Source organism: Ranitomeya variabilis, chromosome 3 (genome assembly GCF_051348905.1).
Source record: "Ranitomeya variabilis isolate aRanVar5 chromosome 3, aRanVar5.hap1, whole genome shotgun sequence".
Lineage (NCBI taxonomy): Eukaryota > Metazoa > Chordata > Amphibia > Anura > Dendrobatidae > Ranitomeya > Ranitomeya variabilis.
In genome coordinates, this window is record NC_135234.1 from 513,581,416 (window position 1) to 513,653,504 (window position 72,089).

The 72,089-nt window shown below is 43.9% G+C and overlaps 1 protein-coding gene across 1 annotated transcript; it reads right to left on the minus strand.

Annotated features, from left to right (window-relative positions):
* Positions 1 to 8,876: 8,876 nt before the first annotated feature.
* LOC143817726 (uncharacterized) lies at positions 8,877 to 56,520 on the minus strand. The gene is made up of 5 exons (XM_077299212.1): positions 56,435 to 56,520; positions 35,318 to 35,444; positions 9,975 to 10,110; positions 9,747 to 9,891; positions 8,877 to 9,660 (listed from the first exon to the last, which is right to left on the minus strand). Exons 1-5 carry the CDS (start codon positions 56,518 to 56,520, stop codon positions 8,877 to 8,879), a joined length of 1,278 nt encoding a protein of 425 aa, XP_077155327.1.
* Between the last annotated feature and the right edge of the window lie 15,569 nt (positions 56,521 to 72,089).

Below are 72,089 nucleotides of genomic sequence, written 5' to 3' on the forward strand. Positions count from 1 at the left end.
ATAAAATGTACTGAAATACTGTAAACACAATTCCAAGAGTGATGAAATGGTGAAAGAAAATTGAATTACGCCATTGATTTTTGAGTATTGTAAAATTGACCTGCCAATATGATTTACCAGGTCAGTATGATTATGGTGATACAAAACTTGTCTATTTTATTATTCTAAATTAAAAGTTTGTAAAAAATTACTTTTGGATTGTGTCATCATTAGTGTTGAGCATTCCGATACCGCAAGTATCGGGTATCGGCCGATATTTGCTGTATCGGAATTCCGATACCGAGATCCGATATTTTTGTGGTATCGGGTATCGGTATCGAAACAACATTAATGTGTAAAATAAAGAATTAAAATAAAAAATATTGCTATACTCACCTCTCCGACGCAGCCTGGACCTCACCGAGGGAACCGGCAGCGTTGTTTGCTTAAAATTCGCGGGTTTACTTCCTTACGTGAAGTCCCGGCTTGTGATTGGTCGCGTGCCGCCCATGTGGCCGCGACGCGACCAATCACAGCAAGCCGTGACGTAATTTCAGGTCCTTCAGGATTTTAAAATTACGTTCCGGCTTTGTGATTGGTCGCGTCGCGGTCACATGGGCGACGCGACCAATCACAAGCCGTGACGTCACAGGAGGCTGGACACGCGCGCATTTTAAAATGGGCGGCACGCGACCAATCACAAGCCGGGACTTCACGTAAGGAAGTAAACCCGCGAATTTTAAGCAAACACATGGGCGGCACGCGACCAATCACAAGCCGGGACTTCACGTAAGGAAGTAAACCCTCGAATTTTAAGCAAACAACGCTGCCGGTTCCCTCGGTGAGGTCCAGGCTGCGTCGGAGAGGTGAGTATAGCAATATTTTTTATTTTAATTCTTTCTTTTACACATTAATATGGATCCCAGGGCCTGAAGGAGAGTTTCCTCTCCTTCAGACCCTGGGAACCATCAGGGATACCGTCCGATACTTGAGTCCCATTGACTTGTATTGGTATCGGGTATCGGTATCGGATTGGATCCGATACTTTGCCGGTATCGGCCGATACTTTCCGATACCGATACTTTCAAGTATCGGACGGTATCGCTCAACACTAGTCATCATTTTGAATGACCTAAGTTTTATTTTTCCATGAAATGAGCTACAGTGGGGGAAATAAGTATTTGATCCCTTGCTGAATTTGTAAGTTTGCCCACTGACAAAGACATGAACAGTCTATAATTTTAAGGGTAGGTTAATTTTAACATTGAGAGATATAATATAAAAAATAAAATAAAAAAAATCACATAGTATAAATTATATATATTTATTTTCATTTTGCAGTGAGAAATAAGTATTTAATCCTTCTGGCAAATAAAACTTAATACTTGGTGGCAAAACCCTTGTTGGCAAGCACTGCAGTTTGACGTATTTTGTAGATGATGATGAGGTTTGTGCACATGTCAGGAGGAATTTTTGTCCACTCTTCTTTGCAGATCATCTCCAGATGATTAAGATTTTGAGGCTGACAGAAAAACGACTGGCACATCCAAACTAGTGTGAATAGGTGCATACCAGGAGCAGCTACCTCCATATATAATATACAAAAAAAGGTTGCACTCTATCGTGCCAAAACACGTCAAATATGAAATACATGAAATATGAATAGCAAAATGGCTTTTTGAACATTAGGAAAAATTTTTTGAGACGCTTAGCACAGAATTTGGCCAAATAGTGTGAGCCCACAGCCCACAGGGAGGTCAGGTACCCATCAGTTTAATGAGACCACCTTGATGATGGTTGATGGGCTCACACTATTTGGCCAAATTCTGTGCTAAGCATCTCAAAATTTTTTTCCTAATGTTCAAAAAGCCATTTTGCTATTCATATTTCATATATTTCATATTTGACATGTTTTGGCACGATAGAGTGCAACCTTTTTTTGTATATTATATATGGAGGTAGCTGCTCCTGGTATGCACCTATTCACACTAGTTTGGATGTGCCAGTCCTTTTTCTGTCATTTCTATGTTAGCTTACTGACTGAGCACTCCTCCCTTCACCATCTGGTTTTTAATTACATCTAATCACACTTGGTTCCGGCCAACCCATATGTAGGCTTTGCTGAGAGAGGTGTCCATATTCACCCAAGCATACAGACATTAGCCTTCGGTAAGTGTTCACATTTGGACAGGGAGGTCAGGTACCCATCAGTTTAATGAGACCACATTGACGATGGTTGATGGGCTCACACTATTTGGCCAAATTCTGTGCTAAGCGTCTCAAAAATTTTTTCCTAATGTTCAAAAAGCCATTTTACTATTCATATTTCATGTATTTCATATTTGATGTGTTTTGGCACGATAGAGTGCAATCTTTTTTTGTATAAGATTTTGAGGCTGTCGCTTGGCAACACGGAGCTTTAACTCTCTTCATGACTTTTCTATGGGATTAAGGTCTGGAGACTGGCTAGGCCACTCCATGACCTTAATATGCTTCTTTTTGAGCCACTCCTTTGTTGCCTTGGCTGTATGTTTTGGGTAATTGTGTTGCTGGATGACTCAGCCCCAACCCATTTTTAATGTCCTGGCGGAGGGAAGGAGGCTGTCACTCAGGATTTTACATTTATGGCTCCATCCATTCTCCCATTGATGTGGTGAAGTAGTCCTGTGTTCTTTGGGTCATAGGCATTTCTCTTCCTCCAAACACGGCTAGTTGAGTTAATACCAATACCTCAATTTTTGTCTCATCTTACCACAGAACCTTCTCCCAATCATTCACAGAATCATCCAGGTGTTCATATACAAACTTCAGACAGGCCTGCACATGTGCCTTCTTGAGCAGGGAGACCTTGAGGGCACTGCCTGATTTTAAACCTTTAAAGAGTAATGTGTTACCAATGGTTTTCTTGGTGACTGTGATCCCAGCTGCCTTGAGATCATTAACAAGTTCCCCTCACCCTGGGAATTCATTTGGAAGCATTTTGGAAGTACTGTGAAGCCTCTAATTGCCCTGTAAAGGTGTGTCTGACACTCAGAGATTTCCTTAGATGGTAATCAACCCAATCTATACTCATTAAAGAAAACACAGCCTCAGGGTATGTGCACACGTCAGGATTTTGTGCAGAATTTGTGCAGAATTTTCCTGAGATTTTCCTGAGGAAAATCTGGCACCACTCCCAGGAAATCCTTGTGCGTTTTTTGTGCGTTTTTTGTGCATTTTTTGTGCGTTTTTTGATGCGTTTTTTTGTGCGTTTTTTGTGCGTTTTTTAGAACACATAAAGTTGGTTTTAAAAAAAAAACCTCCCATGAGGTCATTTCCTGGTCCAACCCCTCTTCTCCATTTTGCTTCCTTGTTGGATTCAACATGCCGCACCATCGTCTTACTCCACAACAGAACCGGCTACTGTTGCATACGGCACTGCTTTTGCTGCACCACCACAGCGAGCAGGTAGGATAATGTCATTAGATGTGAACACTTTGCGTATTAGGCTGGTTTCACACTGTGTACAGCAGCCCGTTCAACACATACGTTTACGGGCTGCTGTAACGCAAGTGCTGACTTTGGCACATCGCTAGCGCCGATAGAGCATCTGCTAGCTCTATCAGCGCTAGCAGTGACAGACACGGCAACGCTGCAGTCCGAGTCTCGGGGTCCGACCGTCACTCAAATGACGGCACATGGCTTGCGATGCGTCCGACATAGGAGTCAATGACGGCGCTAGCAGACTACGTTTCATCGCGTTACGCAGCGGTGTAACGAAATCCGGCTAACGGACTGGGGGAACGCAATGTTAACCCAGCCTTAGGCTGCGGAGATGCCGAGTTTATGACGCTGCGGATTGGCAGCAGTTTTCCATGCGTTGTACAGTTCCATGTAATAATACATTCTATATTCTCCCATAGGAGCAATCTCGGAGAAGAAGGAATAGCAGACGTCAAAAAAGGATGTGGGTTCATCCCATTATTCAGGAACGGGAGGAAAAGGGACACTTCCATGTTCTTTACCGGGATTTAAGGAGGTAAGATATAGGGAGAAATGGTATATTGACAGCTGATTTTATTTCTTACTTTTTTTGCTATATACAACGTACTTTATGTTTAAAATGTGTGTTTAAAATTATTTGATTTTATTTAATCTTTTTTTTATTTTTATTTTCAGGTTTCCAGATAAATTTACTCAGTTTTGCCGGCTTTCCATTGAGGCATTTGATCGTCTTCTAATTCTTCTTGGTCCACACCTCAGTTATGAAGATACGGTCATGCGAAGAGCAATCTCTGCAGAGGAAAGGCTGCTCATCACCTTGCGGTAAGGCCTTGCTGCGAGTGCCCCCCTAAATGCTGACACAATGCTGCCAGTTTCCCTCTTAATGCTGCCGCAATAGTGCGAGTGCCCCCATAATGCTGCGAGTGCCCCCATTATGCTGCCACAATGCTGCCAGTTCCCCCATAGTGCAGCCGCAATGCTGCCAGTTCCCCCATAATGCTGCCGCAATGCTGCGAGTGCCCCCATTATGCTGCCACAATGCTGCCAGTTCCCCCATAGTGCAGCCACAATGCTGCCAGTTCCCCCATAGTGCAGCCGCAATGCTGCCAGTTCCCCCATAGTGCTGCCGCAATGCTGCGAGTGCCCCCATTATGCTGCCATAATGCTGCCAGTTCACCCATAATGCTGCCGTAATGCAGTGAGTGCCCCCATTATGCTGCCACAATGCTGCCAGTTCACCCATAATGCTGCCGTAATGCAGTGAGTGCCCCCATAATGCTGCCGCAATGCTGCCAGTTCCCCCATAGTGCTGCCGCAATGCTGCGAGTGCCCCCATTATGCTGCCATAATTCTGCCAGTTCACCCATAATGCTGCCGTAATGCAGTGAGTGCCCCCATTATGCTGCCACAATGCTGCCAGTTCACCCATAATGCTGCCATAATGCAGTGAGTGCCCCCATAATGCAGCCGCAATGCTGCCAGTTCCCCCATAGTGCTGCCGTAATGCAGTGAGTGCCCCCATAATGCTGCCGCAATGCTGCCAGTTCCCCCATAGTGCTGCCGCAATGCTGCGAGTGCCCCCATTATGCTGCCATAATGCTGCCAGTTCACCCATAATGCTGCCGTAATGCAGTGAGTGCCCCCATTATGCTGCCACAATGCTGCCAGTTCACCCATAATGCTGCCGTAATGCAGTGAGTGCCCCCATAATGCTGCCGCAATGCTGCCAGTTCCCCCATAGTGCTGCCGCAATGCTGCGAGTGCCCCCATTATGCTGCCATAATTCTGCCAGTTCACCCATAATGCTGCCGTAATGCAGTGAGTGCCCCCATTATGCTGCCACAATGCTGCCAGTTCACCCATAATGCTGCCATAATGCAGTGAGTGCCCCCATAATGCAGCCGCAATGCTGCCAGTTCCCCCATAGTGCTGCCGTAATGCAGTGAGTGCCCCCATAATGCTGCCGCAATGCTGCCAGTTCCCCCATAGTGCTGCCGCAATGCTGCGAGTGCCCCCATTATGCTGCCATAATGCTGCCAGTTCACCCATAATGCTGCCGTAATGCAGTGAGTGCCCCCATTATGCTGCCACAATGCTGCCAGTTCACCCATAATGCTGCCGTAATGCAGTGAGTGCCCCCATAATGCTGCCGCAATGCTGCCAGTTCCCCCATAGTGCTGCCGCAATGCTGCGAGTGCCCCCATTATGCTGCCATAATTCTGCCAGTTCACCCATAATGCTGCCGTAATGCAGTGAGTGCCCCCATTATGCTGCCACAATGCTGCCAGTTCACCCATAATGCTGCCGTAATGCAGTGAGTGCCCCCATAATGCAGCCGCAATGCTGCCAGTTCCCCCATAGTGCTGCCGTAATGCAGTGAGTGCCCCCATAATGCTGCCGCAATGCTGCCAGTTCCCCCATAGTGCAGCCGCAATGCTGCCAGTTCCCCCATAATGCTGCCGTAATGCAGTGAGTGCCCCCATTATGCTGCCACAATGCTGCCAGTTCACCCATAATGCTGCCGTAATGCAGTGAGTGCCCCCATTATGCTGCCACAATGCTGCCAGTTCCCCCATAGCGCAGCTGCAATGCTGCCAGTTCCCCCATAATGCTGCCGCAATGCTGCGAGTGCCCCCATTATGCTGCCACAATGCTGCCAGTTCCCCCATAGTGCAGCCACAATGCTGCCAGTTCCCCCATAGTGCAGCCGCAATGCTGCCAGTTCCCCCATAGTGCTGCCACAATGCTGCGAGTGCCCCCAATATGCTGCCATAATGCTGCCAGTTCACCCATAATGCTGCCGTAATGCAGTGAGTGCCCCCATAATGCTGCCGCAATGCTGCCAGTTCCCCCATAGTGCTGCCGCAATGCTGCGAGTGCCCCCATTATGCTGCCATAATTCTGCCAGTTCACCCATAATGCTGCCGTAATGCAGTGAGTGCCCCCATTATGCTGCCACAATGCTGCCAGTTCACCCATAATGCTGCCGTAATGCAGTGAGTGCCCCCATAATGCAGCCGCAATGCTGCCAGTTCCCCCATAGTGCTGCCGTAATGCAGTGAGTGCCCCCATAATGCTGCCGCAATGCTGCCAGTTCCCCCATAGTGCAGCCGCAATGCTGCCAGTTCCCCCATAATGCTGCCGTAATGCAGTGAGTGCCCCCATTATGCTGCCACAATGCTGCCAGTTCACCCATAATGCTGCCGTAATGCAGTGAGTGCCCCCATTATGCTGCCACAATGCTGCCAGTTCCCCCATAGTGCAGCCGCAATGCTGCCAGTTCCCCCATAATGCTGCCGCAATGCTGCGAGTGCCCCCATTATGCTGCCACAATGCTGCCAGTTCCCCCATAGTGCAGCCACAATGCTGCCAGTTCCCCCATAGTGCAGCCGCAATGCTGCCAGTTCCCCCATAGTGCTGCCACAATGCTGCGAGTGCCCCCATTATGCTGCCATATTGCTGCCAGTTCACCCATAATGCTGCCGTAATGCAGTGAGTGCCCCCATAATGCTGCCGCAATGCTGCCAGTTCCCCCATAGTGCTGCCGCAATGCTGCAAGTGCCCCCATTATGCTGCCATAATTCTGCCAGTTCACCCATAATGCTGCCGTAATGCAGTGAGTGCCCCCATAATGCTGCCGCAATGCTGCCAGTTCCCCCATAGTGCTGCCGCAATGCTGCGAGTGCCCCCATTATGCTGCCATAATGCTGCCAGTTCACCCATAATGCTGCCGTAATGCAGTGAGTGCCCCCATTATGCTGCCACAATGCTGCCAGTTCACCCATAATGCTGCCGTAATGCAGTGAGTGCCCCCATAATGCTGCCGCAATGCTGCCAGTTCACCCATAATGCTGCCGTAATGCTGCGAGTGCCCCCATTATTAGTTATTCTAAAGAATTTTTTTTTTCTCTCATCAGGTTTTTAGCTACAGGAGAGAGCTACACATCCCTGCACCTCCAATTTAGGCTAGGCAAATCCACCATCTCGCAAATTGTACGGTGCACATGTACCGTCATCTGGCAGACGTTGCAGCCCATCGTGATGCCTTGCCCAACCGAGGAGACTTGGCTGCAGGTTGCAGCTGGTTTTCAAACTGTGGCCAATTTCCCCAACTGCGTAGGTGCTGTTGATGGCAAACATGTAAGGGTTCAGCAGCCACCACGATCAGGATCAAGCTTCTTTAATTATAAGAAGTATTTTTCTGTGGTCCTGATGGCGGTGGCTGACGCACATTACAAGTTTGTTGCCATCGACGTCGGTGCTTATGGCAGTTCTGGGGACTCTCGGGTGCTGCAGTCATCACAGATTGGACTTCAAATTCTTCAAGATGGCGGCACGCTCCCAGCCCCAAGACCTTTGCCGGGTTCCACACATCCAGTGCCCTTTGTGATGGTATCGGATGAGGCATTTCCCTTAAAGCCCAACCTGCTGCGCCCATACCCACGAAGAGCACTGGATGATCGGCGTAGGATTTTCAATTACAGGCTGTGCCGTGCACGAAGATATGTGGAATGTACCTTCGGGATCATGTGTAGTCGGTGGAGGATCTTTCACACTGCCATCCAGCTAGATCCGGAGACCGTGGACACTGTGATAAAGGCATGCTGTGTGCTCCACAACTATGCTCGGGAATACAGCACAGAGGTAGTTGAGGAGCCACAGGTGTCAGAATTATTTGCAGTGAACAACTTTGGTCAAGGAAGGCAATGTAACTCGGGTGTGCGTGTGAGAGAAACCTTCGCAGACTACTTCATGAGTCCTGAAGGTGCCGTGCACTGGCAATACTCTTGTGCCGGTGTTGAGCAGCCTGAACTGCAGAGAAGATCGGATGCCTAAACCGAATCAAGGCCCAAGCCTGGACGTCAGCGATAACAGCAGAGAACATATGATGGCCAAACCCATACAAAAAAAGGAACCAGTGTGTATGGCAGAGATGATAACAACGGAGAAAATGCGAGGCCTAATCCCTATCTAGCGAAGACTATTTCCTAGCTACCAAGGACCCTTTTTAATCATCAATATGAAAGCAAATAATCGTTAATAAATAAAAAAAATATTATTTGAATAATTATCGTTTCCATGTTTGTTTTTTTTGTTAATGTTGCTTCATCAGATCACATTATCCGGTCTTCACATTTGGTAATCATTCCAACTCAGAGTAGTATAACAAAACTTTTTTTATTACATTAAAAAATAATTTTATTACATAACAGAAAATGTTGTGAACATTATCAAAGGAAGATACATTAGCTGAAGTAATATCCAAATATCAATAACAATAAATTTTTTACAATAAACTTAGATTTTTTTGGAAAAACCGTAAATAACTTATTCACATTTGGGCTAGAACTCTCATCACAGTAAAACATTGTCTACACTCCCATCTCTACTCAAAAAGGAGGAGACATCAAATCTCAAAAATTGTGATATTCCCGGTGGTATCCATAACCCGTAAATGAGTCATGTTGGGAGGAGAGACTGGAATTGGGTGTACTGGTACGATGGCCAGTTGCTGTAGGTCCATGTGTATGGCCATAACTGTAGGCCTCTACGTGGTCGGCCCTGTATGTAGCGGCCTGCCCATAACGCTGCGGTGCGGCTGCTGGTGGTGGTGGTGGAGGCACAATGGGGTTATTAAAAATATTAAAAATACCCATCATAATTTGTTGGGCTGGGGGTAGGGTGGATGTCCCATCAATTGCCGTTAACAGACAATTGGCTGCTGTCATGTACATTTGCTGCTTGTCCCGTGGCAGTGTTCTAAGGCGGTCTGCCAAAAGTGACCCAAATTTGTCTTGCTCATCCTGCTTTGCCGAATTGTCTAGCAGATTGAGCGTACGGCTTGTTAAGTTTTCTATTACTTGAGCTTGTTTAGACTTCTTTGGTGCCGCCCTTCTCAAAGCCACGGGACGGGCAGAAGCAGCCCCCATCCCCATGTGCCTCGACACACCACCACCAGAGTTGGCTGCAGCGTCCGAGGAAGTAGAAGCAGTGTTAGAGTCCAAAACTTCTCCCGCACGAGGTGCTATGTCACGTTCTCCAAAGGTATCGGTAACCTCTTGTGACCTTCCGGACAAAGACATGTCCCCCGGAGAAGCTTGGCTGCCCATCCTGCATTCTTCTACTTCCTCTCCAATATTGTCCTCTGTGGAGTCACCTAGGTCCGGAGGTGTTTGGGCACACACGTTGCTTTCAGTTCTGCAGACCAAAGAAAAAAAACAATGTTAAAAAAATAATATTTTAAATCATTATGTCAAGCTAAACAATTTTTATATATAAACTACCTCCTCAAACTCCGGCTTCCCAATATAAACTGCAGCTGGTCTGCATATGGCACCCGCTTCCTTGGCGGCGAGCTGCCACTCGGAGTCTTGAGGGACTTCATGAATCGATCTGTCACTGACCGCCACCTCTTCCTCACATCGCCCACTGAAATGAAAGAATTTAAATATAAAATATTACTAATCCCATTTCCTTACTTTTTCCAAAAAATTTAAGAAATCAATACTTACAAATTGTTGTTTGCCACTGTTTAGATAGATTTGGCCACTCAGGAAATAGAGTTGTTACAATCTTGGGCCAGGAATCACGCTTTGCCCCCTTGTAATTCTCATGTGACCGGTCCCAGACCTCCGGGTGTTTTTCAATCTGAAAAATAACAGATTACAAGGGAAAATTTGTATTAAAATTTACAGTGAAAGAACAGAAATATACGGTTATCTACAGTTGCACAAAGACCGTGTGCAAGAAAATACATGTAAGTGAAGGTTTCTTGGGTCGTTACGCACAAAATTTTTCTCCCTGCTACTACGTGGCTGGGCTATATACTACATGGCCTGTGCTATATACTACATGGGCTCTGCAATATAAGTGGCTGGGCAATATACTACATGGGATGTGCTATATACGTGACTGGGCAATATACTACGTGGCCTGTGCTATATACTACATGGGATGTGCTAAATAAGTGGCTGGGCAATATACTACATGGGATGTGCTATATACGTGGCTGGGCAATATACTACGTGGCCTGTGCTATATACTACATGGGATGTGCTAAATAAGTGGCTGGGCAATATACTACATGGGATGTGCTATATACGTGGCTGGGCAATATACTACGTGGCCTGTGCTATATACTACATGGGATGTGCTAAATAAGTGTCTGGGCAATACACTACATGGGATGTGCTATATACGTGGCTGGGCAATATACTACGTGGCCTGTGCTATATACTACATGGGATGTGCTAAATAAGTGGCTGGGCAATATACTACATGGGATGTGCTATATACGTGGCTGGGCAATATACTACATGGGCTGTGCTATATACGTGGCTGGGCAATATACTACATGGGCTGGGCAATAAACATGGGCTGTGCTATATACGTGGCTGGGCAATATACTACGTGGCCTGTGCTATATACTACATGGGATGTGCTAAATAAGTGGCTGGGCAATATACTACATGGGATGTGCTATATACGTGGCTGGGCAATATACTACATGGGCTGTGCTATATACGTGGCTGGGCAATATACTACATGGGCTGGGCAATAAACATGGGCTGTGCTATATACGTGGCTGGGCAATATACTACGTGGCCTGTGCTATATACTACATGGGATGTGCAAAATAAGTGGCTGTGCAATATACTACATGGGATGTGCTATATACGTGGCTGGGCAATATACTACATGGGCTGAGCTATATAAGTGGCAGGGATATATAGTACATGGGCAGTGCTATATACTATGTGGCCTGCGCGATATACTATGTGGGCTGGGCGACATACCACGTATATCGGGCCACCATCTAGTGTGTGTGTGTGTGTGCGTGTATATATATATATATATACAGTGCCTACAAGTAGTATTCAACCCCCTGCAGATTTAGCAGGTTTACACATTTGGAATTAACTTGGCATTGTGACATTTGGACTGTAGATCAGCCTGGAAGTGTGAAATGCACTGCAGCAAAAAAAAATGTTATTTCTTTTATTTTTTTTTTTAAATTGGGAAAAGTTTTTTCAGAGGGTCATTTATTATTCAACCCCTCAACCCACCAGAATTCTGTTTGGTTCCCCTAAAGTATTAAGAAGTAGTTCAGGCACAAAGAACAATGAGCTTCACATGTTTGGATTAATTATCTCTTTTTCCAGCCTTTTCTGACTATTTAAGACCCTCCACTAGGGTTGAGCGAAACGGGTCGATCATTTTCAAAAGTCGCCGACTTTTGGCTAAGTCGGCGTCTCATGAAACCCGATCCGACCCCTGTGCTTGTCGGCCATGCGGTACGCGACTTTCGCGCCAAAGTCGCGTTTCAATGATGCGAAAAGCGCCATTTCTCAGCCAATGAAGGTGAACGCAGAGTGTGGGCAGCGTGATGACATAGATCCTGGTCCCCACCATCTTAGAGAAGGGCATTGCAGTGATTGGCTTGCTGTCTGCGGCGTCACAGGGGCTATAAAGGGGCGTTCCCGCCGACCGCCATCTTACTGCTGCTGATCTGAGCTTAGGGAGAGGTTGCTGCCGCTTCGTCAGAAGCAGGGAGAGCGTTAGGCAGGGTCCACTAACCACCAAACCGCTTGTGCTGTAGCGATTTCCACTGTCCAACACCACCTTCGGTGTGCAGGGACTGTGGAAGCTATTTTTTTTTTTTTTCCTCAGCGCTGTAGCTCATTGGGCTGCCCTAGAAGTCTCCGTGATAGCTGTATTGCTGTGTGTACGCCACTGTGGAAACCAACTGCTTTTTTCAAAGCACATATCCTCTTGTTCCTTTCTGCACAGCTATCTTTTTTGTTTGTCCACACTTTTTATTTAATTTGTGCATCAGTCCACTCCTATTGCTGCCTGCCATACCTGGCTTAGATTACTGCAGGGAGATAGTAATTGTAGGACAGTCCCTGTTTTTTTTTTTTTTGTTTTTTTTTGTGGGAGATTAAGATTGGCATTTCTGCTACAGTGCCATCCCTGTGTGTGCCATCTCTCACTGAGTGGGCCATAGAAAGCCTATTTATTTTTTCCGTGATTTGTGTTCTAAATTCTACCTCAACACAAAAACACTACATCAATCAGTGGTAGAAAAATATTGGCCTCAGTCAGGGCTTGTGTGCCACTGCTGTGTGTGCTATCTCTCATTCAGTGGGCTATAGAAAGCCTATTTATTTATTTATTTTTTTTCTTATTATTTGGTTTCTAAAGTCTCCCTGAAAAAAAAATAAAAAATAAAAAAACAGTGGGAGAGTAATATTGCCCTTTCAGCTTGTGCGCCAGTCTTGACTCCTGGGTGTGCCACCTCTCTCTCTCTAATTGTGGGCCATAGAAAGCCTTTTTTTTTTTGTTTTTTTTTTAATATTATTTGTTTTCTAAAGTCTCCCTTAAAAAACAAAAAATACATAAAAAAACAGTGGGAGAGTAATATTGCCCTTTCAGCTTGTGTGCCAGTCTTGACTCCTGGGTGTGCCACCTCTCTCTCTAATTGTGGGCCATAGAAAGCCTTTTTTTTTTTTTTTTTAAATATTATTGGGTTTCTAAAGTCTCCCTTAAAAAACAAAAAATACATAAAAAAACAGTGGGAGAGTAATATTGCCCTTTCAGCTTGTGTGCCAGTCTTGACTCCTGGGTGTGCCACCTCTCTCTCTCATTCAGTGGGCCATAGAAAGCCTTTTTTTTTTTTTTTTTTTTAAATATTATTGGGTTTCTAAAGTCTCCCTTAAAAAACAAAAAATACATAAAAAAACAGTGGGAGAGTAATATTGCCCTTTCAGCTTGTGTGCCAGTCTTGACTCCTGGGTGTGCCACCTCTCTCTCTCATTCAGTGGGCCATAGAAAGGCTATTTATTTTTTTGGTTTTTTTAATATTATTTGGTTTCTAAAGTCTCCCTGAAAAAAAAAAAAACATAAAAAAACAGTGGGAGAGTAATATTGCCCTTTCAGCTTGTGTGCCAGTCTTGACTCCTGGGTGTGCCACCTCTCTCTCTCATTCAGTGGGCCATAGAAAGGCTATTTATTTTTTTGGTTTTTTTAATATTATTTGGTTTCTAAAGTCTCCCTGAAAATAAAAAAAAAAACTTAAAAAAACAGTGGGAGAGTAATATTGCCCTTTCAGCTTGTGCGCCAGTCTTGACTCCTGGGTGTGCCACCTCTCTCTCTCTAATTGTGGGCCATAGAAAGCCTTTTTTTTTTTGTTTTTTTTTAATATTATTTGTTTTCTAAAGTCTCCCTTAAAAAACAAAAAATACATAAAAAAACAGTGGGAGAGTAATATTGCCCTTTCAGCTTGTGTGCCAGTCTTGACTCCTGGGTGTGCCACCTCTCTCTCTAATTGTGGGCCATAGAAAGCCTTTTTTTTTTTTTTTTAAATATTATTGGGTTTCTAAAGTCTCCCTTAAAAAACAAAAAATACATAAAAAAACAGTGGGAGAGTAATATTGCCCTTTCAGCTTGTGTGCCAGTCTTGACTCCTGGGTGTGCCACCTCTCTCTCTCTAATTGTGGGCCATAGAAAGCCTTTTTTTTTTTTTTTTTTTTAATATTATTTGGTTTCTAAAGTCTCACTTAAAAAACAAAAAATACATAAAAAAACAGTGGGAGAGTAATATTGCCCTTTCAGCTTGTGTGCCAGTCTTGACTCCTGGGTGTGCCACCTCTCTCTCTCATTCAGTGGGCCATAGAAAGGCTATTTATTTTTTTGGTTTTTTTAATATTATTTGGTTTCTAAAGTCTCCCTGAAAATAAAAAAAAAAAACTTAAAAAAACAGTGGGAGAGTAATATTGCCCTTTCAGCTTGTGCGCCAGTCTTGACTCCTGGGTGTGCCACCTCTCTCTCTCTAATTGTGGGCCATAGAAAGCCTTTTTTTTGTTGTTTTTTTTTTTGTTTTTTTTTTAATATTATTTGGTTTCTAAAGTCTCCCTGAGAAAAAAATAAAAATAAATTAGGTGGGAGATTAATATTGACATTAGTGCTTGAGTGACAGTCCTGCGTGTGTGTCATCTCTGTGATTTTGTGCCACAGAAAACAGAGTGTGTAACATTGTGCCTGATTTTCCTTGTGGTCTCACCAACCTGTTAAGGGATATTGAAATCATACTGAAGTTATAGCTCACCGTGTAAGTTGTTTGACAGCAACAAATAAAGTTACTTTGGTTAAGATTTTAAAACAATGAGGAAGTCTGGTGCAAGAGGTCGTCGTGGGCGTTCATTGTCAGCTGGTAATGATGGTAGTGGTAGTGGAGCATCAGGTGGTCGTGGGGATAAAAATATTCCACCTAAGTCTGGAGCTGTGGAGCCAGTTTCGTCGTCAGGCTACACAAGGCCTCGAACGCTCTCTTTTCTGGGAGTAGGAAAACCGCTTTTAAAGGCGGAGCAGCAACAGCAAGTTTTGGCTTACATTGCAGACTCAGCCTCTAGCTCTTTTGCCTCCTCTTCCGAAACTGGTAAATGTAAAAGCAGCGCGTCGCTTGTGGATGTTCACTGTCAGGGACAAGTCGCTTCCTTGTCCTCCTCAGCAAAAACTACAACAAGAGAGAAGGATGCAGCAGGCGACACAACGGGTCACTCCATGGAGCTCTTTACACATACCGTCCCTGGCTTAGAAAGTGAAACATTTAACAGGCCATGCCCATTACAAGTAGATTCTGACATGGAGTGCACTGATGCACAGCCACAGCCAGAGTACTATGCTGCTCCTTTGACTCAGACCACCACATTGCCCTCTCAGGGTACAGATCCACAATCAGACCCTGATGAGACTATGTTGCCCCGCCACGAACGCTATACCACCGACCGACACAGTGACACAGACGAAGTTGCACACGAGCTCGAAGAGGAGGTAATAGATGACCCAGTTATTGACCCCGATTGGCAGCCATTGGGGGAACAGGGTGCAGGCGGCAGTAGTTCAGAAGCGGAGGTGGAGGAGGGGCCGCAGCAGGCATCAACATCGCAACAGGTTCCATCTGCCGGGCCCGTATCTGGCCCAAAACGCGTGTCAAAGCCAAAACCTGTTGGAGGACAGCGTGGCCATCCGGTTAAAGCTCAGTCTGCAATCCCTGAAAAGGGATCCGAGTCTAGGAAGAGTGCAGTCTGGCATTTTTTTAAACAACATCCAACTGATCAGCGCAAAGTCATCTGTCAAAAATGTTCAACTAGCTTAAGCAGAGGTCAGAATCTGAAAAGTCTAAATACTAGTTGCATGCATAGACACTTAACCACCATGCATTTTCAAGCCTGGACTAACTACCAAACGTCCCTTAAGGTTGTAGCACCCTCGGCCAATGAAGCTAGTCAGCAACGCAACATCCCTTCCGTCACTGTAAGGCCACCATTTTCCGCACCACCGGCAGTATCTGTGCAGGTTTCTTTGCCAGGCAAAAGCAGTCAGGGTCAGGGAACCACCAGTTTTGTAGGAGGAAATATTGCATCTAGGGCACCGGTGGAAACAATACCGTCTCCAACCGTCTCTCAGTCTGCCATGTACACCGGCACACCCGAAAGTTCCACGATCTCCAGCTCTCCAGTCCAGCTCACCCTACATGAGACTATGGTTAGAAAAAGGAAGTACTTATCCTCGCATCCGCGTACACAGGGTTTTAACGCCCACATAGCTAGACTAATCTCGTTAGAGATGATGCCCTACCGGTTAGTTGAAAGCGAAGCTTTCAAAGCCCTGATGGAGTACGCTGAACCACGATACGAGCTACCCAGTCGACACTTTTTTTCCAGAAAAGCCATCCCAGCCCTGCACCAGCATGTTAAACAGCGCATCGTCCATGCACTCAGGCAATCTGTGAGTACAAAGGTGCACCTGACTACAGATGCATGGACCAGTAGGCATGGCCAGGGACGTTATGTGTCCATCACGGCACACTGGGTGAATGTGGTGGATGCAGGGTCCACAGGCGACATCAATTTAGGGACAGTTGTGCCTAGCCCACGGTCTAGGAAACAGTTGGCTGTAGGCGTTCGCACCCCCTCCTCCTCCTCCTCCTCGTCCTCCTGCAGAAGCTACAGCTCTTCCACAGAACGCAGTCTGCCAACCACTCCATCGGCAGATGACACTGTTGCACACCAGTTGTCCCATTATGGGCCAGCTACTGCCAAGCGTCAGCAGGCTGTATTGGCTATGAAGTGTTTGGGCGACAACAGACACACCGCGGAAGTTCTGTCCGAGTTCTTGCAACAAGAAACGCAGTCGTGGCTGGGCACAGTAGATCTTGAGGCAGGCAAGGTAGTGAGTGATAACGGAAGGAATTTCATGGCTGCCATCTCCCTTTCCCAACTGAAACACATTCCTTGCCTGGCTCACACCTTAAACCTGGTGGTGCAGTGCTTATTGAAAACTTATCCTGGGTTCTCCGACCTGCTCCTCAAAGTGCGTGCACTTTGCTCACATATCCGACGTTCGCCTGTACACGCCAGCCGTATGCAGACCTATCAGCGGTCTTTGAACCTTCTCCAGCATCGCCTCATCATAGACGTTGCAACAAGGTGGAACTCAACACTGCACATGCTTCAGAGACTGTGCGAACAGAGGCGTGCTGTTATTTATTTGTGGGAGGATACACGGGCAGGCAGTAGGATGGCAGACATGGAGTTGTCAGGTGTGCAGTGGTCTAAGATACAAGACATGTGTCAAGTCCTTCAGTGTTTTGAGGAATGCACACGGCTGGTTAGTGCAGACAACGCCGTAATAAGCATGAGCATCCCCCTAATGCGTCTGCTGATGCAAAGTTTGACGCACATAAAGGAGCAGGCGTCTGCACCAGAGGAAGAGGAAAGCCTTGATGACAGTCAGCCATTGTCTGGTCAGGGCAGTGTACAGGACGAGGTAGCGGGCGAAGAGGAGGTGGAGGACGAGGAGGATGATGGGGATGAGTATATTTTTAATGCCGAACCTTTCCCGGGGACACAGGAAATTGGTTGCGTGTCACGGCCGGGTTCTGGTTTTTTGAGGGACACAAGTGACGTAGATTTGCCTGCAACTGCCCCTCAACCAATCACAACCGGAGATTTGACAACTGGAACTTTGGCCCACATGGCGGATTATGCCTTACGTATCCTAAAAAGGGACACACGCATTACGAAAATGATGAACGATGACGATTACTGGTTGGCCTGCCTCCTTGATCCACGCTATAAAGGCAAATTGCAAAATATTATGCCACATGAGAACTTGGAACTAATATTAGCAACCAAACAATCAACTCTTGTTGACCGTTTGCTTCAGGCATTCCCAGCACACAGCGCACGTGATCGTTCTCACACGAGCTCCAGGGGGCAGCAGACTAGGAGTGTTAGGGGTGCACACATCAGAAGTGGCGTTGGACAGAGGGGTTTTCTGACCAGGTTGTGGAGTGATTTTGCTATGACCGCAGACAGGACAGGTACTGCTGCATCAATTGAAAGTGACAGGAGACAACATTTGTCCAGTATGGTTACTAACTATTTTTCATCCCTTATCGATGTTCTCCCTCAACCGTCATTCCCATTTGATTACTGGGCCTCCAAATTAGACACCTGGCCAGAATTGGCAGAATATGCATTGCAGGAGCTTGCTTGCCCGGCAGCAAGTGTCCTATCAGAAAGAGTATTCAGTGCTGCAGGTTCAATATTAACCGAAAAAAGGACTCGTCTGGCTACCCAAAATGTTGACGATCTAACATTAATTAAAATGAACCACAACTGGATTTCGAAATCTTTTGCCCCACCTTGCCCGGCCGACACCTAGCTTTCCTATGAAAAGCTCTTGCCTGTGAATTACTTTTCTAATGTCTAATTTGCTGCAGCTGATTGTACAGCATACGACATGTTTACACCTCCCTAAATGGCAAAACTCCCCACACGGGGCCGTGGTATCGCGACTTGGCGCAAGCACCCGTGAGACTGCTGTTTGTCTGAAGAGGTGGGTGTGCTCGCTTTTGGTTGACGGCATTGCTACTGGGTCCCTCATAGTACAATGTAGTGTCTCTGGCGGTGGCGGTGTGCACCCAACGTCAGACACACCGTTGTAACATGAGGGGCCCTGGGGCGGTCCCGCCGGCCTCAAGAGAGTTCCCCCCTACCCCAGCTCAAAATGTGCTCTACCACGTGCAAAATTATGTCGCACAGCTCCACCAATCTTTAGTCTATTCGCTGACATCATTCAATGTCTGGCACTGACAATACAAATTTGTAGACATCTATGATGCAACTTAAAGTAGTCTGTGTCTGTGTCCTATATTGGCACCATTAAATAGTTACTGCCAAATTACTATGTCAGAAACTCAGTAGATGAGCCCACCCCTGTACCTAAGTATGCCACCTTTTTTTTTGTTTTGGTTGTTTTGCGAGACATTAACATCTATTTATATTTTGGGAGTACTGGGACAGACACTCCTTGCACTACTCCTCCACTCACCACCAAGCTGCCTGTGTATCCATGTAACCGCTGTAAAGCTGCCATGAGCCTATTGTTTGTTATTTTAGGCCTTTGATAGCCTGTCTGCGGTCCCTACTTTAAATACTCCTCCACTCATCACCAGCTGCCTGCCCGTGTATCCATGTAACCGCTGTAAAACTGCCATGAGCCTATTGTTTGTTATTTTAGGCCTTTGATAGCCTGTCTGCGGTCCCTACTTTAAATACTCCTCCACTCATCACCAGCTGCCTGCCCGTGTATCCATGTAACCGCTGTAAAACTGCCATGAGCCTATTGTTTGTTATTTTAGGCCTTTGATAGCCTGTCTGCGGTCCCTACTTTAAATACTCCTCCACTCACCACCAAGCTGCCTGCCCGTGTATCCATGTAACCGCTGTAAAACTGCCATGAGCCTATTGTTTGTTATTTTAGGCCTTTGATAGCCTGTCTGCGGTCCCTACTTTAAATACTCCTCCACTCATCACCAGCTGCCTGCCCGTGTATCCATGTAACCGCTGTAAAACTGCCATGAGCCTATTGTTTGTTATTTTAGGCCTTTGATAGCCTGTCTGCGGTCCCTACTTTAAATACTCCTCCACTCACCACCAAGCTGCCTGTGTATCCATGTAACCGCTGTAAAACTGCCATGAGCCTATTGTTTGTTATTTTAGGCCTTTGATAGCCTGTCTGCGGTCCCTACTTTAAATACTCCTCCACTCATCACCAGCTGCCTGCCCGTGTATCCATGAAACCGCTGTAAAACTGCCATGAGCCTATTGTTTGTTATTTTAGGCCTTTGATAGCCTGTCTGCGGTCCCTACTTTAAATACTCCTCCACTCACCACCAAGCTGCCTGTGTATCCATGTAACCGCTGTAAAACTGCCATGAGCCTATTGTTTGTTATTTTAGGCCTTTGATAGCCTGTCTGCGGTCCCTACTTTAAATACTCCTCCACTCATCACCAGCTGCCTGCCCGTGTATCCATGTAACCGCTGTAAAACTGCCATGAGCCTATTGTTTGTTATTTTAGGCCTTTGATAGCCTGTCTGCGGTCCCTACTTTAAATACTCCTCCACTCACCACCAAGCTGCCTGTGTATCCATGTAACCGCTGTAAAACTGCCATGAGCCTATTGTTTGTTATTTTAGGCCTTTGATAGCCTGTCTGCGGTCCCTACTTTAAATACTCCTCCACTCATCACCAGCTGCCTGCCCGTGTATCCATGTAACCGCTGTAAAACTGCCATGAGCCTATTGTTTGTTATTTTAGGCCTTTGATAGCCTGTCTGCGGTCCCTACTTTAAATACTCCTCCACTCATCACCAGCTGCCTGCCCGTGTATCCATGTAACCGCTGTAAAACTGCCATGAGCCTATTGTTTGTTATTTTAGGCCTTTGATAGCCTGTCTGCGGTCCCTACTTTAAATACTCCTCCACTCACCACCAAGCTGCCTGTGTATCCATGTAACCGCTGTAAAACTGCCATGAGCCTATTGTTTGTTATTTTAGGCCTTTGATAGCCTGTCTGCGGTCCCTACTTTAAATACTCCTCCACTCATCACCAGCTGCCTGCCCGTGTATCCATGTAACCGCTGTAAAACTGCCATGAGCCTATTGTTTGTTATTTTAGGCCTTTGATAGCCTGTCTGTGGTCCCTACTTTAAATACTCCTCCACTCATCACCAGCTGCCTGCCCGTGTATCCATGTAACCGCTGTAAAACTGCCATGAGCCTATTGTTTGTTATTTTAGGCCTTTGATAGCCTGTCTGCGGTCCCTACTTTAAATACTCCTCCACTCACCACCAAGCTGCCTGTGTATCCATGTAACCGCTGTAAAACTGCCATGAGCCTATTGTTTGTTATTTTAGGCCTTTGATAGCCTGTCTGCGGTCCCTACTTTAAATACTCCTCCACTCATCACCAGCTGCCTGCCCGTGTATCCATGTAACCGCTGTAAAACTGCCATGAGCCTATTGTTTGTTATTTTAGGCCTTTGATAGCCTGTCTGCGGTCCCTACTTTAAATACTCCTCCACTCATCACCAGCTGCCTGCCCGTGTATCCATGTAACCGCTGTAAAACTGCCATGAGCCTATTGTTTGTTATTTTAGGCCTTTGATAGCCTGTCTGCGGTCCCTACTTTAAATACTCCTCCACTCACCACCAAGCTGCCTGTGTATCCATGTAACCGCTGTAAAACTGCCATGAGCCTATTGTTTGTTATTTTAGGCCTTTGATAGCCTGTCTGCGGTCCCTACTTTAAATACTCCTCCACTCACCACCAAGCTGCCTGCCCGTGTATCCATGTAACCGCTGTAAAACTGCCATGAGCCTATTGTTTGTTATTTTAGGCCTTCGAAGCCTGTCTGCGGTCCCTCCTTCCACTAGGCCTCCACTGACCAGACCACTGCTGCCCGTGTACCCCTGGAACCAATTTTAAAGTGCCTACAGCCAGCCCATTTTATTGTGTTAGGCCTTCGAAGCCTGTCTGCGGTCCCTCCTTCCACTAGGCCTCCACTGACCAGACCACTGCTGCCCGTGTACCCCTGGAACCAATTTTAAAGTGCCTACAGCCAGCCCATTTTATTGTGTTAGGCCTTCGAAGCCTGTCTGCGGTCCCTCCTTCCAATAGGCCTACACTGACAAAGGTACACCTGACAACAGACACATGGACCTGTAGGCATGGCCACGGAAGGTTACGTGTCCTTTGTGGCTCAATGGGTTAATGTATTGGATGCATGGTCCACACAGGGGACAGCCTGCTAAGTCTGTATGCAGTCCCTAATTCAAGTTGTCCTCAACTGAATAAAGCTGAGCTTCTACCTTCTGGCTCTCATTAAGTGTTTTTTAAAAAACAAAATGGTGGTTAGGGCCTACTAACGGCTTCTGCCCCTCCCTGGTGTTGCCCTCAACTGAATAAAGCTGAGCTTCAACCTTCTGGCTCTCATTAAGTGTTTTTTAAAAAACAAAATGGTGGTTAGGGCCTACTAACGGCTTCTGCCCCTCCCTGGTGTTGCCCTCAACTGAATAAAGCTGAGCTTCTACCTTCCGGCTCTGATTAACTGCTGTTTTTAAACACATTGCTGGTTCCGGCCTACTAACGGTGTCTGCCCCTGCCTGGTGTTGCCCTCAACTGAATAAAGCTGAGCTTCAACCTTCTGGCTCTCATTAAGTGTTTTTTAAAAAACAAAATGGTGGTTCCGGCCTACTAACGGTGTCTGCCCCTGCCTGGTGTTGCCCTCAACTGAATAAAGCTGAGCTTCAACCTTCTGGCTCTCATTAAGTGTTTTTTAAAAAACAAAATGGTGGTTAGGGCCTACTAACGGCTTCTGCCCCTCCCTGGTGTTGCCCTCAACTGAATAAAGCTGAGCTTCAACCTTCTGGCTCTCATTAAGTGTTTTTTAAAAAACAAAATGGTGGTTCCGGCCTACTAACGGTGTCTGCCCCTGCCTGGTGTTGCCCTCAACTGAATAAAGCTGAGCTTCAACCTTCTGGCTCTCATTAAGTGTTTTTTAAAAAACAAAATGGTGGTTAGGGCCTACTAACGGCTTCTGCCCCTCCCTGGTGTTGCCCTCAACTGAATAAAGCTGAGCTTCAACCTTCTGGCTCTCATTAAGTGTTTTTTAAAAAACAAAATGGTGGTTCCGGCCTACTAACGGTGTCTGCCCCTGCCTGGTGTTGCCCTCAACTGAATAAAGCTGAGCTTCAACCTTCTGGCTCTCATTAAGTGTTTTTTAAAAAACAAAATGGTGGTTCCGGCCTACTAACGGTGTCTGCCCCTGCCTGGTGTTGCCCTCAACTGAATAAAGCTGAGCTTCAACCTTCTGGCTCTCATTAAGTGTTTTTTAAAAAACAAAATGGTGGTTCCGGCCTACTAACGGTGTCTGCCCCTGCCTGGTGTTGCCCTCAACTGAATAAAGCTGAGCTTCAACCTTCTGGCTCTCATTAAGTGTTTTTTAAAAAACAAAATGGTGGTTAGGGCCTACTAACGGCTTCTGCCCCTCCCTGGTGTTGCCCTCAACTGAATAAAGCTGAGCTTCAACCTTCTGGCTCTCATTAAGTGTTTTTTAAAAAACAAAATGGTGGTTCCGGCCTACTAACGGTGTCTGCCCCTGCCTGGTGTTGCCCTCAACTGAATAAAGCTGAGCTTCAACCTTCTGGCTCTCATTAAGTGTTTTTTAAAAAACAAAATGGTGGTTAGGGCCTACTAACGGCTTCTGCCCCTCCCTGGTGTTGCCCTCAACTGAATAAAGCTGAGCTTCAACCTTCTGGCTCTCATTAAGTGTTTTTTAAAAAACAAAATGGTGGTTCCGGCCTACTAACGGTGTCTGCCCCTGCCTGGTGTTGCCCTCAACTGAATAAAGCTGAGCTTCAACCTTCTGGCTCTCATTAAGTGTTTTTTAAAAAACAAAATGGTGGTTCCGGCCTACTAACGGTGTCTGCCCCTGCCTGGTGTTGCCCTCAACTGAATAAAGCTGAGCTTCAACCTTCTGGCTCTCATTAAGTGTTTTTTAAAAAACAAAATGGTGGTTAGGGCCTACTAACGGCTTCTGCCCCTTCCTGGTGTTGCCCTCAACTGAATAAAGCTGAGCTTCAACCTTCTGGCTCTCATTAAGTGTTTTTTAAAAAACAAAATGGTGGTTCCGGCCTACTAACGGTGTCTGCCCCTGCCTGGTGTTGCCCTCAACTGAATAAAGCTGAGCTTCAACCTTCTGGCTCTCATTAAGTGTTTTTTAAAAAACAGAATGGTGGTTAGGGCCTACTAACGGCTTCTGCCCCTCCCTGGTGTTGCCCTCAACTGAATAAAGCTGAGCTTCTACCTTCCGGCTCTGATTAACTGCTGTTTTTAAACACATTGCTGGTTCCAGCCTACTAACGGTGTCTGCCCCTGCCTGGTGTTGCCCTCAACTGAATAAAGCTGAGCTTCAACCTTCTGGCTCTCATTAAGTGTTTTTTAAAAAACAAAATGGTGGTTCCGGCCTACTAACGGTGTCTGCCCCTGCCTGGTGTTGCCCTCAACTGAATAAAGCTGAGCTTCAACCTTCTGGCTCTCATTAAGTGTTTTTTAAAAAACAAAATGGTGGTTCCGGCCTACTAACGGTGTCTGCCCCTGCCTGGTGTTGCCCTCAACTGAATAAAGCTGAGCTTCAACCTTCTGGCTCTCATTAAGTGTTTTTTAAAAAACAAAATGGTGGTTAGGGCCTACTAACGGCTTCTGCCCCTCCCTGGTGTTGCCCTCAACTGAATAAAGCTGAGCTTCTACCTTCCGACTCTCATTAAGTGTTTTTTAAAAAACAAAATGGTGGTTCCGGCCTACTAACGGTGTCTGCCCCTGCCTGGTGTTGCCCTCAACTGAATAAAGCTGAGCTTCAACCTTCTGGCTCTCATTAAGTGTTTTTTAAAAAACAAAATGGTGGTTCCGGCCTACTAACGGTGTCTGCCCCTGCCTGGTGTTGCCCTCAACTGAATAAAGCTGAGCTTCAACCTTCTGGCTCTCATTAAGTGTTTTTTAAAAAACAAAATGGTGGTTAGGGCCTACTAACGGCTTCTGCCCCTCCCTGGTGTTGCCCTCAACTGAATAAAGCTGAGCTTCTACCTTCCGGCTCTCAATAAGTGTTTTTTAAAAAACAAAATGGTGGTTCCGGCCTACTAACGGTGTCTGCCCTTGCCTGGTGTTGCCCTCAACTGAATAAAGCTGAGCTTCAACCTTCTGGCTCTCATTAAGTGTTTTTTAAAAAACAAAATGGTGGTTCCGGCCTACTAACGGTGTCTGCCCCTGCCTGGTGTTGCCCTCAACTGAATAAAGCTGAGCTTCAACCTTCTGGCTCTCATTAAGTGTTTTTTAAAAAACAAAATGGTGGTTCCGGCCTACTAACGGTGTCTGCCCCTGCCTGGTGTTGCCCTCAACTGAATAAAGCTGAGCTTCAACCTTCTGGCTCTCATTAAGTGTTTTTTAAAAAACAAAATGGTGGTTAGGGCCTACTAACGGCTTCTGCCCCTCCCTGGTGTTGCCCTTAACTGAATAAAGCTGAGCTTCTACCTTCCGGCTCTGATTAACTGCTGTTTTTAAACACATTGCTGGTTCCGGCCTACTAACGGTGTCTGCCCCTGCCTGGTGTTGCCCTCAACTGAATAAAGCTGAGCTTCATCCTTCTGGCTCTCATTAAGTGTTTTTTAAAAAACAAAATGGTGGTTCCGGCCTACTAACGGTGTCTGCCCCTGCCTGGTGTTGCCCTCAACTGAATAAAGCTGAGTTTCAACCTTCTGGCTCTCATTAAGTGTTTTTTAAAAAACAAAATGGTGGTTAGGGCCTACTAACGGCTTCTGCCTCTCCCTGGTGTTGCCCTCAACTGAATAAAGCTGAGCTTCTACCTTCCGGCTCTGATTAACTGCTGTTTTTAAACACATTGCTGGTTCCGGCCTACTAACGGTGTCTGCCCCTGCCTGGTGTTGCCCTCAACTGAATAAAGCTGAGCTTCAACCTTCTGGCTCTCATTAAGTGTTTTTTAAAAAACAAAATGGTGGTTCCGGCCTACTAACGGTGTCTGCCCCTGCCTGGTGTTGCCCTCAACTGAATAAAGCTGAGCTTCAACCTTCTGGCTCTCATTAAGTGTTTTTTAAAAAACAAAATGGTGTTTAGGGCCTACTAACGGTGTCTGCCCCTCCCTGGTGTTGCCCTCAACTGAATAAAGCTGAGCTTCAACCTTCTGGCTCTCATTAAGTGTTTTTTAAAAAACAAAATGGTGGTTCCGGCCTACTAACGGTGTCTGCCCCTGCCTGGTGTTGCCCTCAACTGAATAAAGCTGAGCTTCAACCTTCTGGCTCTCATTAAGTGTTTTTTAAAAAACAAAATGGTGGTTAGGGCCTACTAACGGCTTCTGCCCCTCCCTGGTGTTGCCCTCAACTGAATAAAGCTGAGCTTCAACCTTCTGGCTCTCATTAAGTGTTTTTTAAAAAACAAAATGGTGGTTCCGGCCTACTAACGGTGTCTGCCCCTGCCTGGTGTTGCCCTCAACTGAATAAAGCTGAGCTTCAACCTTCTGGCTCTCATTAAGTGTTTTTTAAAAAACAAAATGGTGGTTAGGGCCTACTAACGGCTTCTGCCCCTCCCTGGTGTTGCCCTCAACTGAATAAAGCTGAGCTTCAACCTTCTGGCTCTCATTAAGTGTTTTTTAAAAAACAAAATGGTGGTTCCGGCCTACTAACGGTGTCTGCCCCTGCCTGGTGTTGCCCTCAACTGAATAAAGCTGAGCTTCAACCTTCTGGCTCTCATTAAGTGTTTTTTAAAAAACAAAATGGTGGTTCCGGCCTACTAACGGTGTCTGCCCCTGCCTGGTGTTGCCCTCAACTGAATAAAGCTGAGCTTCAACCTTCTGGCTCTCATTAAGTGTTTTTTAAAAAACAAAATGGTGGTTCCGGCCTACTAACGGTGTCTGCCCCTGCCTGGTGTTGCCCTCAACTGAATAAAGCTGAGCTTCAACCTTCTGGCTCTCATTAAGTGTTTTTTAAAAAACAAAATGGTGGTTCCGGCCTACTAACGGTGTCTGCCCCTGCCTGGTGTTGCCCTCAACTGAATAAAGCTGAGCTTCAACCTTCTGGCTCTCATTAAGTGTTTTTTAAAAAACAGAATGGTGGTTAGGGCCTACTAACGGCTTCTGCCCCTCCCTGGTGTTGCCCTCAACTGAATAAAGCTGAGCTTCTACCTTCCAGCTCTGATTAACTGCTGTTTTTAAACACATTGCTGGTTCCAGCCTACTAACGGTGTCTGCCCCTGCCTGGTGTTGCCCTCAACTGAATAAAGCTGAGCTTCAACCTTCTGGCTCTCATTAAGTGTTTTTTAAAAAACAAAATGGTGGTTCCGGCCTACTAACGGTGTCTGCCCCTGCCTGGTGTTGCCCTCAACTGAATAAAGCTGAGCTTCAACCTTCTGGCTCTCATTAAGTGTTTTTTAAAAAACAAAATGGTGGTTCCGGCCTACTAACGGTGTCTGCCCCTGCCTGGTGTTGCCCTCAACTGAATAAAGCTGAGCTTCAACCTTCTGGCTCTCATTAAGTGTTTTTTAAAAAACAAAATGGTGGTTAGGGCCTACTAACGGCTTCTGCCCCTCCCTGGTGTTGCCCTCAACTGAATAAAGCTGAGCTTCTACCTTCCGACTCTCATTAAGTGTTTTTTAAAAAACAAAATGGTGGTTCCGGCCTACTAACGGTGTCTGCCCCTGCCTGGTGTTGCCCTCAACTGAATAAAGCTGAGCTTCAACCTTCTGGCTCTCATTAAGTGTTTTTTAAAAAACAAAATGGTGGTTCCGGCCTACTAACGGTGTCTGCCCCTGCCTGGTGTTGCCCTCAACTGAATAAAGCTGAGCTTCAACCTTCTGGCTCTCATTAAGTGTTTTTTAAAAAACAAAATGGTGGTTAGGGCCTACTAACGGCTTCTGCCCCTCCCTGGTGTTGCCCTCAACTGAATAAAGCTGAGCTTCTACCTTCCTGCTCTCAATAAGTGTTTTTTAAAAAACAAAATGGTGGTTCCGGCCTACTAACGGTGTCTGCCCTTGCCTGGTGTTGCCCTCAACTGAATAAAGCTGAGCTTCAACCTTCTGGCTCTCATTAAGTGTTTTTTAAAAAACAAAATGGTGGTTCCGGCCTACTAACGGTGTCTGCCCCTGCCTGGTGTTGCCCTCAACTGAATAAAGCTGAGCTTCAACCTTCTGGCTCTCATTAAGTGTTTTTTAAAAAACAAAATGGTGGTTCCGGCCTACTAACGGTGTCTGCCCCTGCCTGGTGTTGCCCTCAACTGAATAAAGCTGAGCTTCAACCTTCTGGCTCTCATTAAGTGTTTTTTAAAAAACAAAATGGTGGTTAGGGCCTACTAACGGCTTCTGCCCCTCCCTGGTGTTGCCCTTAACTGAATAAAGCTGAGCTTCTACCTTCCGGCTCTGATTAACTGCTGTTTTTAAACACATTGCTGGTTCCGGCCTACTAACGGTGTCTGCCCCTGCCTGGTGTTGCCCTCAACTGAATAAAGCTGAGCTTCATCCTTCTGGCTCTCATTAAGTGTTTTTTAAAAAACAAAATGGTGGTTCCGGCCTACTAACGGTGTCTGCCCCTGCCTGGTGTTGCCCTCAACTGAATAAAGCTGAGTTTCAACCTTCTGGCTCTCATTAAGTGTTTTTTAAAAAACAAAATGGTGGTTAGGGCCTACTAACGGCTTCTGCCCCTCCCTGGTGTTGCCCTCAACTGAATAAAGCTGAGCTTCTACCTTCCGGCTCTGATTAACTGCTGTTTTTAAACACATTGCTGGTTCCGGCCTACTAACGGTGTCTGCCCCTGCCTGGTGTTGCCCTCAACTGAATAAAGCTGAGCTTCAACCTTCTGGCTCTCATTAAGTGTTTTTTAAAAAACAAAATGGTGGTTCCGGCCTACTAACGGTGTCTGCCCCTGCCTGGTGTTGCCCTCAACTGAATAAAGCTGAGCTTCAACCTTCTGGCTCTCATTAAGTGTTTTTTAAAAAACAAAATGGTGTTTAGGGCCTACTAACGGTGTCTGCCCCTCCCTGGTGTTGCCCTCAACTGAATAAAGCTGAGCTTCAACCTTCTGGCTCTCATTAAGTGTTTTTTAAAAAACAAAATGGTGGTTAGGGCCTACTAACGGTGTCTGCCCCTCCCTGGTGTTGTCCTCAACTGAACAAAGCTGAGCTTCCACATGCTGGCTTTCGGCCTATACTATCAGATATTAAACTGCATTTGGCCTACTAGTGTGGTTAGGCCCTTGAAACAGTGTCTGCTGCTCTTGGGTTTGCTACTCCACTGAACAAAGCAATGCCGCCTGTTTAGTCCTGTTACCAATTTTGATCTGCATTTAGCCTACTTTATTCTTTGGCCCTATATCTGTTTCCTCATCATCCTGCCCATTGCCCAGCCACTGCTAGATGAGTCTGCTGGTACATTGACCTAGACCACTACATTCCCCTTGTACTCTACACAGCCAGAATCTGACCCTGCTGAAAGTAAGGTTCCCCTTCCCGCATATTATACCACCTTACACAGGGACAAAGAGGAAGGTGCAGATGAAAGTGCAGGTTCCTTCATCAGGTGGGGGGGCATACTCGTTGGCGACGTCACTGGCACAGGGCCACTCAGAGTACGCAAAAGTGTCACTGCTGGTGGGAGGCGCCCCCGCCATGCAAACACACCGCCGTACTTTGAGGGGCCCTGTGCCAGTGCCAATGCGAACGAGTGGGCCCCCCCTGCTTGCTCAGGATCACAGCACTTGCAACGTTGAAATACTTACCTCTCCCTGCTCCACCGCCATGACGTAGTCCATGTTTCCTGGGCCCACTAAAACCTTGAACCAGCCCTACCCCCACAACTTTTGCCAAATGACCCCCAATTTCCAGTGCCCAACTATTATTATAAAGTTAATTAAGATTGACAAGCTTCAGAAAACAAGAATGGATGTTTTTGGCAGTAAAATGTGCACTGTAGGTGTTTTCCTGGCCTCCACTCACTGCCGGCTATGCTTCCCCATTGACTTGCATTGGGTTTCGTGTTTCGGTCGATCCCCGACTTTTAGCGATAATCGGCCGACTTCACTCGACTCGACTCTGGACTAAATCGGGTTTCACAAAACCAGACTCGATCTTAAAAAAATGAAAGTCGCTCAACCCTACCCTCCACAAACTTGTGAACAGCACTCATACATGGTCAACATGGGGAAGACAAAGGAGCATTCCAAGGCCATCAGAGACAAGATCGTGGAGGGTCACAAGGCTGGTAAGGGGTACAAAACCCTTTCCAAGGAGTTGGGCCTACCTGTCTCCACTGTTGGGAGCATCATCCGGAAGTGGAAGGCTTATGGAACTACTGTTAGCCTTCCACGGCCTGGACAGCCTTTGAAAGTTTCCTCCCGTGCCGAGGCCGGGCTTGTCCAAAGAGTCAAGGCTAACCCAAGGACAACAAGGAAGGAGCTCCGGGAAGATCTCATGGCAGTGGGGACATTGGTTTCAGTCAATACCATAAGTAACGTACTCCACCGCAATGGTCTCCGTTCCAGACGAGCCCGTAAGGTACCTTTACTTTCAAAGCGTCATGTCAAGGCTCGTCTACAGTTTGCTCATGATCACTTGGAGGACTCTGAGACTGACTGGTTCAAGGTTCTCTGGTCTGATGAGACCAAGATCGAGATCTTTGGTGCCAACCACACACGTGACGTTTGGAGACTGGATGGCACTGCATACGACCCCAAGAATACCATCCCTACAGTCAAGCATGGTGGTGGCAGCATCATGCTGTGGGGCTGTTTCTCAGCCAAGGGGCCTGGCCATCTGGTCCGCATCCATGGGAAGATGGATAGCACGGCCTACCTGGATATTTTGGCCAAGAACCTCCGCTCCTCCATCAAGGATCTTAAGATGGGTTGTCATTTCATCTTCCAACAAGACAACGACCCAAAGTGCACAGCCAAGAAAACCAAGGCCTGGTTCAAGAGGCAAAAAATCAAGGTGTTGCAGTGGCCTAGTCAGTCTCCTGACCTTAACCCAATTGAAAACTTGTGGAAGGAGCTCAAGATTAAAGTCCACATGAGACACCCAAAGAACCTAGATAACTTGGAGAAGATCTGCATGGAGGAGTGGGCCAAGATAACTCCAGAGACCTGTGCCGGCCTGATCAGGTCTTTTAAAAGACGATTATTAGCTGTAATTGCAAACAAAGGTTATTCCACAAAATATTAAACCTAGGGGTTGAATAATAATTGACCCACACTTTTATGTTTAAAATTTATAAAAATCTGCAGGGGGTTGAATACTACTTGTAGGCACTGTATATATATATATATATATATATATATATATATATATATATATATATATTTCACTATTACATACAGCGCTAGATTGCAGAAAGGCCTGTAATTAAATTCCCGTTTTTTTATATCTCCTCTCTTCTCTTATATGGAATAAGGCTACGTTCACATGTGCGTTGTGCGCCGCAGCGTCGGCGCCGCAGCGCACAACGCAAACTAAAACGCAGCAAAACGCATGCTAAAACGCTGCGTTTTGCGCCGCATGCGTCCTTTTTGGCCGAAAGTTGGACGCAAAAAAAATTCAACTAGAAGCGTTTCTTGCGTCCAACGCTTGCGGCCATGCGGCGCAAAACGCAGCACAACGCATGTCCATGCGCCCCCATGTTAAATATAGGGGCGCATGATGCATGCGGCGCCGCTGTGGCGCCCGACGCTGCGGCGAGGACCGCAAATGTGAACGTAGCCTAACATACAGTAAACCATGTCATTTTTTGGAGGGGGACATATTTGGGCGCTAAAGCTATTAAAGGGTTAAATCACAGGAAAAAATGGCGTGGGCTCCCGCGCAATTTTCTCCGCCAGAGTGGTAAAGCCAGTGACTGAGGGCAGATATTAATAGCCAGGAGAGGGTCCATGGTTATTGGCCCCCCCGTGGCTAAAAACATCTGCCCCCAGCCACCCCAGAAAAGGCACATCTGGAAGATGCGCCTATTCTGGCACTTGGCCACTCTCTTCCCACTCCCTGTAGCGGTGGGATATGGGGTAATGAAGGGTTAATGCCACCTTGCTATTGTAAGGTGACATTAAGCCAGATTAATAATGGAGAGGCGTCAATTATGACACCTATCCTTTGTTAACCCTTGCACATGAAAAGGGTTAATAAAGACAGACAAATGATTTCAAAATTTTAATGAAATAAAGACACCCAGTTTTTGACCACATTTTATTAAACTGGTAATCCAAGGGTAAAAAAAAAAAATTGATTTACAAAGGAACCGGTGCTAATGCACCTGTTCCCTTGTAAACATAACTGCACATGACATATTTCATCTCTGCGCAGCCTCAGCGGCTGAACGGAGATGAACAGATAGCATGAGAAAAAATTTCCCACGCTCCAGAGTTCATCTCCGGTCAGCCGGAGAGTCCGCGCAGCCGCAGTGAGTACCGAACGAGTTCACCCGAACAGCGCGAGCTGCCTTCGGGAGAACTCGGTATACAGTGAACGGGATCGCTTTACGATCCCGTTCATTGTATCGGCGGCCGCGGTTTAGAGCAGCCGCATGTTATGCGGCTGCTCTAAACTCAAGATCCTCGTGGGACACTCGTTTAATTGGATGCTGCGGAGGGTAGGTATACATTGTGGTTTGTTTTTTTACTTTTTTTCTGACGAGGGATTCGTGGAATTGGGCGTTTAGGTGAGTACGGGTTTTTGTTTTTTTATTTATTTTAGGTGGCGATCGGCGGGGACAGGTATATATAATTTATTTCCACAGGTAACCACTGGCCACCAATGAAAATGAATTTAATGGACTATTAAAAAATAGGGACACGACAGGGGGATAATTGAATTTAGTGATTTTTACCACTGGCCACCAATGTAAACACTGGCCACCAATGTAAACACTGGCCACCAATGTAAACACTGGCCACCAATGTAAACACTGGCCACCATTGTTTTTAATAAGGGGACATTTTGTGGGGGAAATTTGGTTACATTTTACTAGGAAATTTAGGATGAGGGGGCCACAACAACATTTCGGGGACGTACATAACAGCAGGGACAGTTCGATGGGAAATACTGCTCCCATCGAGCTGAGCCTGCTGCAACGACTTGGAGGGAACAGACAAAGGCCGATGGGTGTAGTCTCATCGGCCGATGTCCGAACACACGCACACACACATATATACACAGACACACACACATATATACACAGACACACACACATATATACACAGACACACACACTCTTACCACACTTATCATCTGCACCACATCCAGGCTCATGCGATCGTAGCACTCCATGCCGGCAGCTATAAGCAGGAAGACGGGAATGTGGGAGTTTCCGCTTCCTGGATTTTATGGGATATGCATGCATGGCATGATGGGATGGCCATTATGGGATGGACATTGTGTTGTCACTTCCTGTTTTACCGCAAAAATAACGTTAGAAATCCGCATTTTTTTATATGTTTGCGGATTTCTAGCGTTTCAATGCAAGGCTATGTGTGCGGGAAATCAGCGATTCCGCAAAATTAATGAACATGTTGCTTTTTTTTCCGCGAATCGTTTCTTTCGCGGAAAAAAACGCAACGTTTGCACTATTTTTGCGGAATCCATAGAAATGATTAGGAACTATATGTAAGCTTTTTTTACGTTTTTATCGCGATTTTATAGCGAAAAAAACGCGAAAAAAACGCGAAAAAACCTGAACGTGTGCACATGGCCTTACTATTTTCAAAGTGACCACAACATACAGTAAATGGCTGTGGGTTAACATATGATAACAGGTATTAAGAAACAACCTGTTTAATAACACATTGCATTGTTTGACTTTTTATGGTTTTGAAATAAAAAATATATGCTGTCCAAAAATTATCCCTTCCTGGGGCAGGCTGATGCCTGCCTGATCTTTGTTTATACACATAAAGTTTATATGGAAAAATATACATACATAGAGAGCCTTGAAAAAGAATTTAGACCTATATATATCTTCCCTCACAATCTCCGATCCTCCCAAGACCTCCTACTCTCCTCCATACTTATTCGTTCCTCACACAACCACCTCCAAGATTTCTCCCGAATATCACCATCCTCTGGAATTCCATGCCTCAACACGTCCAATTATCCACCACCCTCGGATCCTTCAGACGGAACCTGAAAACCCATCTCTTCAAGAAAGCCTACAGCCTGCAATAACCATTCTGCCGCCTTGCCATCGCCAGGGCCGCCGCCTCGCCATCGCCAGAGCCGCCTCCTTGCCCCCTACCTTCTGCCTCTTCCCCACTATCCCATAGAATGTAAGTCTGCAAGGACAGGGTCCTCTCCCCTCTGTACCAGTCTGTCACTGTAAACTTGTTTACTGTAAACAATATCTATAACTCTGTATGTGACCCCTTTCTCATGTACAGCACCATGGAATTAATGGTGCTATATAAATAATAATAATAATACCCCGTGAAACTTTCCACATTTTTGCATGCTACACCCACAAGCTTAAAAAAATGTTATTGGATTTTATGTGTTATACCATCACAAAGTAGCAAGTATTTGCAAAGTGTAGAGGAAATGATACATGGATTTCAAAATATTTTAAAAATATGAATCTGAAAATTGTGGAGGTGTCAAAATTATCACCAGGCCTGGATACTATGGTATATTGTCATTGCTGCTAGTCAAAACATTAACTCAGTGGACAATGAAAACATAAACTATTCAATTCCATAGCCATAATTGGAGCTCCACATGTCCTTGCCGCTCAATGATAATTTCAAGGTGAGACCCACCATGGTTTCTGCCATATGAGAGTACAAAACAGAGATATGGAAAGATTGTGGCCAATCAGTATCTTCTATTCTATCTGTCCAATTGTCCCTTTCTGGTATCAGCAACAGGTTTCTTGTTTGGAAAGTGATGAAGCAATGGCTTTAACAAGTCATCCAAAAATTATTCATTTTTGGCAGTCATTTCATGTTTCTTATACTTACCATATGTGCAGTAGGATTTACAGCAGCAGTACAGTATAGAACACAATTTACAGGCAGTAGATGTGCTGGAGTCCAAAGGAAGTGGCATTGTCAGCAGTCCAGTATAGAATGTAATGGTCTGATAGTAAATGTTCAGCTTTTTACTATACAGCCCCACAGTAAAGAAAACAATAGATAAGAAAGATAAATGTGGCTGTCAAGTGGGAGTAGCAAGGTATAGACCATGATGGACGGGCAGGAGATGTCTGCCTGTGTAGGGCCACTGGCAGCAACAAAAGCATGGTGAAGAACATGATGGACAGATAGGAGTTGGTAGGCTATGTAAGGCTGTCACTGCTGGCAACCCTGAGTGCAGAAGCAGTACAATTTTACAGGTAGTAAATCTGCTCCACTGTAGTGGTGGGAGTTGTGAAACTTTAGGCATAAATCACACACCTCATACCCTATATAGTAACTTATATTGTAAAGAGCCATATGCATTGATAATTTCTTCCTCATTGGGTATTTTCACATTTTTGTGAGGATTTAGAAACAGTTTTAATAAAAAATTCAGATAAAAATATTGCTTTAAATACTGTTTGAATAAACTTTGATAGATTTTAATGGGAAATACTCAAAATAACGTGTGAAAAAAACAGCACTGTGCGAACAATAGGAATTTTTTTACAATAAAATCAGCTTTTTTTTAAAGTGTGAACTATCCTCAAACTAGTATTTGGCTTTGGGCATGAGAGTTAAATTATTCCCTATTAGGAACTTTTTTCTTCTGCCTATTGGATCATTTGCTTATACTTCACCTTTGTCAATTATGCTTTTCAGGACATCGCTCGAGTACCGCTCGCCCGAGCATTTTAGTGCACAATCATCACTGATCTCAATGGTATTATTAGGTATATATTTTTGTCTGTTTTTAAGTTTCATCCTATAAATGATCCTGGGATAACTCAATATACCCGCTCCTCCTCCTCATGTCCTTCTGGATCCTCATCCTGCTCTACATCTTCCTGCATGAGATTATTATCTACATAGGTCATCAACAGGGCGGTGTTCAAGATGCACTTGAAGCCAAAATAATTACAACTAATATTGGGGTGGCATATGGTAAATTATAGCAATTAAACATGTGTAGAAATGAGCCCTGTTTGTGTGTAATGCATACACTTTGTTATAGTCAGAGAGTAACATTTGTTTTTATTAATGCTCCTATTTTTTTTAGGAAAATTCCCCCTTCTAAAATTGAGCAACAATAAAATTCTAAGTTAGTGACAAAAATTTTAACTGCAAGGCATTATGGGGAAGCTGCACTCAATGTAATGTCATATTGTTTTTATATCTGACAAATAATGATGGCCATTTTAGATTATTCCTGAGTATTCACATTCCTTTTAATTTGATTTGACTTGATTCAGTCATCTCTAGATTAAAAGTATTATTTTCTAATGAGAGCATGAAACCTAATGTTCCTTCAGTAAAACTGGGACAAAAAATATATGGAAATGTGCCTGGTAAAAAAAAATTAAAAGAATGTAGTGCTTGCTGTCCTTCAAGCAGCTGATCAGAAGGAGCTCCAAGAATATGGATGTGTACATTTATATCAATGCAGTTATTCTCAAAGGACATGCTGCACAGTCGATTTGCACTTATTTTAATTACAATGTAAATTTACAGATATTATATTGAACTTTATAGAACACTGGAGAAGAATCAAGTCAACATAACTTACTTTTAGCACCTGGCATCCAAATATATTTCATTTCTGATCTAAGGCAAAATTATCATTAATATTTGTCAATGTGGAAAGATTGATGCTATTTTAGAGTTTAAAAGGATTTTCTCAAAATAAAAAGTTGTCTCTTTTTCGAAAGGATAGTATTCATTTCCTGATCTTTGGTGGACTGTCTGCAGGGATCCCTTGTAATTGAGAACCCCATCTGAATGAAACTGACCAAACATTGCACATCTAAACTTCAGTCATTGTCGATAGCATTGTTTGGGATAAATTGTGATCACTGGTGGTCCCAGCAGCCAGAATGACAGAGATCATTAAGATATCCTCTATTTAATGGCTAAGGGATAACTTTTTAATTTTGTAAAATTTCTTTAAATGTGAATTGAATACCTTAGGCTAGTTTCACATTTGTGTTAGAATCCGCAGCGTTTAATCCGCAACCGCAAATGCAGGAAAAAACGCATTGAAACTCGTACAAACGCAGCGTGTTTTAGATGCATACATTAACGCATTAATTTAAAAAATGCAGCGTTTTCACGCTTTTTCATGCGTTTTGCATGCGTTTGCATTTTCTGTACGCGTGGTGAAAAATTTAACAGGAACAAAATCTAGATAAACAGACACCGCTAATGGGACTACACTGGGCGTGTATTATGGGATATCTATATATAGACCCTTGGACTGCTGAAATCTTCAGTTTGCTTCTGTATCTTGTGTCATGATGGATCTTCACATGGAGAGCTTTTATTTCAACCTGGATTTAAGCATCAAGCTGTTTCTTGCCTGTGCGTTTGCTTGGGAGCAACAAAGAAATAGAGAACGACAGAGAAGACACGGCGTCTTCGTTATTGGAGACACCCCATTATTGAACTCCGGGACAGCCGTGAAGCCTATCACACACTATATGGCGAGCTTAATGCCAACCCGGACAATTTCCTTGAATATACCAGGATGTCTCAAGACTCTTTCTGGGAATTGCTTGGTCGTGTCCAAGGAGCCATCCGGAAACAGGACACCCAGCTCCGTAGAGCGATTCTAGCAGAGGAACATCTCCTGGTTACATTAATGTACATAATAATTCTAAACAAATGCCAGTCATAATAATTATTGGTCTGACATGTATTATTTGTATTTTCCTTTATGTCTTTAGCTAAAGACCACCATAAATGGAATTGATTGTAATTTTATTTTTTTATTGTTATTTCAGATTTTTGGCAACCGGAGAGAGCTTATCATCCCTCCATTTTCAGTACCGGCTTGGAATTTCCACCCTGTCTGGAATAGTTGTGGACACCTGCTGGGCTTTGTGGAATGTTCTCCGGGATGAGTTTATACCCCTACCCATGGAGGATTGAAATTGTAGAAAAATTCTGGAGCCTGTTTGATTTCCCCAACTATTTGGGAGCGGTGGATGGAAAGCACATCTGCATTATCAAACCCACCAGAACTGGATCGGAGTACTTCAACTACAAAAAATATTTTTCAGTTGTGCTCATGGCAATAGCAGATGCGGACTGTCGCTTCATCGCTGTGGACATTGGAGCTTTTGGCCGTGGCAATGACTCACAGACTTTCAAGGACTCGGATATGGGCCGACGTGTGTATGGAAGAAATTTTAATTTTCCACTGCCACAACCTCTCCCCAACACTCAAGGCCTACCGATACCATTTGTTATGGTTGGGGATGAGGCCTTTCAGATGTGTGAAAACCTACTGAAGCCAAATTCCAGTCGGGACTTGAACCACACTAAAAGGATTTATAACTACAAACTGACCAGGGCCCGAAGAACAGTAGAGTGTACCTTTGGGATTCTAGTCTCAAAATGGCGCATTCTTGCGACAGCCATTAATCTAAAAATGGAGACAGTCGATGAGGTGGTCAAAGCCTGTGTGGTTCTCCACAATTACATAATGGTTAAGGAGCGACCCAACATTGAACTGGATGAACCAGTTGCAAACCCATTGCCAGATTACCAGCATCACCTGCTGCGGTTGGCCACATGCGGCACCAAATTGCTGCCTATTTTGATTATGATATTGGACGTGTGGCATGGCAAGACAATATTGTGTAAAATTTCCTGTTGGGTTTGGGCCTGTACCAGTTATGTTTTAAATGTTAATAATATTTTTTGTTAGACCCGTAGAAGCGCGGCAGCGCGAAACTGATGTCATCTCTTGGAACCACTGTTTCTCCCTGTCATGCCCTGCTATTTTGATGTGATGTCACAATAAAGAAAGGACATTGTGCACGGATGGTGAGTGCTCTTCTTTCTTAAAGACTTTCACTTGGTCAAGGCTTTTGGTGACCTCTTGGATACGTGTGTTCATATTGTTTATGGCACTATCCAGTCGGTCACCCATCGCCTTGAGTCCATCATGAAAGACCGAGCCCAAGTGCAAAAACTCGGGCATGAGTGACCTGTCCGAGGCATAAGGAAAAGAAAGAAAACAGAGACAGAAAACTGGCATGAATATTGAAAGTCAAGAAAAACAGGAGTCAAGAAGAAAAAGGTAAAGAAAGAGGAAAGTAAAGAAATGAACATTCAATAATAATAAAGTGAGGATACAATAAACAGTCAGCCACGTATACGTACATGCTGCCGCCTTGTCACCTGACTATGAACCCGCTGCTCCTGCTCAGCCTCTGCCGCAGTGGAAGAAGTGCTCTAAAAAAAGGAAAAAAAATTGTCATATGTGTAGATATGACAGTGAATACTTACCAATCTGAGGAGGTGAGTTCTCACTTCACTGACATGTTCGGCTTGTGCAGGCCCAGGACGTTGCTCCTCCTCAGAAGAAGATGACATTCTGATGCATGCAGAAAGAAAGAAATGGCAGAAATTAGGACATATAGAGAAAGAATATAGAAAATAAAGACATTGGCTAGGATATTCTCACATTGTTCAGTGTTTTGTTTCCTCCAAGGTTCTTGCCTGCATCTGCTCTGCTTCTCTGTCTGCTGGGTAGTGATCTGCAAATGCCCACTCCGTCCTTTTATCAGTTTGTATGTGGGGGTGGCTAATCAGTGTCTAGACATGTTTTTCTGTGGTGCAACGTATGCATTCACAAACGCAAGCAAACGCATGTGCTTGCGAATGCATGCGTTCACATAGACCGTAATGCGTTTTTTGCTGCATTCCTTCCGCTAACAACCTCATACGTTTCTAGGTGGCAAATTGACGCCTCTAAAATTACTACATGTAGCATTTACCACGCCAAACCGCAGACGACAAAACGACGCATGCGTCATCTAATGCGGCAAAACGCAACCGATTGCCGACACATGCGTCCCTAATGTTAAAACTAGGAATACACGATGCATGCGGATAATTGCGGCACAAATGCTGCGGACACAATCGCAAATATGAAACCAGCCTTACATAAAAATTAATTCCTTGAGATACAAACATAACCTACATTTTTCCAAACAGGCCGGACGTTCAAGCTGTATTACTTGTAATTTTGGTTCATTCTTCTTCATAGCCACGCCGTTTCATAAGAGAGCACTTTGATATCAGGAACTTTCATTACTGCAGCTTCAGACATTGGGCTTGTAAATAAGACAATATAAGAAGTTTTTAATTTTTTTTTGGTCATTTTCCTTTATCAATAAATCATTGATAAGTATATTGGAAGATTATGGACACGTACCTAACAGATTATCTATGGATGCTATGTAACATAGTAACATAGTTATTAAGGTTGAAGGAGGACTTTAAGTCCATCTAGTTCAACTCATAGCCTAACCTAACATGCCCTAACATGTTGATGCAGAGGTAGGCAAAAAATAAAACCCATGTGGCAAAGCGTAAGCTTCACATTGGGGAAAAAAATTCCTTTCCGACTCCACATACGGAAATCAGACTAGTTCCCTGGATCAACACACTATCAAAGAATCTAGTATATAAATAAGTAAAGAAACTTGGCACTCAACTTGATTTTGTTGGTAATATTGAATATGCTCTTTTTATTTTCAAACAGCAGTCCCAAAATAATAATAAACATTTCGGTCTATCATAGACCTTCTTCAGTAAGCTAGGTTGAAAATACATAACAGAAAATTCATAACAAAAAAATCCCAAGTACAGTAATACAATACAATAAAATAACAAAGAAAGGGAAGCTAACAAGATAAATCTGGCAGTGATTGAGTGAATCGTGATGGAACATAGGGTGGGAGAGGTAGGGAAGGGATAAGGTAAAAAATCTTATAACATACCCGACTGCTCAATGGATAAGCATGAAATATGTCTCTGGATATAGCGTTGGTCCTTGTATATAGGGATACTAACGGACCATAAAAGGGCGGAAGAATGATTGCCCTATAATATTAAGAAATATATCCTAACGTTAGGTGGACAGTACTGATGACATAAGTACTATGGCGTATATGTATACTGACCAGGTTTAATTTAGAGGGTAGTATAATTTATGGGTCGAAGACTTCCAGTTATAATATGGCGTGGCTGAAAAAATAATATGATTGTTGTTACATACATCTACTATAGAGAAGGTAGAGAACAAGTGCTAATAGGATTCAGACCCAAATGGGTCCATTGAGCAGTCGGGTATGTTATAAGATTTTTTACCTTATCCCTTCCCTACCTCTCCCACCCTCTGTTCCATCACGATTCACTCAATCACTGCCAGATTTATCTTGTTAGCTTCCCTTTCTTTGTTATTTTATTGTATTGTATTACTGTACTTGGGATTTTTTTGTTATGAATTTTCTGTTATGTATTTTCAACCTAGCTTACTGAAGAAGGTCTATGATAGACCGAAACGTTTATTATTATTTTGGGACTGCTGTTTGAAAATAAAAAGAGCATATTCAATATTACCAACAAAATCAAGTTGAGTGCCAAGTTTCTTTACTATATTTATGTCCACTGGTTTGGGGAACCTATCTTGCGCACCAACACAGTAGTGCCACGATATACTTCAGAATCTAGTATATAACCTGTAACATTACATACTTTTCAAGAAAGGCATCCAGTCCCCTCTTAAATTTTAGTAGGGAATCACTCATTACAACATCATAACATCATATGGCAGAGAGTTCCATAGTCTTACTGCTCTTACAGTAAAGAATCCGCATCTGTGATTATGCTTAAACTTTCTTTCCTTTCTTTCCTCCAGACGTAGAGGATGCCCCCTTGTCCCTGTCTCAGGTCTATGAGTAAAAAGATGATTAGAAAGGTCTTTGTACTGTCCCCTCATATATTTATACATTAAAATATAACACCCCTTAGCCTTCGTTTTTCCAAACTAAATAGCCCCAAGTGTAATAATAACCTGTCTTGGTATTGCAGACCCCATAGTCCTCTAATAACCTTGGTCACTCCTCTCTGCACCCGCTCCAGTTCAGCTATGTCTTTCTTATACACTGGGGACCAGAACTGTGCACAGTATTCTAAGTGTGGTCGAACTAGTGACTTGTATAGAGGTTAAATTCTGTTCATCTCATGAGAATCTATGCCTCTTTTGATGCATCCCATTATTTTAATGCCTTTGTAGCAACTGCCTGACACTGGCCACTAAATGTGAATTTGTCGTCCACCCATACACCCAGGTCTTTTTCATTGACGGTTTTGCCCAGAGTTTTAGAATTAAGCATATAGTTATACATCTTATTTGCTCTACCCAAGTGCATGACCTTACATTTATCGCTATTAAAGCTCATTTGCCATTTATCAGCCCAAGCTTCCAGTTTACATAAATCATCCTGTAATATAAAATTGTCCTCCCCTGTATTGATTACCCTGCAGAGTTTAGTGTCATCTGCAAATATTGAAATTCTGCTTTGTATGCCCCCTATAAAGTCATTAATAAATATGTTAAAAAGAAGCAGGCCTAATACTGACCCCTGTGGTACCCCACTGCTAACCGCGACCCAGTCCAAGTGTGCTCCATTAATAACCACCCTTTGTTTCCTATTCCTGAGCCAGTTATTAACTCACTTACACATATTTTCCCTTATCCCCATTGTTCTCATTTATATATGAAAAGCTTTTGAAAAGTCCATGTACACTACGTCCACTGCGTTCCCTTGGTCCATTCCGGAACTTACTTCTTCATAGAAATTGATCAAATTAGTCTGACATGAACGGTCCCTAGTAAACCCGTGCTGATACTGGGTCATGAGGTTATTCCTCTTCAGAAACTCCAGTATAGCATCTGTTAGAATGCCCTTAAGGATTTAACCCACAGTAGAGGTTAAGCTTACTGGCCTAAAATTTCCGAGTTCAGTTTTTGTCCCCTTTTTGAATATTGGCACCACATTTGCTATACGCCAGTCCTGTGGTACAGACCCTGTTATTATGGAATCTTTAAAGATTAAAAATAATGGTCTATCAATGACTGTACTTAAGTCCTGCAGTACTCGGGGGTGGATCCCATCCGGGCCCGGAGATTTGTCAATTTTAGTGATTTTTAGACACCGCTGTACTTTCTGCTGGGTTAAGCAGGTGACAGTTAATGGGGAATTTTTTTTGTCACTGATCATTTTGTCTGCCTGCCATGGAATTTTCTTGTGTAAATACTGATAAAAAAAAGTCATTTAGCATATTGGCTTTTTCCTCATCCTCATCCACCATTTCATCCAGACTATTTTTAAGGGGACCAACACTATAATTTTTTAGTTTCTTACTATTTATGTAGTTAAAGAATATTTTGGGATTATTTTTACTCTCTCTGGCAATGAGTCTCTCTGTCTCAATCGTTGCTGCCTTGATTTGCTTTTTACAGAATTTATTTAATTTTCTGTATTTATTTAATGCCTCATCACTACCTACTTCCTTTAATTCTAAAATGCTTTCTTTTTGCCACTTATTGCGCCCCATACAGCTCTATTTAGCCATATTGGTTTCCTCCTATTTCTAGTATGTTTATTCCCATAGCGTACATATTGTGCACAGGTCCTATCCAGGATGCTAATAAACGTCTCCCATTTTCTTTGTGTATTTTTATGTCTCAGGATATCGTCCCAGTTAATTGAACCAAGATCATCTCTCATCCGTTGGAAATTTGCCCTCCTGAAGTTTAGCGTTCTTGTAACCCCTCTACTACACATCTTATTAAAAGATACATGAAAACGTATTATTTTGTGATCACTATTCCCCAAGTGACCCACAACCCTTATATTTGATATGCGGTCTAGCCTGTTGGTTAATATTAGCTCTAGCAGTGCCCCCCTTCTTGTTGGGTCCTGAACCAGCTGTGAAAGGTAATTGTCTCTCATAGTTGTCAAAAAACAATTACCGTATTTTTTGGACTATAAGACGCACCAGACTATAAGGCGCACCCAGGTTTTAGAGGTGGAAAATAGGGAAAAAAATATTTGAAGCAAAAAAATGTGGTAAAATATTTAATAACATAAATAACATACTATTATATGTGGTGTTATTACATATAATAGTATGTTATTATGTTGGAAGCTGCAGGACCAGTGTGGTATCTGTGAAGTACTATATGAAGATCCTGGAGGGTGAGTATAAGAATGGGGGCACAGGGCTGATATTGAAAGCACCACTCCAGCACTGCAAAATAGCACTGGAGTGCTGCTTTAAAGTCCCATGGGAGAACTAGAACTCCCAGCATGTCCTGCAGATCCTATGACATGCTGGGAGTTATAGTTCACCACAGGAGTGGCAGAGTGCTTTATTGTGTATTGTAAAGACTAACCTCTTAATTGTGGCAGCCTGCCAGCCAGCTGTGGTGAGGTAAAAGCATCCCATGACTGCACACAGAGCCCTCCCTCTTGTTGCCTCTCCACAGCACAGGTTTTGAGGAAGCGTGCAGATTTTAGTGGAGAGCCTGAAGGACCTGTGATGATGTCAAGAAGAGGGAGGGCTCTGAGCTGCCATGTGATGCTCCAGACCGCCCACTCCTGACATCACACAGGTCCTGTTTGTGCACAGCACTCGGCATCCAGCCATGGCAGGCAGGTATACAGCGATCTCCTCTCCGCTCTGGCCCCTGCTGCTGCTGCTGCCTCCTCCCCAGGACACACAAATCTCCCTAGCTGCTGCAGCAATCAGCACTGAGGAAGCCATGCGTGTCCCTGCTTAAGTGCAGTATTCATTTGCTGCTCCCGGCTCACTGCTTAGCTGATAGGTGGGCGGGGAGCCGCTAATGAATATTCACTGCACTTAATCATCGGGACCACATGGTTTTCCCAGCGCTGATTCCGGGCAGCGGGGACATCTTGAAGTGGGATAACAGTGCGATCCCACTCACTTCTGCCCCCCTCCCCACATGCTACATCCGTACCATAAGACGCACCCAGACTTTCCTCCCAAATTTGGAGGGAAAAAGTGCGTCTAATGGTCGGAAAAATACGGTACCTTTGCTGGAACTGCAGGTTTCTGTTCACCAATGTATCTCAGGGTAGTTGAAATTCCCCATTATAATGATTTCTCCTTGAGTCGCAGCTTCATCTGTTTGCTTTACGAGGATTTTCTCAGTTGCTTCCATTATTTTTGAACACTTATAACAAACCCCTATCAGTAATTTATTATTTTTTCCTTCTCCCCTTATCTCCACCCACAGGGACTCTACATTTTCATTAGATTCACATATATGATCACGCAGGATAGGTTTTAAGGATGATTTTACATATAGACACACCCCTCCCCCTCGCTTATCTGTTCGGTCATTTCTGAACAGACTATAACCCTGCAAGTTAACAGCCCAGTCATGGCTCTCATCCAGCCATGTCTCAGATATCCCCACCATGTCATAATTGTGCTGCAACAAAATTAATTCTAATTCGTCCATTTTATTGGCGAGGCTTCTGTCATTAGTATACATGCACTTTATGTATCTCTCTGTACCTCTATTTTTTCTTAAATTATTAACTGTTCTAACCCCACCCCCATGCCACCACCACCCCCAACTTCTTTATTTGTGCCCAGGTAACTATCCGCACTATCTTCCCCTCCTATAAAATGAAAACCCTCCCCCAATCCTTAGTTTAAACACTCCTCCAACCTTCTAGCCATTTTCTCCCCCAGCACAGCTGCACCTTCCCCATTGAGGTGCAGCCCGTCCCTAGCGTAGAATCTGTAGCCAACTGAGAAGTCATCCCAGTTCTCCAGGAACCCAAACCCCTCCTTCCTTCACCAATTCTTGAGCCACTTATTAACCTCCCTAATCTCCCATTGCCTCTCTGGCATGACACGTGGTACAGACAGTATTTCAGAAAATACCACCTTGGAGGTCCTTGCTTTAAGCTTGCAGCCTAATTCCCTGAAATCATCTTTATATCATTTTATATTGGAAAATTATGGACACGTACCCAATAGACTATTTATGGATGCTAAGTATATTGGGAAATCACATATGTGTACCCAACAGACTATCTATGGATGCCAAGTATATTGGGAAATCATGGACAGGTACCCAACAGACTATCTATGGATGCTAGGTATATTGGAAATCATGAACACATACCCAGCAGACTATCTATGGATGCTAAGTATATTGGAAAATCATGGACACTTACCCAACAGACTATCAAAAATTCAATTACATTCATTACTGTTTAGAGTACAGTCTTCATAGTGACTAGCACGAAAGCCAAAGTTCATATGTTGAAAAAACAAAATAAAATCATTGGATATATTACATGACAGTGGAATTCTCTGAACTACTTGGTAAAAGGCCCAGTTATGAGTTTGTCTGGCAATTAAAAATAATTGGGAAGCAGGTTTGCCACTAACTCTTCCAAGAATGCCAGTTATGATATAATGATGTTTCATTAAGCATGCTGAAAGCTGTGAGCTCCGTATGGCAATGGCAATTAGGAAGGATCATAAAGAAAAAAAAAGAAAATGAAAAACATTTAAAAAAATGTCCAGTCTAAGATTAACATTGCATTTAATGGCCACTTCATTAGCTAATTGATTTCTTATTAGATACAAGCAAGAGTCTGGTTAGGGGCTTTACACAGCTAATTAACAGCATTTACACAATTAGTATCTTGCTCATTTTCTTTCCATTCTTGGAATCACTCATGTCTTGCATGCTCTGGGCCATTGATTAATTTAATTTTTCTGCTAATATTGGCTTCACCTTCAAGATTAAAAAAACCCACAATCCTTAGGGCAAACATATATTTAACAGTAGCAGTAAACATGACTAAAAATACTGCCACTACATTTCATGAAAATATTTTGCCTTATTCTGACTTTGTTATTTGCACAAATTAGGATGCCATGTTTTTTGTAAGCTGCGAATGTCCTTGGTATTAATGCTGCTGCTCTATAAAAGATACAACCTCTGGAGTTCTAAGTAGGCACGGCGCATTATTGATAAATAAAGGGTCTGTTTTGCATTTATTGGACATATGCATCCTCTTCCAAAAGCTGACACTTTCATTATAGGGCTGTAAATCACTGCAAAATCACATCTTTGTAAATGACTTTCTCTTTATTGAACCTGCCAATATATGTGCATATTTGAAAAATTTACAAACATTTCCATTTAAACTTAAAACATGGCTTTAAATTCTTACACTTATTTTATGGATTCACATGCTTTCTGTGAAAAATATATTAACTATATTATTTTTTCTGCATACAAAAGGTTTTATTATGTTGTAAATCACCATATAACCAGAAGGTCATAATATGGAGTGCATTTTATAGATCTTCTTTAATAATTGATACCATTTTTGAATAAATATATATTTTTATATATTCTGAATGTTTTGCATTAATATGGCCTTATGCACCTGACTGTGTGTTGTGTGGGTCTGTATTGTGATCCATCAGTGTGTCTAAGTAAGGATAAGATGAAGTGTTCAGATACATCTATGCAGGGCTGCCACCAGGAATATCAGTTCCCCATACTGGCAGAATTATCGGGCCCCCTTGAGACTCTACCCAGGCTCCAACCCAACTCCACCTTCACCCTTCGAACCGTCCACAGTCCCACTGCCCACTCTTGGAAATACTCCACTTCTACACTATGTCCTGACCAATCACACATTATTACCAGTCGCAATCGAGCACCAGATCACACACATAGCCATCAGCTTTTGTTTTGGCAAAAAGATATTTTAACCCGCCACCACAACAATTTAGAATCTTTTGGCAGTATTCTACTCTGCTGTAACCTATTAAAATTTTCTTTAACTATCCAATCCTTTTTGATAGGTATATTGTTATTTATTTTTCTTCAAGGAAATGTGTCATATACATTTTTTTAAATGACCCATAATACCACCTACAAGGGACAATACCATCACAGAATGGCCAAATCACATATAACCACCACACAGTGACCAAATAATACCACATAGAAGGAATAAATACTGCCACACATGACCAGACCACATATCACCACAAACTGAAAGGATCTGTAAAAAAGTGTATGTCCAATTAACACTCCACTGTTGAACAGCAGTGGCTTCTAGAAAAGGAACAGTAAGAGCGCATGTGTGGCTCTCTCCAGACATTTCTGTAGGAATCCAAAAAAATTCTTAATGACCCTGGTGAGACCCTTATGTATGGAATATAGATGATATAACCCATAAATATCCCTGATGGAACAAACTTTCTAATTACATGGTCAAGATGTACTGTATGTCATGATCCATTCCGGGTTTTGAGTCCTGTTTGCCCTTTTCCCAGGCTGATCATGTCAAGGGTTAACTTTGCTCTGCCTCATTCTGGGTTCAGGTTTGCTATTTCGGTCTGCTGTATCCTGCAGGCAGTGTCAGTTATAGTTTGTGCTTACGGCATGTGTAGCTGACTGTTATGGACCTGGTGGTTAGGAGCACTTGGAATGATTTGATGAGTAAACTCAAAAAACGGAACTAGCTCTGGGAAGTGGGAACTCTGCTGACCGCAAACTCTACTCCTATCGCACACACTAGAAATAGCCGTGGAGCGTACCTAACTCTCCCTAGACACCTCTTCACAGCCTAAGAGCTAACTACCCCTAAAGATAGAAATAGAAGCCTAACCTTGCCTCAGAGAAATTCCCCAAAGATAAAGGCAGCCCCCCACATATATTGACTGTGAGTTAAGAGGAAAGTCACAAACACAGGAATGAAACAGGTTTTAGCATAGGAGGCCAGACTTACTAAATAGTCAGAGGATAGAAAAGAATACTATGCGGTCAGCATAAAAAAACTACAAAACCACGCAGAGTATGCAAAAAGACCCCCGCACCGACTCACGGTGTGGAGGTGCAACACTGCACCTCAGAGCTTCCAGCTAGCAAGGAAACATCATGATAGCAAGCTGGACTAGAATTTAGCAGAGCTAAGCAATATATTCAGGTAGCAGTAACAACAAATAAACTAGCAGGGACTTAGCTTCTGCTGGAGTAGACAGGTCCTCAGAGAAGTCCAAGAGAGATCTGAACCAATTCTGATACATTGACAGCTGGCATCAGGTAACGATCTGAGTGGAGTTAAATAGGGAAGCAGCATAGCAACATAACGAGAGCAGCTGAAAAGTCAACCTAGTGGCCAGCAGTTCCGCTCGAAGCCACCAGAGGGAGCCCAAGAGCAGAACTAACCAAAGTACCATTCATGACCACAGGAGGGAGTCCGAGAACGGAATTCACAACAGTACCCCCCCTTGAGGAGGGGTCACCGAACCCTCACCAGGGCCCCCAGGCCGATCAGGACGAGCCAAATGAAAGGCACGAACTAAATCGGCAGCATGGACATCGGAGGCAACAACCCAGGAATTATCCTCCTGACCATAGCCCTTCCACTTAACCAGGTACTGAAGCTTCCGTCTCGAAATACGAGAATCCAAAATCTTTTCCACCACATACTCCAACTCCCCCTCAACCAATACCGGAGCAGGAGGATCAACGGAGGGAACCATAGGCGCCACGTACCTCCACAACAACGACCTATGGAACACATTATGGATGGCAAAAGAAGCTGGAAGGACCAAACGAAATGACACAGGGTTGAGAATTTCAGAAATCTTATAAGGACCAATGAAACGAGGCTTAAACTTAGGAGAAGAAACCTTCATAGGAACATAACGAGAAGACAACCAAACCAAATCCCCAACACGAAGTCGGGGACCAACACAACGACGGCGGTTAGCGAAACGTTGAGCCTTCTCCTGGGACAACGTCAGATTGTCCACTACGTGAATCCAAATTTGCTGCAACCTGCCCACCACAGAATCCACACCAGGACAGTCAGAAGGCTCAACCTGCCCGGAAGAAAAACGAGGATGAAAACAAGAATTGCAAAAAAAAGGCGAAACCAAAGTAGCCGAACTAGCCCGATTATTAAGGGCGAACTCAGCCAATGGCTAGAAGGTCACCCAATCATCCTGATCAGCAGAAACAAAGCATCTCAGATAGTTTTCCAAAGTCTGGTTGGTTCGTTCGGTTTGGCCATTTGTTTGAGGATGGAAAGCAGAAGAAAAAGACAAATCAATGCCCATCTTAGCACAAAAGGACCGCCAAAACCTAGAGACAAACTGAGAACCTCTGTCCGACACAATGTTCTCCGGAATGCCATGCAAACGAACCACATGTTGAAAAAATATTGGCACCAAATCAGAGGAAGAAGGTAATTAAGGCAAGGGTACCAAATGGACCATCTTAGAAAAGCGATCACAAACCACCCAGATGACAGACATCCTTTGAGAGATAGGAAGATCTGAAATAAAATCCATTGAAACATGCGTCCAAGGCCTTTTTGGGACTGGCAAGGGCAAAAGCAACCCACTGGCACGAGAACAGCAGGGCTTAGCCCGAGCACAAGTCCCACAGGACTGCACAAAAGAACGCACATCCCGTGACAAGGAAGGCCACCAAAAGGACCTAGCCACCAAATCTATGGCACCAAAAATCCCAGGATGACCAGCCAACACTGAGCAATGAACCTCAGAAATAACTCTGCTAGTCCATCTATCAGGGACAAACAATTTCTCCGCTGGACAACGGTCAGGTCTATCAGCCTGAAACTCCTGCAGCGCCCGCCGCAAATCAGGGGAGATGGCAGACAGAATTACCCCCTCTTTGAGAATACCAGCCGGCTCAGGGACTCCCGGAGAATCAGGCACAAAACTCCGAGAAAGGGCATCCGCCTTCACATTCTTAGAACCTGGAAGGTACGAGACCACAAAATCGAAACGGGAGAAAAACAGTGACCATCGAGCTTGTCTAGGATTCAACCGCTTGGCAGACTCGAGATAAGTCAGATTTTTGTGATCCGTCAAGACCACCACGCGGTGCTTGGCCCCCTCAAGCCAATGTCGCCACACCTCGAATGCCCACTTCATAGCCAGCAGCTCCCGATTGCCAACATCATAATTACGCTCAGCAGGCGAAAACTTTCTAGAAAAGAAGGCACATGGCTTCATCACAGAGCCATCAGAACTTTTTTGAGACAAAACAGCCCCTGCTCCAATCTCAGAAGCATCAACCTCGACCTGAAAAAGGAGCGAAACATCTGGCTGACGCAACACAGGGGCCGAAGAAAAACGACGTTTCAGCTCCTGAAAAGCCTCAACGGCCGCAGAGGACCAATTCACCACATCAGCACCTTTCTTTGTCAAATCAGTCAAAGGTTTAACCACACTAGAAAAATTAGCGATGAAGCGACGGTAAAAATTAGCAAAGCCCAGGAATTTCTGGAGGCTCTTCACAGATGTAGGTTGAGTCCAATCATAAATGGCCTGAACTTTAACAGGATCCATCTCGATAGTAGAAGGGGAAAAAATGAAGCCCAAAAAGGAAACCTTCTGAACTCCGAAGAGACATTTAGACCCCTTCACAAACAAGGAATTAGCACGAAGGACCTGGAATACCATTCTGACCTGTTTCACATGAGACTCCCAATCATCCGAAAAGACCAAAATATCATCCAAATATACAATCATGAATCTATCCAGATACTTTCGGAAGATGTCATGCATAAAGGACTGAAACACAGATGGAGCATTTGAAAGCCCGAATGGCATTACCAGGTACTCAAAATGGCCCTCGGGCGTATTAAATGCTGTTTTCCATTCATCGCCCTGTTTAATACGTACAAGGTTATACGCCCCTCGAAGATCTATCTTGGTGAACCAACTAGCCCCCTTAATCCGAGCAAACAAATCAGACAGCAGAGGCAAAGGGTACTGAAATTTGACCGTGATTTTATTGAGAAGGCGGTAATCTATACAGGGTCTCAGAGAACCATCCTTCTTGGCCACAAAAAAGAACCCTGCTCCCAACGGTGATGAAGATGGGCGAATATGCCCTTTCTCCAAGGACTCCTTCACATGAGTCCACATAGCGGCGGGCTCTGGCATGGATAAATTGAAAAGTCGGCCCTTAGGAAACTTACTACCAGGAATCAAATTAATAGCACAATCACAATCCCTATGAGGGGGTAGGACACTGGATTTGGGCTCATCAAATACATCCTGGTAATCCGACAGAAACTTAGGGACTTCAGAAGGAGTGGAAGCAGAAAATGACACCAATGGAACATCACCATGTACCCCTTGACAACCCCAACTAGACACAGACATTGATTTCCAATCCAATACTGGATTATGAACCTGTAGCCATGGCAAACCCAACACGACCACATCATGCAAATTATGCAACACCAAAAAGCGAACATCTTCCCGATGTGCAGGAGCCATGCACATGGTCAACTGAGTCCAGTACTGAGGTTTATTCTTGGCCAACGGCGTGGCATTAATTCCCCTTAATGGAATAGGATACTGCAAAGGCTCCAAGAAAAAACCACAGCGCCTGGCAAACTCCAAGTCCATCAAATTCAGGGCAGCGCCTGAATCCACAAATGCCATAACCGAGTAGGATGACAAAGAGCAAATCAGAGTAACAGACAAAAGAAATTTAGGCTGTACAGTACCAATGGTGACAGACCTAGCGAACCGCTTAGTGCGCTTAGGACAATCAGAGATAGCATGAGTGTGGTCACCACAGTAAAAACACAGCCTATTCTGATGTCTGTGTTCTTGCCATTCAGTTCTGGTCAAAGTTCTATCACATTGCATAAGCTCAGGCCTCTGCTCAGAGGGCACCGCCAAACTGTGCACAATTTTGCGCTCGCGCAAACGCCGATCAATTTGGATGGCCAAGGACATTGACTCATTCAGACCAGCAGGCGTGGGGAATCCCACCATAACATCCTTAAGGGCTTCAGAAAGACCTTTTCTAAAAATTGCTGCCAGGGCACACTCATTCCATTGAGTAAGCACAGACCATTTTCTAAACTTCTGACAATATATCTCTGCTTCATCCTGACCCTGACACAAAGCTAGCAAAATTTTCTCTGCCTGATCCACTGAATTCGGTTCGTCATAAAGCAATCCAAGCGCCAGAAAAAACGCATCTACATTAAGCAATGCAGGATCTCCTGGCGCAAGGGAGAATGCCCAGTCTTGAGGGTCGCCACTCAACAAAGAAATAATAATTTTTACTTGCTGAATGGGGTCACCAGAGGAGCGGGGTTTCAAAGCAAGAAACAGTTTACAATTATTTTTGAAATTCAGAAACTTAGATCTATCCCCAGAAAACAACTCAGGAATTGGAATTCTAGGCTCTAAGATCGGATTCTGAACTACATAATCTTGAATGCCTTGTACCCTTGCAGTGAGATGATCCACACAAGAGGACAGACCTTGAATATCCATATCTACACCTGTGTCCTGAACCACCCAGGGGTTAAGGGGAAAAGAGAGACAAAACACACTGCAAAGAAAAAAAAAATGGGTTCAGAACTTCTCTTATCCCTCTTTTGAGATGCATTAGCACTTTATGGGGGCCAGCTGTTTTGTTATGGACCTGGTGGTTAGGAGCACTTGGAATGACCTGATGAGTAAACTCAAAAAATGGAACTAGCTCTGGGAAGTGGGAACTCTGCTGACCGCAAACTCTACTCCTATCGCACACACTAGAAATAGCCGTGGAGCGTACCTAACTCTCCCTAGATGCCTCTTCACAGCCTAAGAGCTAACTACCCCTAAAGATAGAAATAGAAGCCTAACCTTGCCTCAGAGAAATTCCCCAAAGATAAAGGCAGCCCCCCACATATATTGACTGTGAGTTAAGAGGAAAGTCACAAACACAGGAATGAAACAGGTTTTAGCATAGGAGGCCAGACTTACTAAATAGTCAGAGGATAGAAAAGAATACTATGCGGTCAGCATAAAAAAACTACAAAACCATGCAGAGTATGCAAAAAGACCCCCGCACCGACTCACGGTTTGGAGGTGCAACACTGCACCCTAGAGCTTCCAGCTAGCAAGGAAACATCATCATGATAGCAAGCTGGACTAGAATTTAGCAGAGCTAAGAAATATATTCAGGTAGCAGTAACAACAAATAAACTAGCAGGGACTTAGCTTCTGCTGGAGTAGACAGGTCCTCAGAGAAGTCCAAGAGAGATCTGAACCAATTCTGATACATTGACAGCTGGCATCAGGTAACGATCTGAGTGGAGTTAAATAGGGAAGCAGCATAGCAACATAACGAGAGCAGCTGAAAAGTCAACCTAGTGAACAGCAGTTCCGCTCGAAGCCACCAGAGGGAGCCCAAGAGCAGAACTAACCAAAGTACCATTCATGACCACAGGAGGGAGTCCGAGAACGGAATTCACAACAGCTGACCCTGTGTACCCTGATTCGTCCTGTTGCTTTTGCTGACTGTACCCGTGTCTGTTTACTTCCCTCTTCCCATCTCGACTCTGTGTTCCCCTCTTATGTTTGGATTCCCTGATACCTGACTTGGCTTGGACTCTGACCTGCTGTTTTGTTTCTTGTCTTTGGCATAACTGCTCCAGCCCGGTATTGACCCATTTGGCTTGCTTCTGACTCTGTGCTTGGTTATTCCTTTTGTACTGTGCTACAGACTAATATCGACCCGGCTTGTTTTACTATTCCGCTGCCACCTGGTGGTGGCCTCACTGCTGCGCTGCAGGTCTGCTCCTGCTGTGTGCAGTCCTCCCTCCACTCTATCGCCATCTAGTGGAGCTGCTTCTACCTTCATAGCAGCAGCGTGACAATGTACAGACATATACTTGTAATTAGTCAAAGCTAAGTATGCACTAATATAACCAATTCTACCCCCATAAAGTGGACATATTGTGCTCAGATAACAGGTCTGTACTGACAGTCAGCAGAGGATTTTTACGCTCTCACTTTACAAGAGTCTACAGAACTAATCAGACAGTTCTTGGGAAAGGTAAAAGGACCTTTCTGCTGTCTTGACTTGTCTTTGTTAGTGGAGACTTGGAAACAATTATAGAGCTTTTTTTGCATTGAGTCATTCCTCTGTTATTTCTCCTGAAAATATATGAATAAACTGACCAATGGCTGATACCAGTCATCTGTGTGTCCCTATCCAATCTAACCTTGGCTAATCACTGCTAATAGTATCAGACTGTATAGATGCATCTTATTTAGGAGGAGAATGGTAATCCTTAGTTGTCAGTTAGGCTTGGGATACAGATTTTGCAATGCGACTAATTTTAACCATCGAGTGACAGCTTCAGTTCCAATAATTGCGCGGACACAGTAAATTGCTTTGTACAGCAGCTGTAGCCCTTTAGGTAAGATTAGGTAGTTGTGTCTGCTTAGGGTAGGCGCTATACACACTTTTCCAGGAGTAACAACAGAGGAACTGCACAACAAAGGGTCCACAGGCATTATATATTAAAGGGGTTGTCCACTGCTAGGACAACCCCTTCTTGGTCAAAATTTTTGACCCCGATAAAATAATAAAGCCCATACTCACTTCCAGTGCTGGAGCCATTCCCGTGGTGTCGGCAGTCGCTCTCCCCAGGGCTCTCGTGCAGTGTTGGGTCATACATGTAATAGTTTGTTAAAATATATAAAAATCAACATGATAATCATGAGCGCTTTCATCTCTAAACCTACATATAGTGAAATTGCCGCTGTTCAACTGCGTGGACTATTACGTCCATTATATAATTACCATAATGATATAATAATAATCTTTATTTTTATATAGCGCTATCATATTCCACAGCGCTTTACATTATGCACACATTATCATCACTGTCCCCGATGGGGCTCACAATCTAAATTCCCTATCAGTATGTCTTTGGAATGTGGGAGGAAACCAGAGTTCCCGGAGGAAACACACGCAAACACGGAGAGAACATACAAACTCTTTGCAGATGCTGTCCTTGGTGGGGTTTGAACCCAGGATTCCAGCGCTGCAAGGCTGCTGTGCGATATATCCACTGAGACACCGTGCTGCCCATCATTATCAGCATAGACACATCAAGTCATACCGGACACAGTAAAACCGCAAGAGTTCATTCCATCAACTATACTCGTTCCGGAACATTGTAGAATGCTTCAACTTTCCTGATTACAGAGACCTTTATGTTGGTTATATTAACACTTTTTGGATAGATTTTTTAGCTACTGAGAATGCAGAACTACTGAATCACGCCTGTGCTCTTATGTGGTTTATACTGTGCTTTTTTGGATGCAAATTTTCTGCTAAAAAAAGTAGAGTATTGGCAGGAAAAATGCTGCGCACATTAAGTGCATTATTTATGCATTTATTTTAAAAAATAAAAGAAATGCAGCAAAAACACTGGAAGAATTCACAGGCTGCGGTTTTAAAAAGAATGCACAATAGCTCAAAAACACAAGGAAACAAATATTTTGAAAAATGCTCACTTCGATGTAGAAATACAGGTATTTGACATCTGCTCACACAATATACTGTAGATCAGGTATGTTATTAAAGAGCAGGCTCATTGAGGGCGATAATTGATCAATATATACACTGTATACTATTCATTACATAGAATGTATACAAGGTATGTGCCAATCCGCTTTCTTTTCTATGGACATCACATAGAATGTATACAAGGATCATATGTCTATACGGTATATATATATATATATATATATATATATATATATATATATATATATATATACAGTACACTATGCATTACATAGAATATATACTGCAGATACACTATTACATATACAAGGATCATATATTTATGGCATATATATATACTGTACACTATGCATTACATAGAGTATATACTGCAGATACACTATTACATGTACAAGGATCATATATTTATGGCATATATATATACTGTACACTATGCATTACATAGAGTATATACTGCAGATACACTATTACATGTACAAGGATCATATATATATTTATATATATATATACTAGATGGAGGCCCGATGCTATCGCATCTGGAGAGCGGTAATGTCACGATGGGGGCAGGCTTTGCAGCATTGAGAATCTCTCCCCCCCATGTGCTCACCCACCTATCAACTCGCTCTTTCCCCATGTGCTGACTGTCACGCCAGTAGATACTTACCTGTCCAGCTGGCGCGCTCCCGACATCTCTCCTCGCTGTGTTCTGCCCGGCTTCTCCGGCTCGCAGTGCTTTGGCGCTACGTGCATGCGCCGTAGTGCTTTTTCCGCCACTAGGGATCCTGGGAGGTTGTGTCCCGGTGGCTCTGCCCCCAATATGGCGGTGCCAACCAGGAATTCCTGTTCGGCGCTTACCAGGTAAGGCGCCTGTGTATCTTCATCGTTGCGATGCCCGCTTAGCTTTGGTGTTCCTCGTCGTTCCCAGCTCACTGCCTTCAGTCATTCTCGGAGTCTGAGTATTCCTTACCATTCTGCATTTCCGCCTATTCTCGTATTGACCCAGTCATCCCTTTGGCACAGGCAGTTGCGGTTCCATCCTCCTTGGGCCTGCTCTTAACACTCCCTGTATAGGGGGTGCATCTATCAGGTTTGCTTGTCCTAGGGGGCTCTGGGGCCGCGACGCAGAGGGTCCACTTTTGGATTTTCCTTCTCCCTGTCTCACTTTCATGAAACGTGATAGTATACACAGGCCATGGATTCTGCTTGAGCCTCTGCTGCTCATAAAAAGCTAGTCTTCTTACATGAGAACCAGTCCGGTATGATGTATTTTATGAAGTTCATGGATTCTCATCTCTCCGCTCTTCAGACTGCCGATCCCGGGAATGCTTCCCAGTTGGACAGTCTGCAACAAGAGATGGTGCAACAACGAAACACCCAAGCCCATATCTTAAGTTACATGGCCTCTGTTGATACTTGACAACTCTCTCTGCAGTCTGCCGCATCAGCTCCTGCTCCTGTCTCAGCTCCTCACCCTTCTCCCCGCTTGGCTAAACCACCACGCTATAATGTGATCCCAAGTTATGTCGGGGATTCTTAAATCAATGCCACCTCCATTTTGAGCTTCTTCCTCTGCAATACCCTACAGATCGTGCTAAGGTAGCTTTCATAATTTCTCACCTGGAGGGAGATGCGTTGGCATGGGTTAATCCTCTCTGGGAGCGTGATGACCCTGTGGTCTCGCAACTGGCTAATTTTCTTGAAACTTTCCGTCGAGTATTCGACAAGCCAGGTCACCTGACCTCTACCACAGAGTCCTTATTTAATTTACATCAGGGGTCTCCAACTATAGGTCAGTACGCTATCCAGTTCCACACCCTGTCTTCTGATTTAGGTTGGAATAATGAAGCTCTGGTGGGAGCTTTCTGGCGAGGCTTATCCGGGTGTATTAAGGATGAGTTAGCAGGTCATGATACTCCAACCATTTTGGAGGATCTGATTTCTTTGGCTATTCAAATTGACCTTTGTTTTCAGGAGAGAGTCCATGAGAGAAGTAATCATCGGCCTTCCCTGTCTTCACATAGACCACCTTGTCCTCGTCTCAGGATATCCACCTCAGTACCTGCGCATGAGCTGATGCAAGTTGATTGGCTCAAAATGTCTGAGCAACGTCGCCAGGAGAGATGCACCCAAGGTCTTTGTTTCTACTGTGGGAGTGCCTCTCATCTCCTTCGTGATCGTCCGGATCGCCCGGAAAACTCCTCCACCTAGGCCAGGTAAGAGAGGCCTCCCTAGGTGCATGTGATACCTCTCTACCCCTCACTCTTTCAGTCCCATTACACGTTTCTGGTAAATGCTTTTCCTTACTAGCCTACATTGACTCGGATGCTGCAGGGAATTTTATTAGGTTAGAGGAGGTTAATAAATTTTTTGTCCCTGTTTGGACTTTACAAAATCCCCTCTACCTTGCCTCCGTGGATGGCAAGCCCCTGCAGGAGACTATAACTCAAGTCACGCAGATAGTAGAGCTTCAGGTAGGGGTTCTGTATAAGCAAAAAATTGAGTTTTATGTCCTAGCCAATATTTCACATCCAGTTCTCCTTTGTCTTCCTTGGTTGCGGACCCATGAGCCCACCTTGGATTGGCATAATGGCAATATTCTTCATTGGGGGATTACTGTCGGGCTCGGTGTCTGCTGCCGGTGCGTCCTGTTGGTGTTTCCCGTTCTTCCCTCATTCTTCCTGGCTTGCCCTCTGTTTACAGTTAATTCTCTGATGTCTTCAATAAAAAGGAGGCAGATAATCTTCCTCTGCATTGACCCTACGACTGCCCAATAGACCTCATTCCAGACACCATGCCTCCTAGAGGAAGAATCTATCCTCTTTCTCCTGCAGAGACTCAGGCCATGTCGGAGTATGTTCGAGAGAATCTCGCTCAAGGTTTCATTCGGAAATCTTCTTCCCCTGCCGGAGCTGGATTCTTTTTCGTGAAAAAGAAGGATGGCTTTCTTCGTCCTTGCATTGATTACAGAGGCTTAAATAACATTACGGTGAAGAACAAATACCCATTGCGACAAATCCCCGAGCTCTTTGATCGTCTTAGAGGAGCACGAATATTTACTAAGCTTGATCTTCGAGGGGCCTACAACCTGGCTCGTATCCGTGCAGGGGATGAGACCGCATTCAACACCCGTGACGGTCACTACGAATATCTTGTCATGCCTTTTGGTCTCTGTAACGCTCCTGCTATATTTCAAGAGTTTTTAAACAATATCTTCAGAGGTTGCCTCTATTCTAGTGTCGTAGTCTACCTTGACGACATTCTTGTCTTCTCTCTGGATCTCTCCACTCATCGACTTGACGTCTGTCTAGTTCTACAACATCTAAGGGTAAATCATCTTTTCGCCAAGTTTGAGAAGTGTGTCTTTGAGCAGTCCTATGTGCCTTTTCTTGGGTTTATTGTCTCTTACTCTAGTCTAAAGATGGATCCAGCTAAGGTGTCTGCTGTTCTCGATTGGCCATGGCCCGTCAAGGTAAAAGCCATTCAACATTTTCTTGGCTTTGCCAAATATTATAGACAATTTATTCCTCATTTCTCCTCTTTAACCAGGCCCATCTCTGCTCTTACCCGCAAGGGAGTCGATCCTCATCACTGGACCTCGGAAGCAGAATTCGCTTTTCAAACTCTGAAACAGGAGTTTACTGCTGCTCCAGTGCTTCATCGTCCGGCCACCAATAAACCTTTTATTCTCGAGGTTTATGCATCTTCTGTAGGAGCTGGAGCAGTTGTTCTACAGAAATCTGTCTCTGGTCGTATAATCACCTGTGGCTTCTTCTCTAAGTCCTTCTCCCCCTCTGAGCATAATAATTCCATTGGAGACAAGGAACTGCTAGTTGGCTTTAGAGGAGTGGCGTTATCTTCTTGAGGGGGCTTTTCATCCCTTCATCATTTTTACGGATCATAAGAATCTGGCTTACGTTCAGTCTGCCCAAAGGGTAAACCCTCGGCAAGCCAGATGGTCTCTGTTTTTTGGACGTTTTGACTTCGAGCTCCACTTTCGTCCTGGTGATAAGAACATCAGAGCCGATACTCTCTCAAGATCCTTTCAGCCTCTGGATGAAGTGGAGAGTTCAGCTCATATTATTGATCCAGCTAGGATCATTTCTGTGGCTCCTCTGGATGTAATTTCTTCTCCTCCTGGGAAGATCTTCATGGCAAACTATGACAGGATGAGAGTTCTGCAGTTGGGTCACGCCTCTAAGTTTGCCGGACATGCAGGAAGCAATAAGACTCTCTCTCTTATTTCACGCCACTATTGGTGGCCGTCTCTTCATCAAGATGTTCTGGATTTCATCGCTTCATGCTCCTCTTGCACTAAGAACAAAGTTCCTCGGCAATTACCTTCTGGACTCCTGCATCCGCTTCCTGTGCCTTCAGTTCCATGGAGCCATATCGCTATGGACTTTATCACTGATCTCCCTTGCTCCTCGAATTGCTCCGTTATCTTGGTAGTTGTGGATCTATTTTCCAAGATGGCTCACTTTGTTCCCTTACCTGGACTACCATCTGCTCCCGAGTTAACGAAGATCTTCATACATCATATCTTCCGACTTCACGGCTTTTCCTCAGCATATCATGTCGGATCGAGGAGTCCAATTCACCGCCCGATTTTGGAGGGCTCTGTGCGGACTAATGAAAGTGACTCTAGATTTCTCCTCCGCCTATCATCCTCAGTCCAATGGCCAGGTTGAGCGAGTTAATCAAGGTCTCACGTCTTATCTTCGGCCTTTCTCTAATGCTCATCAGAATGATTGGGTTTCCCTGCTTCCATGGGCAGAATTTGCCTACAACAATCACCCTAGTGAATCCTCTTCCAAGTCTCCTTTTTTTGTGGTCTTTTGGCAACACCCCGACATTCCTCTTCCCATTTTCAGCACCTCGGGCGTACTGGCGGCGGATTCTCTGTCCTTGGAATTCTCCAAAATTTGGCAAGAGACTAAAGAGGCTCTTATAAAGGCTGGTAGTCGAATGAAAAGGTATGCAGACAAAAGACGTTTAGACGCTCCTCCATATCAACCAGGAGATAAGGTCTGGCTCTACTCTCATTACATTAGACTTAAGATTCCCTCTCAAAAACTAAGTCCACGTTACATTTGCCCCTTTGTAATTTCTAGTCGAATCAATGAAGTGGCTTGCAGGTTAAAGTTGCCTGCTTCGTTGCGAATCCCTAATGTTTTTCATGTGTCGCTTCTTAAACCCGCAGTCTTCAATTGTTTTCATTTGTCCCAATCTCATTCCCCTTTATTTATTACTTCTGATGATATATTCAAGGTTAAAGATATTCTTGCCAAAAAGACAGTTAGAGGCCGGACTTTATTTTTAATCGACTGGAAGGGATTTGGGCCTGAAGAGAGATCGTGGGAACCCCCGAGAGAACATCAATGCTCCCCATATTTTGAAGAGGTTTCTCTCCAGCTTTAAAAAAAGGGGGAGTAAGAGATGGGGTACTGTGATGCCCGCAGATAATTACCTGTCCGGCCGGCATGCTCCCGACATCTCTCCTCGCTGTGTTCTGCTCTGCTTCTCCGGCTCGCAGCGCTTCGGCGGTTCGCGCATGCGCCATAGCGCTGTTTCCGCCGCTAGGGATTCTGGGAGGTTGTGACCCAGAGACTCTGCCCCCAATATGGCGGCGCCCACCGGGTATTTCTGTTTGGCGCTTACCAGGTAAGGAGCCTGTGTATCTTCGTCATTGCTACGCCCGCTTAGCTTTGGCGTTCTTTGCCGTTCCCAGCTCACTGCTTTCAGTCATCCTCGGAGTCCGAGTATTCCTTACCATTCTGCATTTCCGCTTATTCTCTTCTTGACCCAGTTGTCCCTTTGGCTCCAGCAGTAGCGGTTCCATCCTCCATGGGCCTGCTCCTAACACTCCCTTTATAGGGGGTGCATCCATCAGGTTTGCTCGTCCTAGGGGGCTCTGGGGCCATGACCCAGAGGGTCCACCTTTGGGTTTTCCTTCTCCCTGTCTCACTTTCGTGAAAAGTGATACTGACTTCTCCCATCTGAGCTCTCTTCTTTGACCTGTCTACCCCATGTGTTATCCACCCTGTCTCTCTCCTTTCTCTGCTGTGTTCTCCCCTCAAAGACAATACTGACATTACAGCAGGAGATCACAGAGGATACATTTTGTGAGGTAAAATATTTTTAAAAACAGTAAATGAAATATTTTACCTCACAAAATGAATCCACTGTGATCCCCTGCTGTAATGTCAGTATTGTCTTTTGCTTCCTCCCCTGCCCAGGAGATGTGGTATGCTCCGTACATAGTCAGACACAGTCACCCTTATGTCTGACCATGTACAGAACAAACCAGAGCTCCTGGGCAGTGGAGGAAGCAAAAGACAATACTGACATTACAGCAGGAGACTGCAGAGGATACATTTTGTCAGGTAAAATATTTTTTAATAAGTCAGTGAAATATTTTACCTCACAAAATGAATCCACTGTGATCCCCTCCTGTAATGTCAGTATTGTCTTTTGCTTCCTCCCCTGCCCAGGATATGTGGTATCCTCCATACACCATCAGGCACAGTCAATTTTTAAAATGAACTTTCTTGGGAAAACCCCTTTAATGTGACTGGCTTCCTCTCCCTATAGACACGTCGCATATCTGCCGCTGGGATCAGCTGAATGATTCACTGCACCTGCGCATAATTTGCACAGGTCCAGTAAATCAGACCGCCGCCATCTTTGTGCAGACAGATAGCAGCGGCCGGTCACATTAAAACTGCGCATGCGCTCCTCCTGTACAAGGATGGCAGCAGTCAGTGAATCAATCGGCTGATCGCAGCTGTGTGTTCGCAATGGTGTTCCGCTGGTGGTACCGCGCAAGAAGCTGTGTGATTGAGTGTGTGAGTGTTTGAGTGTGAGAGTGTGTGGTGTGTACGGCGTAAAGAGTGTGTATGTGTGTGTGTGTGTGTGTGTGTGTGTGTGTGTGTGTGTGTGTGGTGCAACGGTGTTCTGCTGGTGGTACCGCGCAATAGGTTGGTGTCAGCAGCAGTTTCCATATTGAAACACTCATCACTTGGGTGTCCCAATATGGCGGTCGGTGAACTTCCTCTGTTTAGAATTCTCGATACAATGACATCTGGACAGAACAGGAAATGTAAACATTGCGAGGCAAATATATATATATATATATATACATTACATAGAATACATACTACAGATACACTATTACAAATAAAATACAATATGTATTGTACACTATATGTAGTGCAATACATATATATATATATATATTATATATACACTGCTTAAAAAAATAAAGGGAATGCTAAATCCCATATCCTAGATATCACTGAATGAAATATTTAAATATTCCAGTTTTAAATATTTATTCATTACATAGTGGAATGTGTTGAGAACAATAAAACCCACAAATGATCAACGTAAATCACAACTAATATCCCACGGAGGTCTGGAGTTGAAATGATGCTCAAAATCAAAGTGGAAAATGAAGTTACAGGCTGATCGAACTTCATTGGAAATGCCTCAAGACAAGGAAATGATGCTCAGTAGTGTGTGTGGCCTCCACGTGCCTGTATGATCTCCCTACAATGTCTGGGCATGCTCCTAATGAGGCAGCAGATGGTCTCCTGAGGGATCTCTTCCCAGACCTGGACTAAAGCATCCACCAACTCCTGGACAGTCTGTGGTGCAACGTGACATTGGTGGATGGTGCGAGACATGATGTCCCAGATGTGTTTAATCAGATTAAGGTCAGGGGAATGGGTGGGCCAGTCCATAGCTTCAATGCCTTCATCTTGCCGGAACTGCTGACACACTCCAGCCACATGAGGTCTGGCATTATCCTGCATTAGGAGGAACCCAGGGCCAACTGCACCAGCATATGGTCTCACAAGGGTTCTGAGGATCTCATCTCGGTACCTAATGGCAGTCAGGCTACCTCTGGTGAGCACATGGAGGGCTGTGCGGCCCTCCAAAGAAATGCCACCCCACACCATTACTGACCGACTGCCAAAACAGTCATGCTGAAGGATGTTGCAGGCAGCAGGTCGCTCTCCACGGTGTCTCCAGACTCTGTCACGTCTGTCACATGTGCTCAGTGTGAGCCAGCTTTCATCTGTGAAGAGCACAGGGTATCAGTGTCGAATTTGCCAATCCTGGTGATCTGTGGCAAATGCCAAGCATCCTGCACGGTGTTGAGCTGTGAGCACAACCCACATCTGTCTATGTCGGACACTCAGACCATCCTCATAGAGTCAGTTTCTAACAGTTTGTGCAGACACATGCACATTTGTGGCCTGCTGGAGGTCATTTTTCAGGGCTCTGGCAGTTCTCCTCCTGTTCCTCCTTGCACAAAGGCTGAGGTAGCAGTCCTGCTGTTGGGTTATTGCCCTCCTACGGCCCCCTCTATGTGTCCTGGTGTACTGGCCTTTCTCCTGGTAGCACCTTCAGCCTCTGGATACTATTCTGACAGACACAGCAAACCTTCTTGCCACAGCTTGCATTGATGTGCCATCTTGGATGAGCTGCGCTACCTGAGCCGCTTGTGTTGGTTGTAGAGTCCGTCTCATGCTACCACAAGTGTGAAAGGACAACCAACATTCAAAATGACCCAAACATCAGCCAGAAAGCATTGGTACTGAGATGTTGTCTGTGGTCCCCACCTGCAGAACTGCTCCTTTATTGAGTGTGTCTTGATATTTGCCAATAATTTCCATCTGTTGTCCATTAGCACAACAGCATGAGAAATTGATTGGCAAACAATGTTGCTTCCTAAGTGGACTGTTTGATTTCACAGAAGTTTGACTTACTTGGAGTTATTTTCTGTTGTTTAAGTGTTCCCTTAATTTTTTTTGAGCAGTGTATATATGTATACTGTATATATATATATATATATATATATATATATATATATATATATATATATACAAGGATCATTTATATATGTGTATATACTGTACAATATATATATATATATATATATATATATACATACACTGTACACTATACATTACATAGTATATATACTACAGATAATCTATTACATATACAAAGAATATATATATATATATATATATATATATATATATATATATATATATATACTGTACACTTTACATTACCTACTATATATTGGGTGGGTGCGTGGGCGCTGTGGATCTGGGTCCTTCTGTGTATTCTCAAGGTATATATTAAAGATTATGGTATATGATTTGGGCTACTATTACCCATGGGTTCATTGCATACATGTACAACGTTTTTTTTGCTGAATTGTTAATGGTTTTGCCTTCCTTGTGTTATGCACATTTTATACCACATGGTCTAGATATTAGGATCTAGGTTGATACTGATCAAGGCAATGATGGCATTGTGCTTTTTATATATGATTGTGGATTTTGTTATGATATTGTGTATTGTGTCCCAATCCTTTCCTTTCCTGTGTCCACTTGTATTTTATCTATTTTTGATATTCAATAAAAATTAATATTTTACTTAGACTAGGCGATCATCTTGGTTTTCTACTTCTTGTCAATTTGAATTTGATGACTGGTCAGTTACAAGTCCATTATTTGGTAGAACTACAATAGTTTATAATAAATTCATAGCTAATTTGGTAAACTATGCCCAATGTTTCCATCAGGTGCTGTCACTACAATATATACTGTACTACAGATACACTATTACATATACAAGGCAAGGATCATATATATGTATATATATATATATATATATATATATATATATATATACAGTATGTCCGTAAAGTCATGGTGCACTTTTGACCAGTCACTGGAAAGCAACAAAAAGCTAGAAATGTGAAATCTGCTCCAAATAAAAGAAAAACTCTCCCAGTTTCATACCTATTCAGTGCAGTTCAATGTGGGCTCCATTTGTTGCCCTACACACATTGAAACAATAGCATAAGCTTGTGGTTGCATGATGTCACAGACTTGGCAGTGTGTTAATCAGAGTTCAGTTGACTGACTGAGGGCTCAGCAACAAACAGCTTTAATGAGTTTGTGCTGTTTGATTGGTTCTTGTTATCTCTCCTTATGAACAGGTCTGATATGATTGGGCCAGAGAAAGGGCGCCAAAATGTAAACTATAAACGTGCACCATGACTTTACAGACACACTGTATATATATTCAGTAGGACTATCAGCTGTGTATCCACCAGACTTCTGCACAACACAACTGATGATCCCAACCCCATTTATAAGGCAAGATATCCCACTTATTAAACCTGACAGGGGACACCTGTGAAGTGAAAACCATTCCCGTTGACTGGCTCTTGAAACTCATCAAGAGAATGCCAAGAGTGTGGAAAGCAGTCATCAAATCAAAAGGTGGCTACTTTGAAGAACCTAGAATTTAAGACATATTTTCAGTTGTTTCACACTTTTTGTTAAGTATATAATTCCACATGTGTTGATTCATAATTTTGATTCCTGCAGTGGGAATGTACAATTTTCATAGTCATGAAAATACAGAAAAATCTTTAAATGAGAAGGTGTGTCCAAACTTTTGGTCTGTACTGTATATATATATATATATATATATATATATATATATATATATATATATATATATATATATATACATATATATATATATATATATATATATATATATACACAGGCACACTACTACATATACAAGGATCATATGCATATACTGTACACTATACACTACATAGAATATATGCTACAGATGTGCTATTACATATACAAGGATCATATATACACTCACCGGCCACTTTATTAGGTACACCATGCTAGTAACGGGTTGGACCCCCTTTTGCCTTCAGAACTGCCTCAATTCTTCGTGGCATAGATTCAACAAGGTGCTGGAAGCATTCCTCAGAGATTTTGGTCCATATTGACATGATGGCATCACACAGTTGCCGCAGATTTGTCGGCTGCACATCCCAAAGATGCTCCATACAAGGCAGGATGGATCCATGCTTTCATGTTGTTTACGCCAAATTCTGACCCTACCATCCGAATGTCGCAGCAGAAATCGAGACTCATCAGACCAAGCAACGTTTTTCCAATCTTCTACTGTCCAATTTCGATGAGCTTGTACAAATTGTAGCCTCAGTTTCCTGTTCTTAGCTGAAAGGAGTGGTACCCGGTGTGGTCTTCTGCTGCTGTAGCCCATCTGCCTCAAAGTTCGACGCACTGTGCGTTCAGAGATGCTCTTAGGCCTACCTTGGTTGTAACGGGTGGCGATTTGAGTCACTGTTGCCTTTCTATCAGCTCGAACCAGTCTGCCTATTCTCCTCTGACCTCTGGCATCAACAAGGCATTTCCGCCCACAGAACTGCCGCTCACTGGATTTTTTTTCTTTTTCGGACCATTCTCTGTAAACCCTAGAGATGGTTGTGCGTGAAAATCCCAGTAGATCAGCAGTTTCTGAAATACTCAGACCAGCCCTTCTGGCACCAACAACCATGCCACGTTCAAAGGCACTCAAATCACCTTTCTTCCCCATACTGATGCTCGGTTTGAACTGCAGGAGATTGTCTTGACCATGTCTACATGCCTAAATGCACTGAGTTGCCGCCATGTGATTGGCTGATTAGAAATTAAGTGTTAACAAGAAGTTGGACAGGTGTACCTAATAAAGTGGCCGGTGAGTGTATATATACTATGCGCTATACATTACATACAACATATTCTACAGATACACTATTACTAGTGTTGAGCGATACCTTCCGATACTTGAAAGTATCGGTATCGGATTGTATCGGCCGATATCCGAAAAATATCGGATATCGCCGATACCGATACCCGATACCAATACAAGTCAATGGGACACAAATATCGGAAGGTATCCTGGATGGTTCCCAGGGTCTGAAGGAGAGGTAACTCTCCATCAGGCCCTGGGATCCATATTCATGTGTAAAATAAAGAATAAAAATAAAAAATAGGGATATACTCACCCTCTGACGTGCCCTGGTTGTAACCGCTGCAACCGGCAGCCTCCATTCCTAAGAATGAGAGCTGAAAAGGACCTTCGATGACGTCGCGGCTTGTGATTGGTCGCGTGAGCGGTCACATGAGCGGTCACGCGACCAATCACAAGCCGCGACGTCATCGAAGGTCCTTTTCAGCTCTCATTCTTAGGAACGGAGGCAGACGCTTGGACCGGTGAGAGCCGGGGCCGCCGGAGGGGTGAGTATATCCATATTTTTTATTCTTTATTTTTTACATGAATATGGATCTCAGGGCCTGAAGGAGAGTCTCCTCTCCTCCATACCCTGGGAACCATACACTGGGAACTTCCGATTCCGATTTCCGATATCACAAAAATATCGGAACTCGGTATCGGAATTCCGATACCGCAAATATCGGCCGATACCCGATACTTGCGGTATCGGAATGCTCAACACTAACTATTACATATACAAAGATCATCAGTAGTATATCCATACACAGTCATTTACAATCAAGACAACACATATACTGTAGACTATATATTACCTAAACTATATACACATACTACTCGTACTCGTACTCGCACTATTATGTATATTTATCCATACTGCAGTGACTTCACCACCTGTCCCATACCAGGACAACAGGCAGCTAGGTCAGATGTCAGTAGGACTAGTCCCCAGCACAGCAGAAGACTATAAGCAGCTGCTTCGTCTTCCAGTGCAGACACTTTGTCACCCCCTCCCTTGGTCCAGACTGCTGCTGGTGATGTGAGTACAGTGAGACTTGTACACTGCCTTGGGTAAGATCACGTTATTTAGTACTGGGAATCTTGTTCTCTTTTCACTTTACCAGATAGGCGGATTTACTTTATTGACTTGATTATGTTTGCCTTTTCCCTGGTTTCCCGACAGAGATATTCTGGCCTCTTTAGTTTCCTTTTCATCTTCCTCATTGGATACATATTAATTGGGACATATATTTTTATGTCAGTGGCTCAATTAATGGTTATCACTATTTTTTCTTTTTTCTTTTTTCATATGTTTTTTTTTTTACCAATACTTGGTTATATCCATTATATTCATTACATGGACTTGTTTTTGACGACAATGATCTGTGCCCACTATGTATGCACGTATGATGGAGTCATTCATCTATCTTTTCATGAATTAATTAACCAATCTATATGAATTGATTAACTTATGTAATGATGCATGTATATACTTTATTTATTGGATTAGTTTATTATTAGATATAATTCTTGGATGGATTAAAAATAAATTTATGTTATCTTATATTTAGGTATCACTTGATAAAGGCTTATGTAATAGCCGAAACGTTGGAATTATGATACCCACATCATGTACCTCAATGGTCCTTTGTTGTGCGAAATTGATTTGAATATGAAATGAAGAAACAAATATTTCAAATAGAATAAAATTTATTTCATTTTTGGCTTGAAGTACAGTGTGCCGGATTTTTTTCTTGAGATTGTTCATATTTTTCCAGAGCACCTGCAATTATTACAGTGAGCTACTCCTTGATTTACTCTGATCTATTGTAATGATAGAGAAGCTGGTTTTGGAGCTGTAGGCCAAAGCTTTTTCTATTGTTTTAAATCTTCTGCTTGAAGAATTAGACAAAGTCTTCAGCTGAGATGAGAGGAGAAGGAGGAGGTGCTGGGGTACAGAGGTGAGATTTGAAAATGTTGAATAGCTGTTTAGGGTTGTGAGACAGGGAGGATATGAGAGATGAGAAGTAGGTTTGTTTTGCTGAAGTGTGGTCTTCAAGGTAGTGAGGGACTGTTTGAATGTGATGAAGTGCTTATTGGTATCGGATCTTTTCTATCTCTGCTCAACAACCCAGGAAGCCTGCATCAGTTCTTTAGTCAGACTGGTGTTCCAGGATTGCCTGTCGATTGTGTGAGCTTTGGTGTGTGAGGGGGTTGGCAGTGGAATTGGGGTAAAGGAGCATTTATCTAACAGGAGAAAACCAATGCATCCACCTTGCTTGTTGCTGGGACTGGGGGTGTGAGAAAGATGGAATCAACCACAAGAAAGTGCAGCTGGAGAAGTTGTGTGAGAAGGGGCAAGACAAGTTTCAATTATGCCAAGGAAGGAGAGTTTGTTAGTAATGAAAATATTGTGGATGTATGAAAGTTTGTTGCAGACAGAGTGAGAGTTCCATAGAGCTCCTGTTAGAGGGACAGGGGAAGCTGGGCCTGGGTGAATGTGTATAAGGCTAAAAGGTTGCAAAAATGTGTGATTGATTGTGGATAGGAGGTGGAAGTGACTGTGGGGATGCGGTGAGGAGGACAAGGATTTGGAGAGATATCACCAGCAGTGAGGAAGAGCAAAGAAAGTGTTAGTAGGTGAGAGCGGGAGAGAGTATGAGTTGGCTGCATATGTTTGGAGACACAGGATTGTATGTTGCGGAACAGTTCTGAGGAGGAAGTGAGATGTATGGGGAGGATGAAGGGAGAGATGATCAGGTTATTACTAGGTGTAGAGATTATGGGGTTAGTCAGAAGTGAATGATTATACGGGTCAGAGTGAAAACAAGGAGAAACATTGTTTACTATGACTATGTATCCAGTTACCTCCAGTTCCCTTCTGGTGCAATTCTGGTCTAATTTACTGCAACACATTTAGATTTTGCACTTAGATGATGCATTGGGCAGATAAGTCTATGCACACCTGATGCTCACAATATATATGTTTAGAAATGTATTCAGGTATGGAATCATCTTTTTGATCAGTTCATCAGAGCTGAGCCAGATGTAGGATACAGCAGTCAGTTAGAGTAAAAAAGCAGGAGGTAAAGAAAGTGGGAAGGCTAGCAGCATACCAGGGATGAGTTGCAGAAGCAAGAAATATCAGGGTTTGTAAAAGCTGGAAAGCAGAAGTGAGGAGCAAAATTTTATAAAATGAAAAAAATCGGTAACATTCAGTAAAAAGTGAGGGAAAATATTTGCGCTGCCACTAAAGCATTTTCAGCACTTTGGCCACAATAATGGTGGTGTTTTTTGGGGTTTGCAGAGCCCAGAGGTGCGATGTGCTTGTAAACTGTAATTTTTTTTCTAACTGTATATGTGCCATTATGGCTAGCAAATCAGGGCGCAGGAAACATACACAATATCCTAACACAACGGCTTGTGTCATTGGCTGCTGAAATCACATGCCCATCTCCATATAAAGAGCGGACATCTTGTTTTAGCGCCATTTTGACACTGTAACAGCACAGATAGGCTGCTTCTGATGCTCGCAGTGTTGGCAGCTAGATTTTAGGTAGTTGTTAATCAGTCAGATCGTTTACCTAGCTAGTGTCCTGTGTGGCTGTGAACTTGACCTTCCAGCAATTTTTTTGGGTGGGGCAGTACTGAGGTCCACAGACAAAGACAGCAAGGCACATTTCATACAAGTGTGTGGTGCATTGCTTCTATTGTTCTTCATGCACAAGTAGACCATTCTAAATCTTAATTTTTTACTAGCTAAATGTGAATCAGCATGCCATATCCCAACATGTCATTTAGTAATGTGGTGACATTGTTCTGTGATTTGAGCTGTTGTGCTTGAAAAAAAAAAATTGGGGGGAGCAGTTGCTATCGTGATTTGTCATGTCATTTCAGTTTGTTATTTATTGGTGGTGAAATTCCACAGTCAGCATGGCTCATGCAAATTAAAAAATATTTTTTTTTCTGTTGCTAAACGTGATACAGGTCGCAGTATCCCATGTTGTAATTTTGTGGCAGTGATATTAAGCTGTCTGCAGACCTCAAACAAATTAAAAAAAAATAATAATTTTTTCTGTTGCTAAACATGATACAGGCCGCCGGATCTCATGTTGTAATATTGTGGCAGTGATATGAAGCTGTATGAAGACCTAACACACGTTAAAAATAATAATAATTTTTTTGTGTGTTAAATATGACACAGCCCACCGTATCCCACGTTGTAATTTGTTGGTGGTGATATGAAGCTCTGCAGACCTCATGCACATTAAAAAAATAATTTTTTCTGTTGATAAATGTGATACAAACTGCCATATCCCACACTGTAATTTTGTGGCAGTGATATGAAGCTGTCTGCATACCACACGTACATTAAAAAAAAATTCTGTTGCTAAACGTACTGCAGCCCACCACATCCAACCTTGAAATTAAGTGGCGTTGAAATTGTTGGCGAGCATCAAACACTCTCTGGTATTTGTTGGTGGGTAAATGACTAAGTGTTGTAGGCTGGATTCTGGATCTCATACCTCTCATAGTCCCATTGTTATTAATCTTGTTGTGCTTTCCCATTCCCACTGTCATCATGCCCCTTTTCCTGATCAATTCATCTAACGACACATCAGCCATATTTCTCCTGCATAGCAAATCTGCACCTTTCCAGCGGCAACTGAGTAGTACAGAGGGCT

What these genes read in the sequence shown, in the direction of transcription:
- LOC143817726 (XM_077299212.1), bottom strand. Translation starts at nt 56,520, where the DNA reads ATGCACGTAGCGCCAAAGCACTGCGAGCCGGAGAAGCCGGGCAGAACA. An exon ending in GGAGCGCGCCAGCTGGACAG is followed by an intron (nt 35,445 to 56,434) that starts GTAAGTATCTAC and finishes CCCCAATATTAG; the next exon opens with TTGTAATTATTTTGGCTTCA. An exon ending in ACAGTGGCAAACAACAATTT is followed by an intron (nt 9,892 to 9,974) that starts GTAAGTATTGAT and finishes CTTTCATTTCAG; the next exon opens with TGGGCGATGTGAGGAAGAGG.